This window comes from Capsicum annuum, chromosome 10 (assembly GCF_002878395.1).
Source record: "Capsicum annuum cultivar UCD-10X-F1 chromosome 10, UCD10Xv1.1, whole genome shotgun sequence".
Taxonomy (NCBI): domain Eukaryota; kingdom Viridiplantae; phylum Streptophyta; class Magnoliopsida; order Solanales; family Solanaceae; genus Capsicum; species Capsicum annuum.
The window spans coordinates 205,768,183-205,840,271 of record NC_061120.1 but is presented as its reverse complement, the minus strand read 5'-3'; the positions used below and the strand labels follow the sequence as shown (position 1 = coordinate 205,840,271).

At 32.3% G+C, this 72,089-nt stretch overlaps 3 protein-coding genes across 3 annotated transcripts in view; 1 reads left to right on the top strand and 2 right to left on the bottom strand.

The window, feature by feature from the left end:
- The window catches only part of LOC107855208 (ankyrin repeat domain-containing protein 39), a 3,398-nt gene extending 1,011 nt beyond the window's left edge, over positions 1-2,387 (bottom strand). The window contains exons 1-2 of the mRNA XM_016700201.2: positions 2,031-2,387; positions 1-82 (exon numbers count right to left, since the gene is read on the bottom strand). The exon at positions 1-82 is cut by the window's left edge and continues 10 nt beyond it. Of these exons, the coding sequence (XP_016555687.1) occupies positions 1-82; positions 2,031-2,250 (302 nt within the window). The 5' untranslated portion in view covers positions 2,251-2,387. The remainder of the gene's footprint in view (positions 83-2,030) is intronic.
- A 22,403-nt stretch (positions 2,388-24,790) lies between these two features.
- Positions 24,791-27,310, top strand: LOC107855209 (aquaporin TIP1-1). Its single transcript, XM_016700202.2, has 2 exons — positions 24,791-25,279; positions 26,592-27,310. The coding sequence occupies exons 1-2, from the start codon at positions 24,896-24,898 to the stop codon at positions 26,952-26,954; spliced, it is 747 nt and encodes a 248-aa protein (XP_016555688.1). The 5' UTR covers positions 24,791-24,895; the 3' UTR covers positions 26,955-27,310.
- An 11,277-nt stretch (positions 27,311-38,587) lies between these two features.
- LOC107855211 (alpha carbonic anhydrase 7) lies at positions 38,588-47,166 on the bottom strand. Its single transcript, XM_016700203.2, has 7 exons — positions 46,934-47,166; positions 46,187-46,398; positions 44,680-44,786; positions 44,447-44,555; positions 40,009-40,176; positions 39,661-39,714; positions 38,588-38,826 (listed from the first exon to the last, which is right to left on the bottom strand). Exons 1-7 carry the CDS (start codon positions 47,019-47,021, stop codon positions 38,746-38,748), a joined length of 819 nt encoding a protein of 272 aa, XP_016555689.2. The 5' UTR covers positions 47,022-47,166; the 3' UTR covers positions 38,588-38,745.
- Positions 47,167-72,089: the final 24,923 nt, after the last annotated feature.

The following is a 72,089-nucleotide window of genomic DNA, read 5'->3' as shown; positions in this document are numbered from 1 at the left end:
GACAGATGGCCATACAAACATGTTAGATGAAGAGCAGTGTCCCCATCTTCAAGAGGTTGATCAATGCTTCCAGTCAAATTATCTGCACCAGTACATCAGGAACATATGAAAATGATGCAAAAATTGAAGACAAGGTATATTGAACGAGTTACTCAACTTCCACCTAAAAAAATATCAAGTTCAATTTGAATATTGTCCAAATGTGAAGTTAGTTCTCTATAAAGAGCTCATAATGCTCATTGCAGGCCTGTCAAAGTTACACTATACTATATGAATCAGTTGTCTAGTGAAGAGGAGAGCGAGTAAGAGTATTCTTTCAGACAACAACGCAGTTGCAACTTTCAAGTTTCAAAACCTATAGATCAGCAGCTAAATGAGTGTGAGAAGTAGGAATACAAGGGAAACCCCTCAGAACTCAGCTGAACCACATGTGTGACCTTCTGCAGGATAATGAGAAGAGCATATGATAGTTTGCAATGATTCTACAGAATTGGGCAGAAAGGTGAACTCAGAAGGCAGAAGATAGGTATGAAAGATAATCTCTTTCTCTAACTCTATCACTCTCACACACATACACTGAGAGACACATATCATTATGTAGGCATTGGCTTCTTCATAGTCTAGTTCAATTTCATTCTTATTCCTTCCATAATCCTCGTGATGGTTAACAAATAGAGTTACCATCTGTTCTAGTCTTGGTGGACAGAGTCAACTGATACCTATTGATACTTGTTGCTTGTTGGTGGGAGATGACATGTATCTCGTGGAATTAGTCGAGGTGCACGCAAGCTGGCCCGGACAACACGGTTATCAAAAAAATAGAGTTAAACAGATCAACCATTGCCACGAATGATGGAGTTTCTTTTGGTACATTCCTTCTTTGTGAAAGTTTAAACAATTGGTCCATATTTAGAACTTATCTAAATTATAATTGAATCAAGACTAAGAACCACCGATTTAGTCCCAACATTAAGTTTTCATCTTCCAAACAATTAACCCTGATTAAAGAACTCGTCAAAATAGCTCTTGAATCAACAAAAACAACATACCTAGTGTGTGGGAGGATAGAGTGTAGGCTGACCTTACCTCTACCTCACAGGTAGAGAGGCTGTTTCTAATAGACCCTCAGCTCAAGAAAAAATCGTGTAAAGCCGTCCAAAAAAATTAAGTAACCACCAAGTTCAAGATGGATTGGTGTGGTTCCTGTATGCCTAGGACACCAGAATATCAAACCATGAACAAAGAAAGGCATGAGAGAAAATAGATGTTCAGGAAATTGCAGATCGTAACAGGACAATAACTACAACAAAATAGTACTCAAAGTACAAACAACAACAACAATAATTGTAATTGAAGGACGAGACACTACCGGAGCAATATACAACTACTTGTATGGATTGATAACAAGAGAAAACACTGGTACCTACTAACCTTCTACCCAAATAACTCTTGAATCATTATCTATTTATCTTCCACCACATACAACATCACATTCAAGAAAAAGTTTGAAACCATCTTCACCACCCACCACCCCAAACAAACCCATCTTTATCAGAGCAGTAAATTAGTTTCACCTCCTTTTCCACTCAAAACAATCCCTTTCAAGTACTAGCACTAATATACATTGCCCGCACTACTCCATTTCAAAAAAGAATAACCTACTTTCCTTTTATGCTAATACTTTAATTACAACTTTCCACGTGGCATACCACTTATTAATAAAGGATATTTTGTTACATCTAACACCAATTTATTTTAGGACTATAAGAATCGAAAGTCTTTTTTATTTTTTAAACTCCATTCCAAGCCAAAATAAGTCATTCTTTTTGGAAAGGAAGAAGTGATAAACATCATACCAAACAAATCAATTTTGAAAGACTCAATAAACAAAAAGTACAGTACGGTGCACGGGAGGGTGTACTGTACACAGATTAACTTACATTTCTGTCAACTTTATCAGTTACTTCAAGGCTTTCGTTCAATAAACAATTAGGTGTAAATGAACAAACAAGTTAAGAAAGACAATCTACCTAGGGCATGGCGGAGGGCATCGAGGTTTCCATTCTCAGCAGCATCGAAAAGGTTAAGGAGGTGAGGAGGAACAGAATTGGGATCCTCAAATTCAAATTCCTCTTCGAAAATATCTCCTCCTTCTTCTTCGCCATTGCGTCCCCTTGGTACTGCCATATCTGTTTTTGTGAAAAACCCTGCACTTGCAATTTGGAGAGAGGGCTTAAACCCCAAAACCATGGACAACCCAGAACACTAAATTACACTAGCAAGCCACTTTGTGGCAGATATTTACATTTTTAGCCACTAATTTTTCAAACCAAACGATTACACGTCTAGCTACAATGGCCAAGAGGAACTAAAGGGTCGTCTAACAGGGTGTATAAAAATAACATAAAATATGATGTATTAATATTACTTGCAGTAATGTAAATATTACTCATGCTTGCATTAGTTATTAGGATTTTTTTTATGAATATTTGATTTGATGTATTAAAAATAACATGTATTGCATACTTTAAAAAATATATATTTATGAAAATATACTCCACAAATATGGTGGAAAAGGTTTTAAGGGGTAATTATATTTTTAATCATGTTAGGTATTAGAGTTCATTGCATTACTAATATCATATATTTGACATATTAGTGATACACATCTCAATACTCAATAGAGTGTATTGAGCTAATAATACACAAAATTAATACATGCATTATTTTTTTAAATACACTCTACCAAATGATCCGTAAATGTGTTTATAAATTGATTTGGTTCAATTTTTTGTATTTTTCATTTGTTTTATCAATTTTTAATTTGTTAACAGCTTAAATCGATAATCACACTAACAATATATTTGTTATTAATTTAAGGCAAAATGGCTTAGTGAATCCCTGTACTAGGTCGATTTTGTAAGTTGGACACTTCTACTTACATGTTTGTCATCTGGACCTTAAAATCCACTAAAGAGCTATATTTTAAACCCTTTGACCGTTGACTATGTCTATGTGGCATTAAATGGCTGACTGGGACAAGGAGAGTGCAGTCACTCGGTTGGGGTGCGAGTGGGGGTCAATTTTTGGCCAATTTTATATTAAAATAGTTAAAAAAATCCTCCAACTACAACTTTTTAAATTTAAATATATTTTTAAAAGTTAAAAATTAATAAATTTTCAAAAAATAAGATAAAAAAGAACCCTCTCCAACCCCTCCTCGTCCAGCACCCCACCCTACCCCACCGCCGCCCACCAATCCCCCACCTCCACCGGCTATCATGGCCATTGTAAAATCACAATTACAATATAAATGCAATTCAGCTCATACAAAAACTAAAATACTTCAAATTCCCTAAAAATGCAATAATTATGGCTAAAAAAAATTAGCTAGCTCCAATCTCAAATTCAGCTCATACAAAGCCCTAAACAACTTCAAAATTCTATCAAAAAGGCAAAAAATAAGCCAAAAAACTTCAAATTCAGCAAAAAATTCTTCAGGTCTGAAAAGTGCTCGCAGCAATAATATCTGCATAGCTATTAGTAACATCAACAGTGCCTTTGAATGAAGTACCAAGCAAAACTTCAACAACACGATTCCTTGAATCTCTAGCAACTCTATTGTAATGGTCTGCGATACTTAGTAGCACTAGCGGATGAACTATCACTTTCTCTATTTGTCCTCGATAATACTTACAGCAATTGATTACTAAATTCAAATAAAACCATTAACTAGGTCCAATACTAAATTTAGCTTATACAAAACCCTAAAATACTTCAAAATTGCATCAAAATGCAATAATTAAGGCACAAAAAACCATTAGCCAACTCCAATATCAAATTCAGCTCATACAAAACCCAAAACAACTTCAAATTCCATGAAGAAAACAAAAAATAAAAATTCAAACGGCAAAAATTAAAATAGATCCCGAGATCATCATCATCTTCAACAACAACCAAAACTCAAACACAGACAAATAGGTGAACGAAAAGTTTCAAGAACCGTCATAAATTGTGCAACAAAAGAAAAAAATAGTGCTTTTTTTTTTTCCTTTTAGTGCCTTGAGTATTTCTTTTCAAATTTTTCAAAGAAGAAGAAGAATGGGGAAGAGATAGGAAGGGGAAGGAGTTGTTTTAAAAAATATTTCACCCCCACCCCCAAAATTTAATTGTTTTAAAAAATATTTCAAATTTTGTTCTTAGTCCATCCCCTACCTCAACCTCACCCCTACCCCTATCAGCCCCCTTCCAAAAATAATATCTATATTTTATTAAAAAATTCAAACTTTTCACTTACCCAACACCCCTACCCTCCCTCCTCCCTTACCAGCCCCCTCTCCCATCCCTCCCTCCCCCACCTTAAAAAAAAATTAAATTTATTTTTAAATAATTTTTAATTTTTTTCTTCTTCATTCCCCCTCACTCCCCTACCCTTCCCCCCAACTCCTCCTCCCCCCCCCCCCCCCCCCCACCCCCCTCCCCTACTTTTTTTTATCCAAAAAAATTCAAAACTTTTTCTTACCCCACCTCTACTACCTATTCTGACACCCCCACCCAACCGCCTACCAACCCCCTTCTCAAAAAATGATTTAATTTTTTTAAAATTTTTTTAAAAGGATTTTAAAATGTATTTTTACGCTTTAACAAAACACTAAAATATATTTTTTTAAAAAAAATATTATTCACTGACCAAATATTAGATGATATTTTCATCCACCAACCAAACATAAGAAAACAATTAAAAAAAATTAACTTATTTTCCAGAAAAAAATATTTTCTGAAAAAATATTTTCCATGAAAAACATTTTCCTTTATACCAAACACACCCCTAGCTTCAAATATGATCAAGGGGACACATGAATCATGATCACACCATTTTCTCATGATCACACCATTCTTCTTCTTTTTAGAAGAATTAACTTAAATGACCGTTAATTACTGATTAAATTGTAAACTGTTGGCAAATGTATAATATTTATATAATTCATGTATAATATGTGCGTAATCTTGTATAATTTATATGTACTGATTTGAATCAGGTAGAATAACTAACTAGTAAATTTTTTGATTATTTATGTAAATATCCCTATTTTTAAAAAGCAAAGGAAACTAAGTTAAATAGCTATGTCATCTAAAGAACTGCCAACCGATGTATATATTAGTGTATAATATTTTGTTATTAGTTAGAGATTGGAATCACTTTTGATCGAATAATGAAATGTATAACTTTCCCGATTAATCTAAAGGTCATTTTCATGTCTCTAGGAAATAATCTCTTATAACTACTTACAAATTAAATAAAAGAAAATAGTCTTTTCAGATTTTTTATGCATAAAAATAAAGAAGTTTTTATTCATAATAAAGTGCAATTTCTTTTAAGCATTAGTAAGTTGGAAAAAGTTCATAAAAGCACAACTTAAGATACCAAAATACTAAAAATTCCTTTAATTTGAAAATATTATAAAAATTCCTTTTTTTTCCTCTTTTCACTCCAAACATCAGATACATTCATTGCAATTCCTATTTTCGTGGCTATTGCACATGCTCCATCAACGGTGCAATTCATACTCCGTCTTCTTATTAACAACTAAATATTCCCCCCAAAACATAATTTTGTTAATAATATAATTTTTTTGAAATATTCTTTTTCATATTTAACTTCTAGATTTTTCTTCTCCATAATCAGATGGTGTGATTTTTCTTCTTCTTTTTTTCTTGATGCAATTTTTCTTCTTCAACTATTTGCAAAGCTTTCTTGGTGCGATTTTTCTTCTCAATTATTTGCAAAGTTTTCTTCGTCAACTTTTTCATATTCATCTGGTACGATTTTTATGTAGTTTTCTTTTTAGTTTGTGGGTCAAATTATAAGCCAAGAAAACCTTATTAGTCAGTTTAAAGAGGAAAATAAGAAAAAAAATCGTATTTTGATGGAGAATACATATATTCGAATTGTATCTTCTAAGTTTCAATTTATCCGCAAAGAATAAGGAGTCTTCCCTAAGAATCCAACTTTGCAACTTTTTTGTGGTGATTTGATTATTTATAAGAAGTATTCCAATTGAAGCGTTGTACAAGAATATGATTATATCCATTAGATACAAGTTGATTGCAAACATATACATATGGCAAATACATATTTCAATACATTAGATATGTCTTGTCATCTTATATCTGTGTATATTACACATCTACTTTATATATCTCTCGTTAGATAACTTTAGTGTAACATGTATAAGAGTTGTGCATATTAGTACAACAAGAGATACATATAAGATCTGTTATAATGTAGTATGTATCACTTACAGACTTTAAAAATGTATCTCTTGTTATAAGATTGTTAAATGTCAAGTCCAAAGATGTTAATACATCTTTCAATATATCAGATACCTTTTGTCATCTTGTATCTTTGTGTATATTACACATATACTTTATGTATCTCCCGTTAGATAACTTCAGTGTAACATGTATAAGAAACATTCATATTAGTACAGTAAGAGATACATATAAGATTGTTATAATATAATATGTATCTCTTACGAACTTTAAAAATGTATCTCAACTTAGATAAAATCAGAATTATGTATCTCAACTAATTATCTTAATTATAAGGACCTAATTAAGTAATTTGGGAGATTTATACAAATAGAATAGTTTATTGATTTTAGTTTTGACCTTATTTGAATAAGTTTAACAAGAATATCTTGCATATTGAAATTCATGATTGTCATATCGCTAAAAGTTTGAATAGATGAGCAAAAACTTCTTGTAATAACTTTTCGTTGATTATTAGAATTTTAGTAGAAATTGTATTATAATTTTAGAATAAATTATCCACAAGTTATGATGGTTATCTAAAATTTATGATGCATAAGCAAAAATTTGTATTTGCCCTGAAGAATCACGTAAGCATTAATTACATTGTGATGTAACTTTAGAACGAATAATTTGCAAAGCTATTTGATACATCACCATAAACATGTATCTGATAACACAAAAGAAGATAATCTAAACTTCATTATATTCGAAAAAATATGTATATGCTTTTTGGTCTAGTCAATACATTATGTATGTCTACCAAATAATTCAGAAATAAATGTATCTCAGTAATCAAAATTATGTATCTCAACTTCAATATTATGTACCAAAATGTGAGATACATATTTTTGATTTACATATGAAGACAACTTTGTATTTTTTGCTAAATTCAGTCAACAAGAGATAAATATTTTTGTTTGTCAGAACGTTTGACTTTAAAACTAAAACAACGATAATGAATTGCATAATTTGACAGATTATAATCCAACAAACTTAAAAACTAGTAAATTGAGCTACAAACTTAAAACCTAAATTTTTTGAGAAAGGGAACTTAAAATTCAGATTATAAATGAGATGACAAACAAATCGTGAGTATATCTCTTGATTATAATCTGATTTTTTAATCTGCATTCATGACGGATGAATTGCATACACTATGACATCCGACAGTGAAACAACTAGTGAGAAAAAAATCTCCATCGATTTTTCTCGCGATAGCAATTGAGATCGATATTGGTACATCTTCTACTACAACCATCAATCTTGTATCCTTTGTGCTTGACATCAGACAACCAAACACCGAAATGTCCTAATAAGACACGATATTCATTACGAATCGTCGAGAAAAAAGAAGAAGAACGATAACAAATAACAGAGAAGAAGGAATAATGATTTTTTTTCAAGAATAATGAAGCTTCTTTCTTTTGAATGAATCCATTAAAACTAATTATGATTTTTTGAGAATTTTTGAACTAATGAAGAGTGATTTACTCCTCAATTATGAAGATTTCTGTTATTTATCCTTTTTAACGCAAATTAGTTGTTATTTGCCTTTTTTAACGCACATTAGCTGTCATGTTAGATGTATCTGCTCAAATGTATCTCTTGTAAAATTATGTATTGAAAAACTGAAAAAAGGAATTTCATGAAATTTTGATAAAAATGGGAATAAGAAGTAAACATGTTGAATTTTTTGGAAGTTTTACTAATAAGTTTGGAGGAGTTGAGGTATACATGCCACTATTAAATATAATTGGCAACAAAGTAGCCAATAAAATATTGACAAAATACGGGCCTAAAATTTTTGGCATTAATTAGCCATTAATTAAAAATTAGCTTCTATTAATTAATAATTAGTTGAGAAATCATTTTTTTAAAAAAAATACACACGTAATAGTTATCCAAAAAATGTGTTTCAGTTGTATCCCATTACGTTGTACTTTAGGCTTTTATAAGAAACTAAACAGACAATACAAATTGCAATAGAAAATCAGTTTTTGAGAGAAAAATTAGAGAACAATTACAAATATGTCTTCAAATATGTCTTCTTTAGCTCTTTGGATTCACTACACTACAATGGAGAATGAAAAACTAACAACATATTTGAGAATTATGAAATTGAAGAAATTGTCATAAATACAAGTATTGATTATAAGCACTTCATTCAAATTATTGTTGATCATCTGGAAGTCAATATAGATGAAGATCATATTTTTCATGTTATATATGATTAAAACACGGATATGAAGTAATTAAGATGGAGAAGATGTGGAAGAAGTTGAAGGAAATGGCATGTTATAAATGGAGTATAGAAGTAACAGTAGACGGTTCTAGGAAAATAAAGTATTAAAGCAAAGAAATAAAATACATTGGGTAATTAAAAATATTTAATTTAAAGAAAGATAAAGTGTAAAAGCAATGAGAGAGAATAAATTGGGTAATTAAAAATATTTAGATTAAAAAGAGAGAATAAAGGCAAGACAGGCTATTATTGCATAGCCCCAAACGTGTAAATGGACATTTAATCCAATAAATTCAAATATGGCTACTCCCTGCCAATATTTATTATTAATTACTTTAACATGTCATTTTTTCATAAGGTTGTAAGGTGTTATTAACCAGCCCGGCCCAATATGAATACCTTCAAGGATGTCACCCAAACAACTAGTGGGCAGAGAAGAAGCAACATGACCAAACAATTTTCACAAAGTTGATTTGGAATGAGGACCAATTAGTAAACAATGAATATCTATATTGTCACTATAACGAAGATATTCATATTTCATTAAATTCAAAAATATTGCTTCTAAGCTCAACTTTTGATTTTCAATCCCAATGATGAAAGCAAATGGTGACATTTCAGTCTTTATCCTTAAAATGTGTTTGACTAATTTTTATCCTCCCTTTAGAATATATAAGTTCATTATTGTTACTCAGTAAGCTAATTTCGCGTTTATTCTTGTTTCAATTGTTTTATAATAGTCTCTAGTTGTTTTTTCTTTTAAAATTTGCTTGCTTCCTAAACTCACCTTTCAATTTTTATTTTTTTTAAAAGTTGAACCAATGCATATCATTATCATTCCACAAGAAGAAGTAGGAAAAACGTGACAGGGCTTCAAAATAATCCAATAAAGTATGATTATCGATTTAACGTAATATAAATATCAAAATTAAACTTTAAAATTCCTAATTATACTGAATTAATTTGATAAGATTTTAATATTTTAAAGATTTAAGTCTTTGACCTCATGAATATGTTTATCTTTCCACGTGATATTGTTGTTAATGGCTATCCTAATTAAAACAGCCAAATTAGAACAGAACACATCAATATGAAGATGATATGATTGTGACTATCAAAATTTTTGAATAAAAGAATTAGCAGATAATCTGAAGCAAAATGTTTTGGAAGCATAGACCTATCTTATCTTTTTCATCTTGAAAATGATTTTCACTTCCAAGCTTAAATCAATGAACATTCAATAGTAATGTATATGTCTTCAATGACAACGTAAAAATTAATTGGACGATTAAAATCGATAACACAATATGATTAAGTTCATCTCTATTCAAAATTACTATTTCACGGTTAGAGTTTGATCATTAAAATTTTGTTTATCGAGAATTAACCATTGATTCGGTCAAGATCGGATTTCCAAATTTATTTTATATATTACTCCATTTCTTTTTAGTTGACATGTTTCGTTTTTCGAGTGTCAGTTTAATTAATTTTTAAAGTTAAATTTGATTAGATTAATTTAATATTTTAATAGAATTTAAATATTTAAAACTATATGAAAAGTATTAGAGATTGTAGTCTTTTTTTAAAAAAATATATTGTAGACACCTAATTTTGTCCCTCCTCGATAACATTTTTACCATTTTACCTCCGTATTACTACGTGTCCTCATCCGTATAATTATATCCCACAAAAATACAAAAATAACAACCCTTAACAAATCCTAACAAATTTTATCTTGTTTTAATCCTATCCTAACAACTTCTCCAATTAAAAGAGGACACATCACCACCCAATACACTAATCAGATAAGAAGTTCGGGAAATGAGAATTTAGAAGCTAATGAAGAGATTCGGAAATTAATGCAGCAAATGATTGAAATACACCGAGTTTGGGCTAATGGGTTGCCGCCTTCTCCAGTTCCTACTGATAATCTGGAATATCTTTCTAGCTTGCCTCCGGTGTCACATGTACAATTTCCTATTGTTGTTGACACGCTACAACATGCATCAGGATCGACTCCAGGGCAAGAATACCCAAACACTTTCAATGTTCATTTCCTCACTCCCCAATCCAAGACTACCATATACTCGGCTCCACCTGATGTTCATGCTTTTGCGGCGCCACCCCCACCCGAAGCTCTTACTTTTGATGTTCATCCACAAGTTGTGCCTCCCTACTGTACAAGAGAGCTTGCATTGAATATTACTGGCGATCAGCGTTTCGCTTCCGAGCCTACATTCAAGTTGACTGGTCTTTACGGTGACACTCACCCGCCTAAATTTTCTCGTAATACTGAGAAGCCTGTTATGACAGAAGAACAAGAGAAAATGACCAGAAAATTGAGAAGTTTGAAACTGACTATGAAGAACTTGCAAGGACTTGGGGGTTACAAAAGTGTCTCATATAAGGACTTATGCATGTTTCCATGTGTCAACCTTCCTCCTGGCTTTAAAATGCCAAAGTTTGAGAAATATGACGGACATGGGGACCCAGTGGCACATTTGAGGCGCTATTATAACCAATTAAGGGGCATTGGAGGGAAGGAAGAACTACTCATGGCTTATTTCGGGGAGAGTCTTTCAGGCCTAGCTTTGGAATGGTTTGTTGACCAAGACATTGACAAGTGGATTAGTTGGGATGACCTAGCTAATGAATTTGTGCAACAATTTCAATACAATATGGAGTTGATCTCTGACAAAAAATCCCTAAATAGTATAAAAAAAAGAATACTGAGAGTTTCAGGGAGTATGCGATCAGATGGCGCGAACAAGCTGCTAGAGTAAAACTGTCAAAGAAAGAAAGTAAAATAGTGAAGGTGTTTATTCAAGCCCAGGATGAAAAATATTATCAACACTTGTTATTTAGGTAAGTCATTTATTGAGGTCCTTAAAATAGGGGAGATGATAGAAGTTATTTATTGAGGTCCTTAAAATGGGAGAGATAATCAAAGAGAAAATTAAGACTGATCGCATTGTGAGTTTTGCAACATTGAAAGCGACAACTTAAGCAATTCAAAAGGGTTCAGGAAGTATTGGGGAGACAAAGAATGAGGAAGCTGTATCTTCTATTGTGGTTGGACAATAGGCACGGTCAAGAAGACCCCTTTGTCGTCACTCTTAGGCTCAAACCCAAGTTCATGCCCAAGTTCCACATAATCACTCCCAAAATCCATTATACTTTGCTCCCCCACCTCCATATCCAGTATATAATGCATAACCACATGTTCAACTCCCATCTTACCCACAGTGGAACACACCAACTCCTCAGATTCGTCCTCTAACTCCACAAACATACCAAAACACTCCTAAGCCTGATTTTTTATCCAAGCCAAATGATGAAATGAGGCAGAAATCGAGAGATAGCTTCACACCAATTGAAGAGTTGTATGCCAGTTTATTTCAGAGATTGATACAATGGGGCATGATCACTCCTCTCCTTGGGTACACTCTTGATTGACGTTTAAGAAATTTTGATCCTAATGTACGATGTGCGTATCATTCTGATGCTCAGGGTCATAGTATTGAATATCGTCGAGATTTAAAAAGAGAAATTAAAAATATGATTCAAGATGGATCAATTATGGTGTAAAACATTGACAGTAAGAGAAACTCTAGTCATGTTGATATGCAAATCAGTGGCTAAGTTGTCAGGCTAAGCAATTGAGAAGTCACTCCCCTCCCTACTAGGAACAGATCTAGTAATTTGTTTTCTTTTCTTTTCTATTTTTTGAATTATTTCAGGGTTGTAGTTTGGGATCTATCTTATTTTGTCCTTTTGTCGTTTAGGTTCAAACCCTTCTATCATTTATTTCAACTAAATGAATTGTCTCTTTTTCTTTGTGTCTTAAATATGTGTTGTTTGTTTGTTTTCTTTATACAGTATATTTTATATTGACTCTAGTGATATGACATGCTTGCAAAATTTTTAGCCGGATCTTAAAGTCCAATTTAACTATGAAACATGGAATCAGAGGGCTAAGGTTAGAAAAACATCTGAGAAAATTGGTAGAGTGCTGAGATATTTGGTGACAGGTTGAAGCCTTTTTTTAAAACTAAGGCAATTATTTTGAGAATCACAAGAATAACTTGGTCATCAATTCAAAGGCAAGTCCCAATTAGGTCAAACAGTGGACGCATGATCCCTATATCAAGAGAAACAGAAAGAAAATCAACTCCACGAAAGCATGAGTCATTCCATGTGAGAGATGTATAACAAAGGTAGAGTTATATGTTTGACAAATGTAGAAGAAAGAAATGACACATATGCTGTGTTATTAAAATGTCACAAGTGATTTTCTTCTTTCACTTCATATTGCATGATGTGTACTTGTATTTTTAAGGATTGATATGACGAAGGCATTTCATTCTACTATCCAAATATTGTGTCATCCTTTGTTTACCCCATTTGAGCTTCAGTTCTATTTCTTTTGTATCCCTCTTTTGGAGTCAAGATAGAGTCAGCAAACTTAAAAAAAAAGTGTTGAGCAAAAGAATAGTGTCAGAATTTTTTTTTTTAAAAAAGAGAAGATGTGTCCAAAGAAAAGAAAAGAAAAGAGAAGAGTGTCAAGAAAAATAGAGTCATAAAAAAAATCCCAAAAAGAAATAGAGTCAACAAAAGAAAAAGAAATCAGAATCAAATAAAATAAGCTGCCAGAACTATGCGTGTCCTGATTCTCCTCTCTCGGAGGTGAGATATGTAGACTGCCCTTCTCTGGGCTCGGTCTAACTAAATAAACAATTTAGAATTACCCAGTCAAAAGAAACTGGGGTATGAGTTAATCCTCATTGTTTGAGTCGATTCCAAAAGTTGTAAGTCCTACACTACTTCAATTGTCGTTTGGGCCTCATGTCATCCCTTCTTTCTAACCTTATCCAAAAGTCAAGTTACAACCAAAGAAAGACCTTTAGATGATGCATTTTTGGTACTACTTGTCTTCCCCAGCATAAGAAATCAGGAGAGAAATAAAAATGAGAGAGTCTTATCGGTGAAAACCCTCACAGGCACCGTAAGGCGATGGTAAGCTGAGAGAAATAAAAATAAGAGAGTCTTATTGGTGAAAACCCTCATGGGCACCATAAGGCAATGATGAGCTGAGAGAAAGAAACAGGTTTGTTGGCGAAAACCCTTCAAGGCGCCACTAGCCGAATGAGGTTTTCGAATGAATTTGGCCTAAGAAAGCAACTCAGTTTCAAGGCTATTAACTCAAAAACAATTGGTAGAAGTTTGGATGGAAAGATCAGGGAGCTTAATCTAAAATGCATGACATAATCATTAGAGACCGTCTTTTCTAGATAAATTTTTATTTTTTTGTTTCAAATGGGGACATTCATTGTCTTTTCTTTCTTCTCTTTATTCTTATTTCATTTTCTTGAGTCAATTGTCCTAATTAAAGTCATTGTCATTTTTCTTTTCTTGTTTTTGAGTCAAGTCCGTGTCAAAACAAGTGAATTTTTTTTTTCAAAACTAGCTACCAACTTCTTTAATTGCACAAAGCAAGACAAAAGCTAGCACATGAAAGAGACATGATTGTGAGCCAAAAAAGGGCATGCAGAAAGTTTTGTCAACAGAGAAGTCAGGAAACTCATGGAAATACCAAGGTTCAAAGGGTCTATCTGAGAAACATGGCAAAGCAGAGATACTGTGTTTATTTTAGTCACTCTTAATAATCTGAGTTCGGTTCAATGATTCAGCAAGTCAATGATATATGCTAATTGTTGGAAGCAAGGTTAAATGTGACGAAGGCAAGAGCAATCGCCGCGAAAGTTAAAGCCACAAACCAAACACCATGTTTTAAACTCACAAGTTTTCTTTGATGAAACAGGAAACATATTACCTTCAAATAAAGGACTTCAGAGCATAAATATCAAGGGTATGCAGGAAGCAAAGTTGCTGCACAGGTTTGATAATCAAATCATGGTAAAAAATCATCATCCTATATCCCCCGAAGACACTTTCTTGTCCAGGAATTTCAGTTTTCATTTACTAGGTGATACACTTCTTAAATTGAACCTTCAGTCCTAGGAGACGTACCTTCTAGTTGAGTCATTCCTCTTGACTCTTGGAAGACGTACCTTCTAGTCGAGTAATCTTCTTTGATTCCTATAAGACGTACCTTTTAGTCGAGTCATTCCTTGAACCCTAGAAGAAGTACCTTTTAGTCGAGTCATATCTCTTGATTCCTATAAGACGTACCTTTTAGTCGAGTCATCCTCTTTGATTCCTATAAGATGTACCTTTTAGTTGAGTCATCCCCTTTGATTCCTATAAGACGTACCTTTTAGTCGAGTCATCTCTCTTGATTCCTATAAGATATATCTTTTAGTCGAATCATCCCCTTTAATTCCTATAAGACGTACCTTTTAGTCGAGTCATTCCTTGACAGCTAGAAGACGTACCTTTTAGTCGAGTCATTCTCCTTGACCCCTAGAAGACGTACCTTTTAGTCGAGTCATTCCCTTTGATTCCTATAAGACGTACCTTTTAGTCGAGTCATTCCCTTTGATTTCTATAAGACGTACCTTTTAGTGGAGTCATTCCCTTTGATTCCTATAAGACGTACCTTTTAGTCGAATCATTCCTTTTGATTCCTATAAGGTGTACCTTTAGTCGAGTCATTTTCTTTGATTCCTATAATGATGTGACTTTCTCAAAAGTCCTTTGATGAGAAATTGGGGAAAATTTAAATCTTGTGTTTGGAATTTTGCTTTCCTGGCAAATGAAATCTCTTTATAATAATCTTTGTTTGGGATAATTTTTATTTTTAGATTTGATGTGATTTCAGGAGCCCGCCTGAAGAACAGGACGAATAAATGAAAAGTCAAGCAACATGGTGAAAAAGTTGAAAGTCAAGCAACAAGCTGAAAAAGTTGAAAGTCAAGCAACAAGGTGAAGAAATTAAAAGTCAACAAATCAAAAAAATAGCAAGTCAGGAACTCCCCCTGAAAATACGGTGAAGAAATTAAAAATCAAGCAACAAGTGATGAAATTGCAAGTCGGGAGCTCGCCATAAACATAGAGTGATGAAATTGCAAGTCAAGAGTCCGCCTGAAGAACAGGGTGAAGAAATTGCAAGCCAGGAGTCCGCCTGAAGAATAGGGTGATGAAGTAGCAAGTCAAGAGTCAAGGAAATCTGCATAGATAGAGTTTTTGTAATTTCATTTATGTTTTTAACTTGTAATTTTTATTTTTAATGTAATGATAGAACCGCGGACCGGAACCTCGATGGAACCTCACTCAACTCTCCAACTTGGTATAGTCCTTCTCTTTCCAATCCTATAAGATACCCATGACTTGATTCCCTCATAACTTGGGTAGGTAGGATGTCCTAAATTAAGACTTGGTCTCCCTCCTTCCTTCTGTTTCATTTTTGAATAATGGCCGGGACAAAATTCTGTTTCGTTGTCTACTTTTTTGTTTGAAAACACTTCGTGTTTTCGTTAAAAGGGGGCATAATGTAGACGCCTAATTTTGTCCCTCCCCGATAGTATTTTTATCATCCTCCGTATTACTACGTGTCCTCATCCGTATAATTATATCCCACAAAAGTATAAAAATAACAACTCTTAACAAATCCTAACAAATTTTATCTTGTTTTAATCCTATCCTAACAACTTCTCCAATTAAAAGAGGATACAATGAAGAGGGTCTAAGGGAATTTCGGTCATCTCCTTCGAGATTTTTCGGCCAAAACTTTGCCAGAATCAGTTTCTCTCCGTTTTTCTTTGATTCTCAGACGGATCTGGCTGTAAAGCTTTAAATTCGCCTAAATCCGTTGCTCTTTGACAAATTTGGATCTTTTGAGTTTGGCTTGTTATTGCGACTTCTGTTTTGGATGCTCTGGTCGCTCGTATTGAATTGGGATTTGATTTCTGTTTGTTCCAATCGGGTTATTCATGCGCACTTTCTACTTCAATATTCGATACCGAGTTGGATCGTGTACACTGCCGAGGTCTTCTAATTAGGGTTCTAATCCGGGGCTTCTTTAATATTATTATCAACCGAAATTGATTATCAAATGGTTCATTTCTTTACTCCGTTCTCTTTTTTTTTTTAATCATAATTTGTTGAATTTGCTATATTTGAGATTGAATGATTTGGTGGATGTTTGATGTCATTGATGTGAAATTCTTATGATTACCATGCTTCAATTATCATTATGTCTATGTTGTTGATGTTGGATTTGAATGTTGAAAAGTGAATTGATAATTGAAGCATGTGTTAATCATTGATTGATAAAAATGAAGTTGGGGGTGGGAATCGAAATTGGTAAAAGTGAATATTATGGTATTTTGATTCATTGTGGTTGTTGAATGTGATATGTCGTTGAGCGGGTAGGCAAACAATAGGCTGGGTAGGCAAATTTAGAATCGATGGATTGTTGGAATGTTTGAAATATTTGTTGAATGTCTTGTTTACCGCATTTGAAAAGTGTATTTATTTGACCGGAGAATGCCCCGAGGTATTTGTATTTATTCACCGGGGAATGCCCCGACGTACTATGTTGGCGGAAGATGATCGTGATAAAGGCCCAAAGCATTGGGTAAAGCATGGAGTTTAGCCAAGGACTAGTTTAGAATAGGATTTATATTTTTTTTGCATTTTTCTGTTCCGATTTGTAATAATTGGACTGGACATTATGATTTTGGGTTTGTTTTATTTTGTTGGTTTGATTGATTGTTTTGTGTGTTTTATGTGGTTTATACATTCGTAGTGTCAAATTATTCGATATTCTCCACCAAGCGACCGTGGTTGACCACGGGATCGAGGGGTGCCTAACACCTTTCCCTCGGTCAATAGAATTCCTTACCCGGAATCTTTGTTTGCAAATCAGTTTTAAAGAGTCAAATTATTTGAAAAGGATTGTCCAAAGGTGACTTGGCACACCGGATTATGCCAAGTGACGACTCTGAGTTTTGAATGTAAACATAATCCCTTTTCAGAACAAATCTTCATTTTGTCACTTTAATAATAAAACCGTTTCGAAACTTAAAAATTAATTCTTTTTTGGTTTAAAAAGGGGCGTGACATATACAATTAAAACATACTATCTTAAGATTGTAACTCTAAAAAAAACTAGATAAATTAAAAGAAACAGAGAAATGTGATGATGATTTACTCGATGCCTAATTAGGTATTAGTATGTGGTTACATCGAAGAAGGTTGATGCTTGATAGTCAGGGTCGGCTAGAAGGTAAAGCTTCTAAAGCAAGGGCTTAGGCCCTAATATTTTTGAGGTCCCATTTTTTTCATTCGATGTTTGATAAGTAAATTAAAATTTTCAATTAATTTAAAATTGCACCACACAAAATCAATTGAAGAAGGAAATACCTTTCTAGCAAGATTTTTTTCATTCAGAGACTCAAACTCAAGACCTCTAGTTAAGGACATTGATTTTTACTTTTTCCTCCCCTCAGATTTCAAGCATTGCAACAAATATATTGAATAATCAAAAAATATTTTTTAATACCGAGTTATCAACAATTTAAATCAGATTCTATTATCTAAGGCTAAGATCAATAATGTCTCAAAAGAGATAAAGTAATTTATAAGAAGATTATTAACAACTTTATATCTCAAAGAATGAAAAAGAATTACTACTTAATAAAAATATATATCACGTCCTTTTTAAAAGAAATGACTTTAGGCGAACGATTTTGTTGAGCCGTCTCTGTTGACAGTATAAAGTCGGTAACACCTTTTTGGCCACTAGATGCAAATTTAATGGTTAATATTTGGCCTCTAGTGATTCATCACGATTTTAATATTTATTAAAGATTGATAATCCATCACCAGTTGTGATTAAAAAAATAAAAAAGTCTTCTGGTGATTCACGAAAGCTATTTGTAAAAAATTTTTTAAAGTAGAATAAAAAAAAATTATTGTTAAATTTACCTACATTTCAACTCTTTAACAACTAATTATTTTTTATCCACACTTTTATCAGAATTATATAAAATTCTTAAACTACCTATTTTCGGATACATTTACATACGTTTCAACTCTTTAACACCTAATTATTTTCTATCCACACTTTTATCAGAATTATATAAAATTCCTAAATTACCTATTTTTGGATACATCCTTTAAAGTTATACATCTAGGTAGCCGATATATTATGTACGAATTAGGTGCGTTAAAAATAAAAATTACCTATTTTCGGGTACACCTTTCAACGTTATACATCTAGGTAGCTGATATATTATGTACGAATTAGGCACGTTAAAAATAAAAATAATACTATGTACGAATTAGGCGCGTTAAAAATAAAAATAACAAAAATCTATTCAATTATGGACCAAATTACGCAATACGTTAAATTGAGAATCCATAATCACGTAATCAGTTTAAAATTTGAAATTCAACATACTTCATACTCCGCATTAACATACATTAAAATATATAAGTTAGATTACTACTTAATTATTCATCAGTAAATGTATCAGTTGAATGATGAATGTATGGGCAGAAGAAAAAGCATTGAGTACATTACTCTTTACAAATATTAGGTCGAGATACATTACTCTATACATAATTTAAGAGAGATACATATAAGTATTATGTATCGAACTCATAGATCTAACATATTTAATGTATCTTCACCACTTTGTTAACGTATCTTCATGTCTTTTAATTCTGATACAAATCTATGTTAGCTTTTTAAGCGTGTTCGTTGGCAGGGGGTTGCGGAATGAAGTTGACAACGAGTTTTGAAGTGAGCCGTTTAGCTTCATCGCCAAGACGAGAACAATGGTGGTGGAGGAGGTGGAAAGAGACTGGAGTGAAGTTGGCGGTGAGTTTCAAAAGCTCCATCGTATCGCAGCCAACTGCGGTTGCTGAATGAAGTCGGTGGCGAATTTTGAAGTAAGTCATTTAGCTTCGTCGCCGAGACATGAACAATGGTGGTGGAGAAAGGTGGAAAGAGAGGAGAGGAGTGTTGAAGGGTTCTAGAGCCGGCTCAAGGCCAAAGCAAGTGAAGCAATGGCTTGAGACCCCAAAAATTTTAGGGTCTCATTTTTTTAATTATTGTATGTGATGCAATTTGATTTGATATAGAATTTAAGAAATAAAAGATTATATTTCTTTTTTTTGGAAATATAGTAAAACTAAACCATAAGTTTTTGTGTGGTTATAAATCATCTCTGGATAAATGAGATTTAAGATACATTCTTTTTAAAAAGATTGACAAGTATCGTCTTTTATTAAAAAAAAAAAAAAATTGGTAGAAAAGTACAAGATCTTTATATAAAAAGTCACTTAATCAATGCGATTGATAGCAAGGATGATTAATCTATATTCTCATAGTATTCCTTTCGTTTTAAATTATATGTTTTACTTACTATTTGAAGAGTCGACAATTATTTTCTTTAAGCATGATTTTTTTAAAATATTTTTGAACTATTAACTAAATAGACTTATACTCCCTCTGTTTAAAAAAGAATTATCTACTTTTCTTTTTAGTCCGTTTAAAAAAGAATGACCCCTTTCTTTTTTTGGTAATACTTTAATTTGAACTTTCCACATGACATATTTAGGACCATAAGATTAAAGGACATTTGACATAACTTTAATTTAAGGGCACAAGATTCAAAAGTTTTCTTTATTTTCTTAAACTTTGTGCCAAGTCAAAGTAGGTCATTTTTTTTAAAAGAGGGAGTACTACTTTTTATATAGTATTTAAATATATAAAACTTTTATATAGTATATATAAGTAGACTTATATTATATTTTTAATTTACACAAAATATCAATTAAATTTGAAACCTCTTATTAACGCTTCGCTTTAGGGCCCAACGTTCTTGAGCCGTCCCTGGAGGGTTCGATTCGGTTGAAGGTTTAGACTCCATTGATTTATTTGGAGAGAAGGGAAAGGAGAAGAATAAGGCTTTTATAATTTGTTTGGGGCGACCGATATATTTAAGGGTGTGCATCGGTCGGTTCGGTTCGGTTTTATCTGTTATTGGTTCGGTTTATTGATTTTTAATTTTTAAATATGTAAAATCAATAACCAACCAATAAGATATTTTCTTATCAATTTCGGTTTATCGATTTTAGTCCTTAACAGTTCGATTTTCGGTTTAACCAATAAGAAAATACTTATAAAATAGAAATAGTAACAACCAACATAAAACAGATGAAATCTTAGTTACCGCCAAAATCCTACGCAATGTATTTTAGTTTACAAGAATCTTCAAACTTGAACTAAATGTTAGTTAGAAAAAAAATTAAATCCTAATTGTTGGACGCTATAAATGCTTCAAGCTTTTCATTACGATAATAGCCGAGCTTTATATTGTGTCTTTGTTACCCTGAATAGGTTAATACTTTATAAATTACTGAATTGTGAATAAGTAGTGCGTGTCTATCTGTCTATCTGGCTGTCTATCTATCTATAGATATATATAGAGAGATATATTTATATATATAACATAAATAGGGATAAAACAATAATATAGTTTATCCTTATTGGGTTATCGGTTTAACTGATAACCCAATAAGCTAAAATCGAAATCGAACCATTTACCCAATAATTTTTTCTATAAAACCAATAAAAATCCGTTAACCCAATAACCTAATACAAATAACCCAATAACATTTTGATCGGTATCGATCTGTTTAATTTTTGCACACCCCTAGATATATTCAATTTTTTAGGACAAAAAGGACTTGTCCGACCATCTAAAGAGAAAGAGAGAAAATGTAAACATGAATTTTAATAATTAATTAAAAAGGTAAATTTTTTAAGTAATTTAGATTAATTAAGTTATGGTATTAAGTAATTTTACAAAATTAAATAGCAAAGCGAAGTGATTCTATTTATGTAAATCTCTCATGGCATTGTATTTAATCAAAGCCGACATCTGAAACTTTACTCTAAAATTCTTCATCCAAACTAAACACCAAATTTCAAGGCAAGCGATTTCAAGATTATGATTAATCGATTTCAATTACGTATTATAAAGTTTGGGATAGAACTCTCTGAAAACTAATGAGAAAACAATCAAATTTGGATTGCAACTACTAAAATATCAAAAATTATATATATATAATTTGAGATGCTAAAGTGGGAATCAAAATCACTTCATCGTTGTCGTTAAGATGTTAGAAATATATACAATATTTAAGATATATACATATTATTGAAAAACAACATAAATTTCGACTGTTTGAAGCTTAATTACAGAAATTTTTATTATTTTACATAATTACTAAATTTCAATTTTGGATCTATTGAGATATATATTTAGCTCCCGATACATCCAATGAAGATACATTTTTTCTTTTGTAAAGATACATAATTAGCTCCCGATACATTTCTTTTGCTTTTGGGTTTGTCGAGATACATAATACATCCAATGAAGATATATTTTTCCCTTTGTAAGGATACACAATTAGCTTCCGATACATTTTTTTTTTTCAATATTGGATCTGTCGAAATAGATAATACATCCAACGAAAATACATTTTTTCCTTTGTAAATATACATAATTAGCTCTCAATTCCGATTTTGGATTTGTTGAGATACATAATTAACTCTCAATACATCCAACGAAGATACATAATTAATTGAGATTTTTGTAATTTCTTTGTAATATTAAAATTTTGTGTAAATATAATAAATTATGACGTATATTTATGTTATTTTTCTTATTTCTTTTCCAAGATTACCGAATGCCCGGGGACGTGTTAACATTTCAAAAGTCTAGCATAATTGCATAAGCAAAGTTCATTATGATATAATTTTGTATGATAAATTGTACAGTGGATGTGTTAAATTTCCAAAGTCTAACATAATTAATTTCATAAACAACTTCATATTAATTAAAGTATACAATATTGTAGTGGTTTAGGTAGAGGATATGCTGAGAATAATTAAATTTGATTCCTCTTATAATTGGCCTCCACCACATCTTTTCATCTATAACAATAATATTTTAGGTAAATTAAAGGTTATCATCACTAGGGAATCTCCCTAAGACTACATAATTATATATCCATCTTCTATTAATTTCATTTCTCCAGATTTTTTTTAGGTAAAGGTCATTCTCATTAGCAATCATTAATTTGGCTTTAGTAGTCGACCATTATGGTTTTTTTATTTTATGTGACACCATCAACATTTAGAGATAATGATAATTTAAGGATTCAAATTGAAAGATAATTATATTTAACATCGTTTACTTTGGATGTACGATGATGCAAAAATAATATTCGAATTTGTTCACAACAATTATTATGTCTCAACTCTCAATCCCTTTCTAGTTAGGACCGACTTTATGAGTCATAAATATTTAATACCATAAATATCGTATTATTCGAATCAGTTTATGAAAGAAAATTTTACAATTTACTTTAATCTCAATTATGAAAAAAAGAAGCTCATTTTAACTGCTCATATCATCATCAATTTTAGACACTAAATATGTGAGTTTGTTTATCCTTCGAGTTTCGAGTGTCTTGGATAGTTATAGGCTTATAGCGACCCATAATATTACACAATCGTGATTTAATATTAGATGGATATTGGGATACATAAGAAAAAAAAACTATCATTTTTCATATGGCATTATTTGAAAACACACAGCAAATTAATTAAAAGATGGCAAAATTGGATCATCCCTGGTAATTGTCCTTGATACACTATGATATAAAACTATGAGAAATATTTTCTTGATAAAGATTGGCTTACCTTTTCTGTATTCAATCCATTTTTTTTTTTTAAATTAAAATTGAAGGAATAATACAAATAATTCAACTCTTTGAGGCTTGAGCTTATCATATGATCTGTGTCCCATCTGTTCATCTTATCCATGATGTCCCTTACAGAAGTAATGTGAGTCAGTTTTTTTTTTTTTCATTTTATGTTTAATAAATATCTATATTGAAGTTTGACTAATTTGAATTGTGTAGGACTCATTTGGAATAAGTGCTCTCTATCAAAACTTTTTTCATAACCAAACCTCGAAATCAAAATCTCTAATTAAGAAAGAAGTAATTTCATCTGGCGCACCATTTGTGGGTCGATTTTTAGGGAGGAACTAGTAAGAAACTTACTTTGATTAGTTAGGATTAAAAATTCTAACAAACGCTTAACTAATTATTAGATTATGGTACATAATGCTAAAATCATGAGAATATTATTAGATGGTGAACAATGCCATCCATGAATCTAATAAGCTTCTTGTATTTTTTATGAATGCTGGCTACACCTAATCGAACAAATATTAGGAAAAATTAGTATTATTTATAGGAAAAAAGGATTATGTATCTGTGAAATTTAACTAAAAATTTCGTAAATTTAAATTCCTTTCTAGAGACTAAATGGACAATAAGAAAATAGGATAATATCTTATCAAATAGTGCCACTTGTCAATCATTTGATTCCCCAATATTCTTGCTTTGCTAGATGAACAAAGAGGGTCATTTAAATAACAATAATACAGTTTTTAAAAAATTAAATTCTACTTTCAATTAGTACTCTTTTTTCAATTTTAACTTCAAATCTTTTGTTAAAACTTTAACCAAATGCTATCTAAATGTCTACTATATACCAAGTTCAAAATACAACTTGTTTAACGCACATTTTTCATCGGAATGAAAAAATGCAGTCGGTTCATTTCAATTTATGTGACAATGTTTGACTAATAAGAAGTTTAAAAAAGAAAGGAAAGCTTTTAATATGCATGTGGTAAATTCTTAAACGTTTATATGACTGTAAATCATTTCATTGAAGGTGAAATTTCAAAATTAAATTATTTTTTTTATAGTTACAATATTATTAATTACCAAATCATTCAGTTCAAACAATTACAAGAATCAAAGTTAAATTGTTCTAAATACTAAAACGTGATATTTTCTTTTTAATTAGAACAAACTAAAAAGAAAAGTATGTCACATACGAAAAAAGGAAATATTACTTCTACTAATGTATCCCCTCAGCCCCAATTTATGTCACATCATTTGACTTAACATATAGTTTGAAAAAGAAAGCAAGACATTTGAAATTTAAAGTTTGAAATACTCATTGATCATTTATGTGACTATAAATCATTTCAGATTCAAATGAAAACTTAAAGTTAGGTGCTTTCTAATTATAGAAAAGTGATATGTTTTTGAACGGCTAAAATGAAAAGTTTGTCACATAAACAACACAGAGTGAATACTAATTAAAATAAGGTTATACGTATAAATTTTTTTCCCTATTTAACAATAGCTAACTACTCATAGCATCAACTATATAAATAGTCCTACATGACATGTCTAGACCAATATAACAACATATTATAACCTATAAAAAACCCCTTCTTGATCAATATTCAACATTCTTGATTTTCCTACAATATGCCCATCAACCGTATAGCAATCGGAAGGGCAGATGAAGCTACCCAACCCGACGCGTTAAAGGCGGCGTTGGCTGAGTTTATCTCCACCTTGATATTCGTATTTGCAGGTTCAGGGTCCGGTGTTGCATTTAGCAAGTTGACTAGCGGGGGTGCTAACACCCCCGCTGGTCTCATTGCTGCTGCTGTTGCGCATGCTTTTGGGCTGTTTGTTGCGGTCGCGGTTGGTGCTAACATTTCTGGAGGGCATGTGAACCCTGCTGTCACGTTTGGTGCTTTTGTTGGTGGTAATATAACACTTTTACGTGGACTTTTGTATTGGGTTGCTCAATTGCTTGGATCTGTCGTGGCTTGCGCACTTCTCAAGTTCTCTACTGGTGGCATGGTGAGTTTGTTAATTAGTTTTGAGTTCAAGTTATATACTATCATTTTATAGTATTGAACTATTCAAAAAATATGTATAAATAAATGTGATTTGTAATTTTTAAATAATTAAGATAATTAAATTACTCACTAAAACATGTAAAATGATACTTTATATATGATTGTAGACTGATGATATCTATAACTTGAATTTTTATAATATTAAAGATAAAAACATTGTTGTTTTGTACGAAAGAAGAAACCAAACAATAGACAAAATAACTAAGGATCGGATGTATAAAACATATACATACATATATATATATACATATATACATATATATATATATATACATATACATACATATATACATATATATGTACATATATACATACATATACACACACATATATATACATATATACATATATACATACATATATATATATATATATATATATGTATGTATGTATATATGTATATATATATATATATCCTGACTATGAAACAAACATACAATAGTCACTGTGACAGTATCAATATCCACTAATCGTTGTTAGAAGCGAACAAAAGTATGTTCGCGTGCTGTCTTATATAGGATGATTCATTCGGATCAACATGAGAGTCCAGGAGTTTTTTGTTTCAACTACATAGTTTTATTATTTGTGAAAACTGTGACTATATATAAAAGTTCTGAAAAAAGTTTCATGTACTCCTATAGCATTTCATTTTCTCTCATAATTTTACATCCAACATGAAAATATACATAGTATCCTTATATATATATGAAAACTTTCTACATCTCGAGAAAACTTTGGCACCTTCCCTGATCAATAGCAGACACTAAAAGGATTCATTCAGGACTCGAAAGAGATGGAGACATTACCACCCAAACGGCCTACACTTCCCCGCTCCTTAGCCTGCCCAAGGCAGACCCTTGGACCTAAAATTGGTGCGTCTGACTCTGATACCATGATAAAGAAATGAATCTAACTTAACCTCAAAAGTAAGCCTATGAGGGGAGGATTGCCCAAGACCATATAAGGAGACCAAAGAACCTTTAACCCACCGATGTGGATAAAGGATGAGATACACAAGAATATCTCATGGATTGGGACATTTCGTGGGATCTATCGTTTTTTATATGAGAAAGTTAATCCCATCATTTCAGTACAATTGTTGGATGAAAAAAATTCAAGACTAATTAATATCCGATGATCAAATGCTTACTAAAATAATTTCATATTTTTCTTCAGAATTGTTATTCTTATCTCACCAATGAAACGATTACAAAATAATACTAACATTACATTTGACTTTTGAAATGATGCAGGAGATAGGTGCATTCTCCTTGTCTAAGGGAGTTGGTGTAAGCAATGCACTAGTACTTGAAATTGTAATGACATTTGGACTAGTCTACACTGTGTATGCAACAGCAGTGGATCCAAAGAAGGGTAGTTTGGGAACAATCGCACCAATTGCTATTGGTTTCATTGTTGGTGCAAACATTTTAGCTGGTGGGGCTTTTGATGGGGCTTCAATGAACCCAGCAGTTTCTTTTGGCCCAGCAGTTGTGAGTTGGAGTTGGAATAACCATTGGGTTTATTGGGTTGGGCCACTTATTGGTGGTGGGCTTGCTGGGCTTGTGTATGAGTTGTTCTTCATTAACCAAACCCATGAACCGTTGCCCCAATAAGCAAATATGTGGAAGTGCAAAAATGTAAATGATGAATTTTCTCTTCTTGTGTTTTACGTATTTCACAATTGCCCTTTGATGTGGGATGAACTTGGTTGTATTGTGTGATGTTGTTGGGGCTGGGGGTTGAGGGTATTTATGTAATTGTGTGAGAGTGAGGATTTGTCTGAGACAACCTCTCTACCTCTGATGTCGAGGTAAGGATTGTGTGAACTCGATCTTCTTCACACCTCACTTGGTAGGATTATATCGGTATGCCGTTGTTGGGGTGGGGTGGAGGTGAGGGTTGGGTTGAAGGGTATTTATGTAATTGTGTTGGTTCCATGTTATTGTTCAACTATTTTCATTCTATCCTAGTCTCTTTTCCTTTGCATTAGTATTTTAGTACAATTTTTAAGCGTGCGACAATATTTATAATAGATTAAAACTATAGAATAATGTAATAATAATTGTATAAAGGAAAACAAAACAAAAAACTAGTAGTCATTTAATTCGCATAACAGCACATATGCAATTAACTGAAAGCTAAATGTGCTTAATCAGAAATTATAAAGAATCAAAATTAAAAATTTTCAATATTTTTTGAGAGACTAATCAGAACATGAGATACTACTTTTGTCTTTTTGTTTTTTAGTCCACAAGAAAATTTTTCTATTAACTGAATTAAAAGGAATGCAGGGAGAGTCACCATGATGTCCCACAGGCACATTTGTACAAAAAATGGCTCATATGGCCATTTCTACTTACAATTATTATCAAAAGAGGTTTTTAGTGGCAATATTTTTTTAATCGGTTGTTGTTGCAAAAATATTTATCACCATTTGATTAAATGTCATTGCATCTAGTGTTGCTAAAATCTTGAGTGACATTTATTCCGAATGTTGGTAAAGACCTATTTAACCAAGTACTATTATATAACATCTTTTTTCTTCCCAAGAGAATAAAGTTTGTTGTTGGTCTAAGAATTTAAGACTGACAACAGTAACTCTAGTTTTTTTTTTCTTTCTATATTTCATCTACTAATTAAACACAACAAATTGTCTCTCAATAGCCAAAAAAAATTGACTATGAACTCTTGCCATGCACACCCTAATCAAAAAGCTGAAGCCCATTATACAATCTCGTATACGTGAATATAAAAATATATAATTCGTTACTTAATGACAAAATTCATCCAAAAGTTTTGGAAAGCATTTATCAAGATAAAATAAATATTTTGATTTCATTTAAAATCAACGAAACTCAAAGTTAAACCTAGTCGTGGAGGGCAAAAATTAAGTGTTAACAATATAACAAACCACCTTCTTATTCCCATATGAGGAGTTTTGGGTGCCTATGTTGCCCTTCCTTGCCAAAACCACAAAGAGAAAAACTTCATCCAAGAACTATACCTCATCTATTCATTGAATATCCTTTTGGAGTTAAGGGATACAAGGTCCTAAGTTTGGTCACCAGAAAGATTCACGTTTCAAGGGATATTGTGTTTAATGAGCCTCTTTTTCCATTTTTCTTATCATCTAAATTCACCTCTTTTCCTTCTGTGTTGAAGTCAATTCCTTTTATTGATCCTTTGTTCAGTGGTACTGATGATAGCTCACCTACTTCACCTGATGTAACACATGATGTAGGTCTTAGTAATAATACATATCATCATGTGAGACGTGATGATCCGACTACTACTGCTGCATCTAGTTAAAATCACAATCATGATCATGAGAACTTACCTCATAGAACAACCTTCTCATCCTCTGAACACACAAGCACTTCTTCACCCCATGCTACTTCTCAGCCCTTGATAGAACTCAGAAAATCCCATAAGCAACCCAAGCCCCAAGTGTATCTTCAAGATTACATCCACTCAATCCCTAACCTCAAACCACGAAATAGTACTGATCCTTTACATGCTGCACCCACTACTTTTCACAAACACAAAGTGATGATGCTCCTGTGTCTTTACTTCATGAGAGTTACAGTTTTGCAATGAATGTTTGCAATGACAATGAACCATCCTCATATGAGGAGGTTGCTATGAATGTTTGTAAGGTTGTTTTTTAATTTAATTCTTCTTCAAAGCTTTAATGACACAGGGTGGTTCAAGGGTAAGGATAGCAAAACGTTTGTTTTAGAACTTTTTATCAAATTTTTATATTAATAAATAAAGTTCCACAATAATATTTAAGGTAATGCATTGCAAACAAATGACTAACATGGTATTAGTTAAGATTAGCTCTTACTTTTATAAATAATAATATTACTTTGTGAAGGTAAATGCTTAATATCTTCTAAGAATACTACACTAAAAAAGTAGTACGTAAGAATAAAAAAATAACTCTACACTATTGATAATATTTTTGTTATGTGGATATATTTAAGGCCTTATATTAAAATTTGATTTTAGACCACTAATTTTATTGAGATGAGCTTGAGTTGATAATATGTGCTATTGATGGTGTTGCTGCTGAAGCGGTGGGAAGAGCTGAGCAGGTTGTAGCTCCCTACTTCTCTTTCGGAGCTATGTATGAAGTATGCTGGTCTGCGCGAACCAGACTTTGTGGGAATTGTGCCGACATCAAACGAAGTCGCTTGTATGGTTCCCAGGCCTTGTAGACAAAGGCCTTTGCTGTAGATATTGGCAAGATGAAAATAATATTTGCAGGATTAATATGTGAGACATTGCTAGTGTCCGAAAGATTGATTTAGTGTGCTTAGTGTGTGTTATGTTTTTTTGCATGTCATCACTAAGTTTCTAACACTAACATTTGGGACTATTGAATAAACTAAGTTTTTGTCTTTAATTTGGACTCGAAGTAAGGCCACATACTTTATCACTTACGTACCAAAATTTATGCATGTTTTATCTGATTGTATTTTGTCATTTTGATAGCATTCTCATTAAAAATACTTATTTAAAAAAAAAAATTATATTAAACTAAAACAAGGAAAATTAATTAAAGAAATCACTAATATAAATGGAGCAGAAAAATATTACCATTATTCACCACATTTGATTTGTGTGAAATAAATAATTGTTGGTCACGTGGTTTCTTTCGGATTTCACTCTCATTTTGCTCAATTATCAGATTTGTAGACCTCGGTTTTAGCTAATTACACAATGAGTCTCCCACATCTCTCCTACTCCTCTTTGACATATTTATCAATCTCTTCTTAATTACATTCTTTACCTGCTGAACTACAAAATAACTACTAATACTAATGTTCATAAAAATTTTCTGGTTCCTAGCAAGCCATATGTGATAGAGGACAGCTTCATATGCAGCAACAAATATGTCCTTCCTACACTTGCTCCAGCTCTTGCAGTGGATTCATATAAGCATCTCTGACACCCCTTGGCTTGAAAACGTTTGTCCAAGCCATTGTTGAATGTTACGCCATACCTCCTCAACCCAAGAGCAATAAATAAACAAATGAGATGCATTTTTCGAGGCTGCACTGATGCACAAGCTACATTCAGTTGTAACATTCCTTACTCCCATCTTTTGCACTCTATCTTTGGTTAGTAATCTGCCTAACAAGGCAAGCCAACTGATGAATTTGTGTTTAAGGACTGATATTCTATTTCATATTAATCATGCAATTTCTATCCTTGATCTGCCACCAATCAACTTCAAATATCTCAAACTTAGAGAGTATTTTCCATTCCCAGATAAACAATAGTGATCATTATTATACCAATCTCAAATTTTTTACTTTTGGTTATGTAACATCTTTCAATACCGGCTACCGTCAGTTGGTGGTGTATTAATCCAGAAATCTTGATTTTGATGAATATATATCTCATGTACCCCATTTACCCATAGAATGTCTTTCTTCTCCATCAGCACCCACATATATTTTCTAATAGAGGCAATATTCCAGAATTTACAACTTTTAATGCTTAAACCTCCTTGGTTGTTTCGTCTGTAGATAGCTTTCCATGCCACCAGTGCAATTTTCCTATTATTCTTAGTACTCCCTTATAAGCAGTCCCTACATCATCTATGAACCTTCTTAACCATACTCTGTGGTAGTATAAAAGTTGCATCCCAAAAGTTATGAATTGCAACTTGTCGGTGTAAGACAAGTGTCTATTCGAGGACAATCTTAATTTTATCTGTAATCTTCTGGCACAACTGATTACACTCTAATTTAGTCCATTTCCTTGGGGAGAGTGGTAGACCCAAATATCTAATGGGAAATACTCCTTCAGCAAACCCTGTCAATTGCAATAATTTCAATTTCTCTGCATCCTATACATCTGCTATAAACATACTTAATTTATCATTATTTGCTACAAGTCTAGTAACCTTTGAAAAGTGAGTCAGAGCCTCAACTATTCCGATAACTGATTGTTCATGTCCTTTACTGATCATTAAATCATCATCAAAGATAAGATGATTCAAATTTAGGTTCTTACACATTGGATTGAACCTAAAGTCAGATAATTATCCCATCCTTGCCAATAGTCTAGTTAGATATTCTATAACTAGGACAAATAGTAAAGGTGATACGGGATCCCCCTGTCGTAAGCCTCTCTTTTCTAGGAAATAGTCATAACTACTCCTATTATTTGATTGTGAGCTTTGTGGTGGTAACACATACCATTAGAGTAAATTTAGGTGGGAACCCGTATCCAGTTAACAATTCTTTCAAAAATTCCCATCACACCTTATCGTATGCTTTCCGCAAATCAATCTTCATCATACATATTGGAGTAGTTTGTCTCTTATAGTGTCTTAACAGATCATGGCAAATAAGTATGTTGTGCAACAACGTTCTATCTTGCACAAATGCTATTTGAGACTAACTAATTGGATGAGGCAGTACCTGTTTCAGTATACTACATAATAGCTTGGAGATGACCTTGTATAACACATTACATCATGAGATTGGTTTGTATTGACTAGCATTTTTAGGTTTCTTAATTTTAGGTACCAAGGAATAGTTGTAGCATTCAGCTGCCCTAATAGTTTTCCTCTCTGCATAAATTCTATAACATCATTTGTGATATCCTCCCCTACCACTTCCCAAGCATCCTGAAAGAATCCACTCTTGTATCCATCTGGACCAGGACTCTTTGTGGTTTTTATACTGAACACAACATCTTTAATCTCCTTTCCGGTGAATTGTTGGAGCATGTGTATTTGTTGATCTGTATTTAGAACTGGTTTATTATTTAAAATTCTTCTTGAAGCACGTTGTCTAGGCTCATCTTCTAACTCCCCTAGCAATTTAGAGAAATATCTCACAAAGACTGCAGTCATCTGACTTTGATCAGTTTGTACCTGCTGATACTCATCTTTTATCTGAGTGATTGTTTGGTTCAGCCTCCTCTGCTTGAGTACTGAATAAAACTACTGAGTTTTGTCATCTCTAAGCCTAATCCAGGCTACTTTACTCTTTTGCATCAACATCAATTTCGCTAAGTAGCTTACTCTCCTAAATTCTTTGCCTGCTTCACCTTCTGCAATTTATAGTTGTTTATTTAAAGGATCAACTCTCAACTGATCTTGTGTCTCTTTGAGATTCCCTCTCAACTTATTTACTTTATGTGTCAAATTGTTAAAATGTTGCCCATGCAGCTTCCTGAGTTCCCCTTTCAGCATTTTTTATTTCTGAACAACCTGGTACATGTAGCATGCCTGAACCTGTTTCTGCCAACATCTCAATACAATGCTCTTAAACTGATCATGTTTTCTCCACATATTACAATACTTGAAATTAGATTTCACCCTCCAGGGAGCATTTGTAGACTTCATATGCATTGGGCTATGATCACTCACTCCCTCATTCAAAAAGGTTGTCCTACATTCTGGCATTTTATCAGCCCATTCCCCATTAACAAATAACCAATCAATTTTCGAAAATACTCTAGAAGTAGTTCCTTTATCATTCCAAGTATAAATAGACCTATTACTTGCCATCTTCTCTAGTTTATAAATCTCTAAACAATCTTGAAATTCACACACCTCAGCCAATGTAACCGGAGTTCCACCTATTCTATCATCACTATGAAACACATTATTGAAATCACCAAGCACAAGCCATGGTATAGTCATACCTTCCTCTAATTGAGATAGATAAGTCCATAAGGCTCTCCTTTCTTCTTTCCCATTCTGAGCATACACAATTGTACTGTAAAATTCCTTTTGCAATGCTATATCTTTCACCAAGCATGTCATATCTTGATCAATTTCACTACATATAGTCACTTTACATTTATCTTCCCTCCACACTAATTCTTCCATCGTAATGAGATATATGATTAAAAAACCACTTCCATCCCCCGAACATACTATTAGCAACTTTGTCTATGCTCTTGTACTTTATTTTAGTTTCTAACAATCTCACTATACTACATCTAACTGATCACAAAGAAATTGGACCTTCCTCTGTTTATTAGGGCCATTAAGGCCCCTAATATTCCAACACAACAAGTTAAATCATTCCCCACAGGAACTGGTGGTGGAACACTGGATTTCTGCATATTTGGACCTGCTCACTTACATCATCACTTGTTAAAGGTTGGAAGATATTTGTAGTGGTGACACTGCTATTACCAGGCATCAACACACATCTCATTTGATATATCTGGACTACCTTTGTATTATCTTTCCCTTGATCCCGTACCTTCTCCTTACCCTATCCTTTTGTTTTCTTTCCCTAGGCCTTTTCTCCTCCTCCTGTGTAGTTTCAGGTTTCTTTTCCACCTTCAACTTTCTACAATCGTCCCTCTCATGTTCATATTTATGGCAATGATCACACAATGATGGTTTCCAATCATATATTACATTTTGTGTTAGCTTAACCCCTTTTTCATTTTGGAATTTCACCTCTTCTGGCAATGCCTTCCCTACTTTAACCTCCACCAATAATCTAGCATAACTGAGACCTAACTTCTTTTTGATTTGCTTATCCACCATGAGAGGCTTCCCCACGAGACTGTCGATGTTACTCAATCCCCTAGCACTCTAATATATGAAATCAAACTCTGGAAGCTTGATCCAAATAGGTACTGTAAACAATTCCTCCTTAGAGAACTCCATTTTTGGAGTTCAGGCTTTCACAATCAGAGGCTTATTATTGAAATGGTAAATACCCCCCTGCAATACTTCCAACTTTTCTTCATCATCGTCAAAATACACCAGTACTATTCCATTCCTCATCATTGCTATTTTGTTAATCCCATACTTTCCCCAAATTCGTTGTATATATCCATTTAGAACTGAGAACGGGGGATGCACACCTAGCACCTAGCACACAACTGCATTTTGCCAATACTCAACCTCCGAGCTAATGTCATCTAGATTAATATTCCCAATCAGTTGATCACCACAACATTTAGGATTCACATATTCCAACTTAAACCCAGCATTCGCAAGTTTTGAGATATCAAAATCATTCCAGATTGAGCTTACCTTAGCATTTTGATCCTTTCCACTAGTGTTCAGTTGAGATTCCATTTCCATCGCATCCGGCCATGAAGTTCTCGAGCTCCCTTCAGCTACATCCTCCTTCTACTATTTGAGTCATTCCTTTGCCGGAGTTTTCATCAATTAAACCCTAGTCTCATCATTCTGCTGCATATTGCTCATACCCTGCTGATTTGCCACATTTGTTGTTGATTTTGCAATTTCCTTTTCTCCCTGGGTTTCCCCCACCTGCAACGAACCTTCTTTTCTTGATTGCGCACCCTTCGCCGGCACCGCTGTTGGTTCAGATTGAGTCTCAGTCGCGTTTTTAGGCCTCCTTCCCATGGTTGATGCACGTTAGTTAACATGCACCGAGAGAGCTTGCAAAAAAAAATGACTTGCAGAAAATCTTAAGCGGTTTTTAGTGACAATAAATTATTTTTAAGCGGTTGTTGTTGTAAAAATATTTATCACCGTTTGATTAAATATCATTGCATCTAGTGTTGCTAAAGTCTTTAGTGACATTTATTCCGGTAAAGACCTATTTAACCAAGTACTATTATATAACATCTTTTTTCTTCCCAAGAGAATAATATTTGTGGTTGTTCTAAAAATTAAAGATTGACAACAGTAACGCTAGTTTTCTTTTCTATATTTCATCTACTAATTAAACACTACAAAATGTCTCTCAATAGTAAAAAAAAACAAAAATTGACTATGAACTCTTGCCATGCACAACCTAATCAAAAAGCTGAAGTCCATATTGTGACATGAGCAACAGAAGCATCACCACTAACCATCCTCCTATAAAACAAACCTTCTGGTGTTTATGCAGGACATATCATTCCCTATAAAACCATTGTGAATTATGCAATTGCCTTGATTTTGGCCATTTTTTTCAGTGATAAACAAACATATAAAATCTAAATAACAAGGGGAAAAAATAAAAAGAAAGCTGAACAAGCAATAACTAACTAAAAAAACAATTGACAGAAGTAAGATTACATGTTAATGAATACAGAGGGGTGGATACAGTGGCCTTGGGTTCTCTGTTTACTACCAACCCACAACTCAACACTTAGTTCTTTCCAAATAACACCACTGGTCCAAGTCCCTTACACCCTGTTATAACTGTTAGGATCGGAATTAAATAATCAAGTGTCATATTGAAACTAGCAAAACAAACCTTGAAAGACGCCAAATAAGAAGACATGCGAGAATGCATCAAAAGAGGCACAATAATTTAACGTGGTTCGGTCAATCCACTATACAAAAAGAGAGTACAAAATTTTGAGAAAGTCCACCTCACAAAATAGCGTCACAACACTTCTGTCTCACAAATTCTCCCCCAACAATACTCTCAAAGCCCTTATGATTATATTGTAGATGCTACCAAGCTAGAAGAGGGGGCCTAGTTCATAAATTTTTACTACAAGAACAAGAATTAGCCAAATAGAAAGAATTTATATTTTTCTTTTTCCTAAACGAAAATTCAATTATGTTAAGAAAAAAGGTAAGGAGAATGACGATTCCATGCCTTAAGGATGACTAAAGCTTCCCTCTTTCCTGGTCTCTATTATCCCAAAAATCCCTTTTCATTGCTCTCATCAGTGCATCAAGTCGGATAGTGTTTTCTGCCCCTCCTTAATGACTTTGGTCAAGGAAAGAGAATAAGACAATAAATAGGCTTCGACTTAGAATTAAACCTTTTGTAGATGAAATTTTAACTTCTCGATAGGCCTAAGAAAGCCTAGATCATTAGACAAATAAGTTGATATTCAATTTGACTAAACATTTGGGCCAAAACGCGAAAAAGGAAACAGGAATTTGCTTTTGAGTAGGTACGGTTAAAAATGATGTGCTTTGAAATGGTCTAGTTCAATATAATTGAAAAGATTATCTCCTGCTGTAGTATTATTAGATCTAAAATAACCAATTTTAGTAACACTTTTAGATAATTGCATTAATAGCAATTTAGTTACAAGTTATAACAATTTATTAAAAGATATATTATTTTAATTATATTTTCAAAATTCGTTTTTAATTATATAATTTAAAATCAGTTTCATATTTATAGGGTTGTAATTAATATTCCCCTTAAATTGTGTATTGATAATTATGGTAAATATATATTCTCTTTCTCCATTCTAATACTCAATCTTTCAGAAATTTATTAAAAATTTCGATTCCATTAACTTACTCATATAATATTCATATTCTTCCCTTGAAAATACAAGATTGAAAAAAAGTGTGTTACATATAATATTCATCTTCTTCATTGAAAAAAAGTGGGTTTAAGATAATATTCATCTTCTTTCCGAAAAACATAAAATTGATATATTTGTATTTTTCATTCTCCATTGTGAATCATTTCTAAACCAAAATTCGATTCTACTCCTTCGCGTAGAAGTCCTAGAATATTCAACCAATGATTTATTCCATTGTGAATCATTATTCAACCAACGATTTGTTCTCCTTTATCAGAAATTTTCTTTCTTCTATTTTTCCTTTTGTTCTTTAAAAATAATATGATATAAGAAGTATTGTCAATTTTTTTATTAGCTACTCATTGTATATAACAATAAAAGATATGCCAATGGATATTACAGAAAAAATATTGAACAATCAGTTTGTGTTGGTAACAACATAAATAAGGATTTAAATATAGATTGTAATCTTTCATAAGAATAATATAGTGAAAATTATCTTGTATATACTTATTAAACTGTTTCGTGTATGGATTTTGTATAAAATCAGTATGAAATAAGTAAAATGATTGCAGAAGTTGGTATAGAAATCGACTTTCACCAAATATTATATGTTATTATTTATTTTAGTGTATGAAATAAATATACAAACTTGTATTTTTTAAATTATTTCGTGTATGAAATCTGTATAATATCAATATTACATTCAAGATTTATAAAATAGTTTCTTACATGTTATATTTATATGGAATGAGTATAATGTGATTGTGATATTCAATTAAGAAGATATACTTAAGATTATAAATTGAATGGAATCAGTTTATAAAGTGTTTTCTTACATGTCACATTTGTATGAAATAGATATATAAATTGATATTTATGAATTACGATATTAAATCTAGGTGATACCAATTTATATACTCATTCCATACACTATGTACTTCTCTCTTTGAATTAAGATTCTATCTCATCTACTTTTGTATTAAATTAAGATTTAAGAACACTGTCATCTTTCATATTGAAAAAATAATCACGATTTGTAAAGAAAAATTGCAGTAAATCTGGTTGACACAAACTTAATTGATATCCAATTCATTCAACGATGTAAAATACAAAACAACTGTTAAATTAACATAACACCGAATAAAAAAAACTGCTTAAATACAAAAATTAAACTTTGTTCATACCAACAATTATGGAAAAACAACAATAATGAACACCAAAAAATATTAAAATACAATATTCATGTCTATGTATGTAACTTTTACTGCGCTTCAATCACAAGCAAATTGAGGAGATGGAGTTAAAGTCTTATTAATCAAGTAGTGCTCCCCCGGAGACATATTGATCAAATAGAGACATATTGATTGTGCTTAGTCATTAAAGCGTTTATGACTGGAACAACTAAATGGTGTATAAAAAGAAGGTAGTGTATGAAGATGGAAACTCTTAATGAAAGCATTAAAATAGAAGAAAAGAAAAACGATTAGAGGAATTTGGGGTGGATTGATATCAACAATTAAGGATAACTATATTTAAGGAAGGATTATTGCATATTAGTTGTATTAAATGTTTATTTTCCTTTTTAGTAATTTTTTTTTTGTATTTTTTTAAAAAAGGAAAATACATTTTTATTTTTTATTTTTTTATAAGATTTACTACAACTTGAAAAAATGAAAGTTATGCTATAAGTTGTAATTTTTTATCTAATAATTGCTATATATATATTTTTTTCCTATTATTTTTTATTAAAATATTTGTTTGGCACAAAAGGGGTATGATCTAGTGATCATTAAGAGGGAAGAGAAATGTGATGTCTCATGTTTAAATTTTCTTGTGCAAAAAAAAATAAAAAAATACTATGTGATTTCTTTGTATCTGTTAAGCCTTCAAAGGTAGAGTTATTCCGTGAAATAATCATGTGCACACAAATTAGTTCCAACACTGCTATACCGTCTAAATTATTTAAGATATCATCGCAATTTGAATGTCTAAGTTTACTAGTCTTAGAAAAGAGTGAAAGGAAAAAAGGAAGTCTATCATGCATTTCTCTTGGCTTTTTTTTACTTAGCAAGCACTTTGTTGATTAGATAAATTGCTCACAAAAAGAATAACAACTATTAAGAAAACAAATATCCTTGTTACAGATAGTATGAAATTAAAAGAATAATAGTCTCAAGCAGTGTCCTCTGGAGCCATAAGATAAATTGGTCTCTTGTTGATAGATTGCAATGGCCTTACATTCCTTTCAGCATACTGCAATCAAAATTAGATGTTAGTAATTATAAGAAGCAAAACCAACATTTAAAGTTTATTGATTGTCATGGTATTTCATAGTTGTCTGAAGTTAAAAATACAATCATGTATCTGAGTTTTGGATTAAATATTTATAGATATTTAATGAATTTCTTCTAATACATGAAAATTGAATTTAAGTAAAATCTACAGAATTCATATAAATCCATAAGCTCATGATCCAATACTAACAATGAAACAAGTTTTACTTTCTCTGTTTCAAATTACATGAAGGTTATAAAAATATGGTTCAGAACACTTAATCTTGATTATAAATTTAGGAATAAATTCTTTAAAAATTTTGAAAATTAAATTTACTGTATATTTGAATATAACTACAAGTCCACTGAGCTAATGATACAAAATATTTTCAAGAAATTACAAAAGTATTATAGTCAAATGAAAAATTATTTAACTTCCCAAATAATGACACCTTCACATAAACTAGGACAAGGAAAGTAATTTTAAATTGCTTACTCAAACCAACATTAGACATTATATCCATATTTAAGCATAAGCGAATCTGCATTACATATTACAGGTTCAATCGAATTCGACGGAATTCAATAGTTTTGACCCACACATCCCTGTATTTTAGTTAGAAAAATCCACTTAATACATATAAGAATGTATAAATTAATAATCTATGCTGGAACTAGTAAGCAAAACATGGCTGTGAGTTCAATAATTTTTATCTATTAAAAAAAAAAAATCATCCATGAAAACACAAGTTATGTCATACCAAACATCCTTAATAGAAATTAAAGAAAATTCATTGTGGAAAAAGGAACTTACATCATGAACTGCTTCTCGAAGCATTTTAACTTGATCTCTTGAAACAGTCCGCACCTAATTTTAATTACAAATTGCATTATACATATTATTAGTATAAGTACTTTGTTAATATGGACTTAATTAATTTGTGCAAAAAGGCAGCTCTGTGCATTAAGGTTTTCGTTGTGCGTGAAGTTGGGAGAAGGATCGGACCGCAAGGGTCTATTGTACGCAACCTCACATGACATTTCTGCAAGAGACTGTTTCCATGATTTGAACTTGTAACTTCTTGATCACATGACATTAACTGTACCAGTTACTCCGAGATCCTCGTCACTTAATTAATTAGACAAGTTGTTAATTACGTACCTTTTTCTTAATGGTCCAAATGACACCTTCAGTGCAAGGAGGAACAGTAAGTGAACCCATATATCTATAGTATTTTCTGCTACCAATCTTGATTTCTCTTGGATTAACCATGCCAGCATTTTTCACTTCGTCTTTTTTGTCAATCATAGATGATATATTTCTTATCAACTGCAAACAAAATGTTAAGTAATAATTAATTACCAAGTGCATTACAAAATAACACAAATTATTACATCTTTCAATGTTTAGAAAATAATTTGAATAGTTGGTAACTACGATTATGCTAAATAATTTGATTAGTGGTTGAAAGAAAGAGACGGTTTATTTAATCTACTCTTCCACTTGAAGTTTATAAACTCAATGTCAACTACACATATAAATGTACTCAGTGTCGGCTATTGACTCTTGTCTTTCCTTAAATAAAAATTGTATTTATAACATGAAGTTCAAGAACAATTTTAATGAAGTTCAAAAATAATTTTAAGAACAAAATAGAAGTTGAATCTATTTTTTGAAAAATAGCAAAATCAAATCTATATCTATCTATATCTATAAACTATATCTATATCTATATCTATATCTATATCTATATCTATAATCTATAATCTATATCTATAATCTATAATCTATAATATATTAAAAGTGTGAAGACCTTTAGAAAAATGATTTGAACTTTTTAACCTTCATTAAAAAACACCATAATAGACAAAATCGCCTTTTCACATTTTTTCTTCAATTTTTAATATTGAATATCGTCTAAAGTAAATATATACAAAAAATTAAATGGAGAAAATTTTCTATTTTTAGTTGAATTACTAAATTTACGGCAATAAATTGTTAAGGAAAATACAATTTTAAAGAAATTATTATATATAAAAAAATTCTAGATAAGGTAAAGTTCAAAATATTTTAGAAAAATTGGGAAACTATTTTCCATTAAATAGGTTAAGACTCCTAAAAGAAGAAGAAGAAGAAAATTCTTCTAAAAATTAAATGCAATTCGTATATCCCAATTAAAAAAGGTAGTGGACTTCACCCAAAAAAAAGTATTGTTTTTATTTTAGGTTAGAATTATTATTCTTTAATTTTGTTATAATATTTTAGTTTATGAGTCTTTTTAGGTTTATACAAATACATTATTTGGATAGTAAAATTTTGTGACCATAGCTTTGTTATTGGGTAACTTTGTGATTTTTGAATCTCAAATTTCTATTTATATTACGTTTTGATTCTATTGATCATAACCTTTACACAAAACTTTCTTATGAATTTTTTGTGTAAAATTAAGTTTAATTGTATTATTTTGATATCTTTATTATCGTATTATTTTATTGTAATTTACAGATAGTAGATAAATGTCAGTCGGTTTTGAATTTTTTTTTAGAAAAAGGTGAGATATAATTATATTGTTTTGATGTTCCTACTTTAATTTGAGATTTTTTTTTTGTGTGTGTAAAGGTTAGATTTAGGTGTATTGTTTTGATATCACTATTATCGTATTATTTTATTGTAGTTGATAGTAGATGAATGTCGATCGACTTTGAAGAAAATCTTTTGCAAAGATTAGGTTTAATTGTATTGTTTTGATATCTCTATCATCGTATTGTTTTGTCGTAGTTTATAGGTGGTAGGTAAATTTCGATAGCCTTTTAGAATTTTTTTTTATATGTTAGGTTTAATTAAATAAATTCTCCATCTTTACATGTTTAAAAAACATTGAATTTAATTATTGTATTCTTCTTTATTATTTAACAAATATTCTATTTATTGTAACGTTTGAACTCATTAAAGTGAGGTACATGCGTGAGGTACGTACACCTAAACTAGTATTTAGATAAAGATGATTAGAAGATTTAAGTCCACTGAATTTATGGTGTATCCTAAGTAAATTATTCCCCTCAAGTACCCAAAGTTATGGAATTAATATATCCTCTCAGGATAAAATGAATCATTTCAACAGAATAGCAGTACCTCAAATTTTGTCAAACTAAGAACGTACTCAACGGTAGCAAATCACACTTTTGAGTTTTTTTTTTTAAGAAAAAGAGTATTTTTTTTTTCAAAAATCACATTCATATCTGAGGATAAATCAGATATTTATAGCCAAAATGTGATGTTTCAGAAAAAAAGAAATGGTTCAGAAAGCTAAGGTGCAATTCTTTGGAAAAGTGACATCCCATTAGAAATGACATAACCATCTAAGGTGAAAGATGCTTCCTCATATTGCATCCTTTCTCTTGGTATCTTTTCGGAAAAATGTCTATTCATTTTTTATTCAGACCTCTTAAAAACCTAAAATTGACAAGTCGAAGATCTATCAAAAACAACCTCTCTACCTCACTTCTGAGGTAATTGTACAATCTACGCACACTAGCTCTACCCTCCTCATATTCTACTGTATGGGAATATACGGACTATATTATTGTTGTTGTAATGTCAACTATTGACAAGGTTACTAATTAAATAATTGAAGTTTTCATATTGAATGTCAACTATTAGAAGGATTAAAATTAGAATTTGTCCATTTCTCCTTCATTTTATTCAAGTATTTAAATGTATATCATTTTTGATCAGATGGTTCTGACTTAAATAAAGCTTGAAACTTAGGAGAATACAGAATTTTTTATTGCAAAGTCATCTAAGCACGTACGCACACTTTTTAGTACGTATGTGGGTTGAGTTTATCATACATACATTTGTGACAATGGATAGTACACATACATACCACCTAGACCTAATTAGTTGTTTTCAATAAGATTAAGATTAAGACATTACACAAGGCATTGAAAGAGAGACCAACTAGCAGAAAAGGTGATAAGGATTTAAAAGAATCTGAAGTAAAGATTAAAAAAAATTCAGAATTAGTGATGAAGAATGAAAAGAGCTAGACATGAAAGCGGCAAGTCAAATTCACTTGTGTTTAGCTAAAAATGTTCTTGCTAATGTGATTGGATTGTCTACAACAAAGGAGTTGTGGGAGAAACTTAAAGAATTGTACCAAACCAAAAGTATTTCAAATAGGTTATATTTGAAGGAGCAATTTCATAAATTGCAAATGGCTGAAGGTACAACTATTTCTGATCATCTGAGTGTCTTGAATGAGATTGTTTCTAAATTGGAATCTATTGGAGTAAAAATTGATGATGAAGACAAGGCACTTCGACTCATCTGGTCTCTTCCATCTTCCTACAAGCATATGCAACCCATTTTAATATATGAGAAGGAAACTGTGATTTTTTCAGAAGTGACAAGCAAATTGATTTCTGAGGAAAAAGGATTGAAGAATGGAGATGAAAAATCTCTAAAAGATTCAATTCTTGTTGTTAAAGGAAAATGGAAGCAAAGCTCTAAGAAGAAGGTCATCTGCTGGAATTGTAAACAATCAGGACATGGTAAAAATAATTGTCCAAATAATGAGGCTAGTTCGGCTGGAAGCTCCAAAGAAAATGCTCCAATGTTGTCTCCCTAGAACAGTGGGATGATATTTTTTTGTAAGAAAGATGAAAATCCTCATGGCATGAATGCTACCTTTAGATTGCCATGAAAGAGGATGTTTAATTGGTAGTTGGTCCACAAGTTTGCACATGGGCATTGGTTGATAGGTGATGCAAGGTGTGTGGTGGAAAGGATGTCGATGGCTAATGAACTCTCAAGAAATCAACAAGAGAGTTGAACCATAAATTATTAGCAGTTTTTTCGACATGTGCTGAAAATGAAATTCTTGAAATTAGGAAGTGATTTCAAGTGAAAATTCTTGAATTGATTTTTCAATCTGAGTGGATGTACTCTTTATGATGGGGGTATGATAATTCTTGAATTTAGAATTATGATTGTCAGTAGCAGACAATGTGGAAATTGCTGTTACATATGATTGGCTGAGTTTAGAGTCAGGTGGAGAACTGATTTTGTTATGTGTAGCTGGACAACTATAAAGGGCCAACGGATTGCATTTTGTTCTCTTCAAAAGGTGGAGATTTATTGAAGTTTGTTTTGAAGAAAGAAAATCCCATATGGGAAATTTACTTTGATTGGAAGGAAGTTGGGAGTTATAAATAAACTCCACCTCCTTCATTGTTTAACACGCACAAAAATATTCTTTTCCTTGTTTACTATTAAAGAGGTTTAGAGATAATTCTCTTGGAGTTTTTTTTGAGAATAGTATTTTAGGAAGTGAGGGTGTGTGAGAAAAACATTGTGTATTGTATGGTGTAATAATTTCCATATAGTGAATATTTTTCTGGGAGACCTGTGGTTTTTCTCTTCTCTAATTGGGGAGTTTTCCACGTTAAATTTTTGTGTTGTTATTCTCTTTAATTTCTCTGTTATTTTCTACTTGAAAGCGGTCCGAAAGGGGCGAGAAAAATAGTCCATTTTTTCCAACATACACCATATATACGTATGTACCAGAGTAATAATAATATAGTTATGTATAGATTACCTTGGAGAGAAATCGATCAGGTTTGCCAAATTTGTATAGAACTGCAGTCACAGCAATTGTATTTGTTGCATTTTCGTTGAAGTGAACCATGTGCATTTCCATCTCATATCTGTCCCAAAATAACATTAAATAAATATTGAATTTGAATGAATCAAAATGGACTAAATTTATAAATGGACGATGCATCAATTAGGAGTGTCAAATAAGCGGGTTGAGTTGAAATATGTCGGTACCTTCTACCATTGACAGTGTGCTCAGAAGGAGAGTGCCAATGGGCTTGTTGTAAAGGATAATTTGTGCCATTTATCAAAACTGATCCAGCATCACCATGCCATTGTAACTGCACCAAAAATATACATAATAAAAATTTATAGTTAAAATTCTATAATTGTTGGTGTACAATCTTTTTGTAACACTATCAAGTCGTGATTACTAAAACATCCGTAATCGAGACAGATTTAGAATTTGACTTCTAGGACATTATTGATTTTAGTATAAGTAACTATTAGGTCCTATGTTTATTTCTTATACGTGTTTAAAACTTCCTTAAAAATAATGTAGTGGGGTAGCATAAACAATTCCTTATACTTGTTCGTTTATAGCTTTAGATTCAAATTTGTTAGGAAAAGAGAGGTTAAAGTTCTTAACCATATTTTAAATTATTGAAGTGTGTGTAGCTTTCTCAAAATACGAAGAATAAAATAAAGTAGTATGAATCAGGAAACCGACCATGTTATCTCTAGAATTGTCCCCTTTTTCCTATATGTAAAGTCCCAGAAGCACCAATAAATATATCAAGAATATAATTAAATCAATAAAAATATAATCATGATCACAAACTTTAATATAATATGAGGACATTATTCATCTCAATTCTCGTTCATGATGTCGTGCTTACGTATTAAAATTACCCAGCTTCAGATGTCAGCTCTGGACATAAGGGGTATAGAAAAAGTCCCACATCAATCAATTATATAGGATGGGTGGTACAAAAAGAAATTAAGGCCCGTTTTTAGAATATAATTAAGTAAATAAAGTATAAGAACTTAAATGTTTAAATGGGACGATCGCACATATCAATATTAGATATATGTGTGTATGTTTAATTACTATACACAAATGGTGTGAAAAATATATAAATAATCAGATTGCATATTATATTATTAAGTCTATTACAAAAAAATTTCTGTAGAAATTGTATTTTCATGTTGTTTGTTGGGTTAGTAGTAGCAGCAGCCTGTGTTTGGTAGGGAAGGAAAGGGTTGTTGGACAAAGAAACTGAAAAAGTCCCATAGAAGTAGCTAGCTAACCACTTTTTTTTAAAAAAAAATCTTGTTTTTCAAAAATTAGTTATGTTTTGGAGTTTCTATTTCTACGACTGAAAATTTTATAAGTAATATTTTGTTTATGAAATTTGAATTTTTATCTAGTGGCTAATGAATAATAATTCTTTGACTAAGCACATAGAGTATGATGAAGTTGGAATAATTGATTAAAGGACTACGTGACGGCAACTATATACACTTCTTAACAAAAAAAATAAAAAAATTCCACCAAATTAATTGAACTCATGAATCAATGTGCATGAATTTAAAGTTTTTACATGAACAATGAATAGATGATAAATAAAGGATAGCTTACTGCATAAAATATTTCTTTTTTATATATGGTTCGAAAAAAATTTACATTCAAAATATATAACGTAACGTACAATCTGCCGTAATATAAGCATATACTTACCGAAATGTCGTGGCCTCTATTTTTGACAGTAGCATTACATAACTTGTAATGTCTTTTTTCTGGTTTTCGAATAATTCTAACTCTTTCATGAGACATATCAATAGGCGATTGCATTTCGCCATTCTTGCAAGCTTCCCATTCTTTCTTCAATTCTCCCCACATTTTTGGACCTTTCTCACTTTTTTCACCATAATCAAATTCCCTCTCATCCTCTAATTAATAAAATCACAAACATCATAAATCAAATATCAATAAATCGAACACTAATTAGAAAGATGATGGGTACAAAATTACAAATAAAAATCCTGTGCACCAAGCTCATGTTGTCAGGGGCCGCGGAGCAATAATATAGTAAAAATTACTTACTATATTGTATAAATAGAAACCGTTCAATCCTGTTAACAATATATTCATAAGAATTTTTTTTTAGCATAGTCATAAAGGTGGTTGAAAGATTGATTTAGATCATAAGTTCAAATTAAATCTCAAATGTTATACTCGATAGCAATTTTGTTGAATTCCTCTACGTAAATTTCCGACTTCACCACTGCAGCTATGAGCAGGGTTCGAGAAAATACCAAACCCCATTGAATCTATATATTGTAAGCAGTAGTCATGAATTCAATGTTGTCTCGTAACTTTTTCTTGGACCCGCTCACAACTAAAGCTCTGTTCATCCAACTGTCTTTTCTTTTAATTTTTTTTTTTTTTTCAAAAAAAGAAGAGAGAAAGTGTTGTAGCTCTTACCAACTTCTTGAGCTCTAATGGATGTACCACAGAAGAAGATAACAAAAAAAAGAATGACCAAAACTGATAAATATTTTTGCTGCCTCATTGTTAGAAATAGTATTGCTACTGTTTTTCTTCTTCTTCTTTTCTCTCTTGGAGATCAAGGAAATGTAACAAATTAATGAATTGCGTTAATAATAATAATAATAATAAGAGGGTCACGTAATGGAGCTTTATATAGATGAGATCTATGGAAATACAAGTTTATAAACTATTTCTTATGTGGCTGCCACATGAGACTTTCCTATGACTTTCTTTTTTCAAATCTTATTGGACAAATTAATACCTAACAACAACTCATATGTGGACAAATTTAATAAAGAAAAGCAACATGCATGTGGGAAAAGAAAACAAGTGACAAAATCCCTTACGTTTGAGTAGGATAAAAGCAATATTTATACTATGCTCTTGACCAATTTTGATCTTAATTTGAAGTTCGTAAAAGTAATCTCTCCGTCTCATTTTACCCGTTTCAAATTTTCTAATTTGATTTCTTATTTTACTTGTTGTCACACCCCTTTTACAACCGAAAAGATTCGTTTTATTTTAAGTTCGAAAGGGCTTTTATTATCAAAGTGATAAAAATGAAAATTTGTTTTGAAAAGGATTATTTACATTTTTTATTCAGAGTCGCCACTTGGCATAATCTGGTGTGCCAAGTCACCTTTGGAAATCCTTTTTCAAAACTGTTTTTGACTCTAAAAAACTGGTTTGCGAACAGAGATTCCGGCTAAGGAATTCTGTTGACCAAGGGGAAGGTGTTAGGCACCCCTCGGTCCCGTGGTTTGACCACGGTCGCTTGGTGGAGCGTATCGGCTAATTTGACACTACAAAATGTATAAACCACACAAAAAACACGCAAAATAATCAATCAACAAACAAAACAAAACAATCCAAAATTTAATGTCCAGTCTAATTATACAGCCCAAAAAAAAATGCAAAAATATAAATCTACGCTAACCTAAACGCTGCTCTACCCGATGCATCGGGCCTTGATCACGAGCATCCTTCGCATAAAAAATCCTTCGGGAAATTCTCCGGTGAGTAAATACAATGAGCTTTGGGGTATTCCCCGGCTAAATGAATACATCTTTTCAATGCGATAAAATAAAATCATTCAAGCATTCAACAATCATAATTCCTACCGTTTGCCTACCCGACCTACTGTTTGCCTATCCGCTTTGGCCTAATCATAATACTATCATGTTAACATCATCAATGAATCAAAATTAACAATCCAAATAAACCAAATGAAATTTCCAACTAGACAATTTTCAATACCGTCCCAAAATCAATATTCACCCCAAGTTGAGCCCGATTCATTTAATTATCTAATTCATCCAATCGAATCAATCAATATCAACTAAAACAAAATTCAAACACCACAAATTCTACCCACAAAGTACCAAAAACTTAAAGATTATGGAGAATGAGATAAGAAATGGACCGTAATGTGGCTTTCGATTTTAATTCACGAACCTGAATGGAATAAAAATGTGATTCTGAAATTCACGCAATGACCCAAATGATTCTGAAATTCACGCAATGACCCAAATCCAGAGTTGAGAAAGATGAAATTGAAGACGATCCGGTAACCGGAATCGAGAACCTTGACAAACGGCCTCAACTGAAAAACCTCTTCAAACTCGACATCGAAACCCAACAGCGACCACCTTTTCTTTCTTCTATTCTCCTCCCTTGCGTTTTCTGTCCGTGCGCGTGTGGTTGTTTTCCGGCGAGGTGGTTTTGAGCGAGGTGATGGCAGTTGATTGGAGTTGACGAGGATTTTCTGTTTAGGATTTGAACTATAGCGACTTTCGGCGGGTTATCACTAGAATCACCAAATAGCTAACGGATTCGGTTGGTTATTGCTGGGTTCGATCGGAGATGATATTCCGATAAAGAATCACCAAAAATAGTCAATCCCCACCTGTCACCTCTCTTCTCCATCGACCTCTCTCTAGTTTCTACTATTTCTGCCCGTTTCTTCACTGTCTTTCTTCTCACTTTCTCTGATTTCCCCTAATTCTATGCGTGTGAATTATATTATGATGTCTGTGGGTGGTATGAAAAGAAGAAAAAAGGGAAAGGAAAGTGGAGTCCTCTCTGGTATGCCTTGAAACTGTCCGTGCAAAGAAGAAGAAAAAGGAAAATGGCATGTTCCCGTGAGTGAATTGTGGGTGTGATCTCTCAATCTCCCCTTTTTCTTTGTGCGTATTGTATATTGTATGGTGAGGTCCAGTGGTAGCCTGGTATGTGTGTCCTCCCCTTTATTTTGTTTGTGAGAATTGTGTATATGAATGAAAAACCAAAATGGGAAATCCCTTTTCTGTTAGTGAAATGGACCATCCCCCCAATATTCCCAAGTGGGCCCCCTTCTTTATTTTGGTTCCTTTTTCTTTGTGGACAAGAAACATGAAGGGGGCGCGTGGGTAGGTAGGGTATAAGGGTATTTGGTATTGAGGAAGGTTGTTAGGAGTAGGTGATTAGGATAAAGTTTGTTAGGATAAATTAAAATAAGATAACATTTGTTATTTTTGTCTTTTTGTGAAGGGATTATCACACGGGGTAGGGTACGTGGTAGGATAAGGTAAAAATGGTAAAAAATGATATCGTGGAGGGACGAAATTAGATGTCTACATCATGCCCCCTTTGAATGTAAACCAAAGTATTTTCAGACAAAGAAGTAGACAACAAGACAGAATTTTGTCCCGACCATTACTCAAAGGAAGAAACAGAAAGAAGGAGAACAACCGAGTTCTGACTTAGGACATCCTACCCACCCAAGTTATGGAGGAATCAAGTGACGGGTATTTCAAAAGATTTGAAAGAGAGGGACAATACCGAGTTGGAGAGTTGAGTGAGGTTCCATTGAGGTTCCGATCCTCGACTCTGTCATTACATGAAAATGAAAATTACAATTTAAAACATAAATTAAATTACAAAATCCTATCTATACAGCTTCTATTGGACTACTGACTTAAGTTTCATACCCTATTCTTCAAGCGGGCTCCTGACTTACAATTTCATCACTTGTTGCCTGGTTTTCAATTACTTCACCTTGTTGCTTAACTTTCCATTTATTCGCCCTGTGCTTCGGGCGGTCTCTTGACTTGCCATTTTATCACCCTGTTCTTCAGGCGGGTTCCTGACTTACAATTTTCTCACCCTATTCTTCAGGCGGGCTCCTGACTTGCAATTTCATCACCCTATTTTTCAGGCGGGCTCCTGACTTGCAATTTTCTCAACTTGTTCTTTGGATTTCAATTGTTTCACCTCATTGCTTAACTTTCAATTTCTTTACCCAATTCTTCAGGCGGGCTCCTGACTTAATGTTTTTCAATCTGTTAACTTTCAACTTTTCACCTTGTTGCTTGACTTTCAACTCCTTTACTTTATTGCTTGAGTTTTCATTTCTTTACTCTGTTCTCCAGGCGGGCTCCTGAAATCACATCAAAACTAAAAATAAAATTATCCCAAACAAAAGTTATTATAAAAAGGTTTCATTTGCTAGAAAAGTGAAGTTCCAACACAAGAATTAAATTTTGCCCCAATTTATCATCAAAGAACTTTTGCGAAAGTCACATTATTATAGGAATCAAGGAGAATGACTCGACTAAAAGGTATACCTTATAGGAATCAAGGGGGATGACTCAACTAAAAGGTACGTCTTATAGGAATCAAGGGGGATGAATCGACTAAAAGGTACGCCTTATAGGAATCAAAGGAAATGACTCGACTAAAAGGTACGTCTTTTAGGGGTCAAGGGGAATGAATCGACTAAAAGGTACGTCTTATAGGAATTAAAGGAAGATGACTCGACTAAAAGGTACGTCTTATACGAATCCAAGGAAATAACTCGACTAAAAGGTACGTCTTATAGGAATCAAGGGAGATGACTCGACTAAAAGGTACGTCTTCTAGGGGTCTAGGGGAATAACTCGACTAAAAGGTACATCTTATAGGAATCAAGAGAGATAACTTGACTAAAAGGTACGTCTTATAGGAATAAAAGGGAGATAACTCGACTAAAAGGTATGCCTTATAGGAATCAAGGGGGATGACTCGACTAAAAGGTATGCCTTATAGGAATCAAGGGGGGTGACTCGACTAAAAGGTACGTCTAATATGAATCAAAGGGGATGAATTGACTAAAAGGTACGCCTTATAGGAATCAAGGGGGATGACTGGACTAAAAGTTACGCCTTATAGGAATCAAGGGGGATGACTCGACTAAAAGGTACGTCTTATAGGAATCAAGTGGGATGACTCGACTAAAAGGTAGGTCTTCCAAGAGTCAAAGGGAATGACTCGACTAGAAGGTACGTCTTCTAGGAGTGAAGGTTCAATTTAAGAAGTATATCACCCAACAAATGAAAACTAAAATCCCTGGACAGGAAAGTGTGTCTTTGAGGGATATAAGATGATGAATTTTTACCATGATTTTATTATCAAATCTGTGCAGCAACATTGCTTCCTGCATTTGTAAAAGCGAGAAATTAGGGGCCTTGATGTTTAGGCTTTAAAATCCTTGATTTGAAGGTGACATGTGTTCCTGTTTCATGCAAAGAAAAGTTGTGAGTTTAAAAACATAGAGGTAAGTTTGTGGTTTTGGCTTTCGTGGCAAACGCTCTTGCCGTCATCACATTTAACCTTGCTTCCAACCATTACATATATCATTGTCTTGATGTATCATTGACCCAAACTTAGATTATTAAGAGTGACTTTGAAACAAATACAGTGTCTTTGCTTTGCCATGCTCCTCAGATAAACCCTTTGAACTTTAGTATTTTCATGAGGTCCCAGACTTGTCTGTTGACAGAACTTTCTGTATGCCTTATTTCAGCTCACAATCATATCTCTTTCATGTGTTGGCCTTTTGTCTCGCTTTTTGTAATTGAAGAAGCTGGTAGCCAGTTTTAAAATCTTTTCTCACTTATTTTGACACTGACTTGACTCAAAGATAAGAAACGAAAAAAAAAGAATGACAATTTTTGTTTGGATAACTGACTTAAGAAAGATAAAATAAAAATAAAGAGAAGAAAGAAAAGACAATGAATGTCCCCTTTTGAAACAAAGAAACGAAAAATTCATCTAAAAATGGCAGTCAACACTAATGATTATGCCATGCATTTTGGATTAAGAAGCTTGATCTTTTCATTCAAACTTTCTACCCATTGTTGTTGAGTTAATGACCTTGAAACTGAGTTGCTTCCTTAGGTCAATTGTATTTAAGACCCTATTCGGCTAGTGGTGCCTTGAAGGGTTTTCACTAACAAGGTTCTCTCATTTTCTTTTCCTCAGTTCACCATTGCCTTATGGTGTTTGTAAGGGTTTTCCACTAATGAGACTCTTTTATCTTTGTTTCCCTTAACTCACAGTCGTCTTATGGTGCCCGTGAGAGTTTTCACCAATAAGACTTTCTCATTTTTATCTCTCTCAACTTACCATCATCTTACGGTGCCCGTGAGAGTTTTCACCAATAAGACTCTCTCATTTTTATTTCTCTCCTGATTTCTTATGTTGAGGAAGACAAGTAGTTCCCAAATGCATCATCATATCCCTTGCATGCTTAGCCTTAACATCCTCAAATATTGATCTGAAGTTCTTTATTTAGTTGTAACTTGGCTTTTGGATAGGGTTAGAAAGAAAGAGTGGCATGGGGCCCGAACAACACTTGAAGTGGGGTAGGACTTACAACATTTGGAATCGACTCAAACAATGAGGATTAACTCATGCCCCAGTTTCTTTTGATTGGGTGACTCTAAATTGTTTATTTGTTTGGACTGAGCCCTTAGTAGGACAACCTATGTATCTCACCCCTGAGAGAGGAGAATCAGGTCAGGCGTAGTTCTGGTAGCTTGTTCTTTTGCTTGATTCTGATTTTTTTTTTGTTGACTTTTTTTCTCTTTGGGACTTTTTTGAATTTATTTTTCTCGATGCTTTTTTTTTTGAAACTTTTCTGACTCTGCTGTTTTGCTCGACACCTTTTCTTTTGAGCTTTGTTGACTCTATATTGATTTCAAAAGAGGTGTATGAAAGAAAATAAAACTAAGGCTCAAATGGGATAAACAAAGGATGACACAATGTTTGGATAACAGAATGAAATGCCTTCGCCATATCAATCTTTGAAAATGCAAGTACATAACATGCAATTTGAAAGTTGGAGATGAAGATCATGCGCAACATCTTTTACAACATTGACTTTGACTGAGTCTGTGCGTCACTACTTCTTCTGCGCATTTCTAGCATACAACTCCACTTTTGTTGTACATTTCTTACATTGAATGACTCATGATTTTGTGGAGCTGATTTTCTTTCTGTTCCTCTTGATATAGGATCACACATCCACTGTTTGACCTAATTGAGGCATGCCTTACAATTGATGACCAAGTTATTCTGGTGATTCTCAAAACAATTGCCTTAATTTTGAAAGAAGGTTTCAACATGGTCACCAAATGTCTTAACACGCTACCTATTTTTCACATGCTTTTTCTAACTTTAGCCCTCTGATTCAAAGTTCATGCTCAAATTGGATTTTAAGATCTAACGAAGAATTCCACCAGTATGTCATGTCACTAAAGCAACATAAAATGTACTATGTAAAGAAAACAAATAAATAACATATATTTAAACACAAAGGAAAAAGGGACACTCTATTTAGTTGAAATAGAAGATAGAAAAGGTTTGACCATAAATGAATAAAGGGACAAAAATAAGATAGATCCCGAACTACAACCCTGAAATAATTCAAATAATAGAAAATAAAATAAAACAAACTACCAGACCTCTTCCTAGGAGGGAGGGTGACTTCTCAATTGCTCAGCCTGACATCTCAGCCACTGGTTTGCATATCAACATGACTAGAGCTTTCCTTACTGTCAATATTTTGCACCATAATTGATTTATCTTGATTTATCTTTTCAATTTCTCTTTTCAAAGAACGACAATCTTCAATACTGTGATCCTGAAGATCAGAATGAAATGCACATCGTACATTAGGATAAAAACTTCTTGAATGTGGGTCAGGAGTATACCCAAGGAGAGAAGTGATCATGTCCTTCTGTACCAATCTCTGGAATAAACTGGCATAAGATTTCCCAATAGGAGTGAAATTATCTTTTTACTTCCTCCTCTTTGCGAACTCTGAACTCGGATGAAACTTGAATTTAGAGGTTCCTTGGTAAATTTGTGGGGGTGGAGGACGATGTTGAGGGACAGGTCCATGCCATTATGGATAAGAAGATGGATGAGCATACAATTGTGCATTGTTCAAAGGATATTAAAGAAGTGGAATGGGATTTCTTGGATTTTGGGGAAAGAAACCTTGTTTTAAGTGGTTATGTGGATCTAATATGTAAGCTCGAGATTGAGGCTGACAGTATTGGTGGGTTGGACCTCTCAAACTCTGCTTTGGCCCTGGCATGACAATAGGTGCATTTTCCTTCTTCTTTTCTTCGGTTTTCCTTGGTTGATTGCAATGTCGTCCCAAATGTTTCACAGAATCCTTCTGTCCATCAGGCTCCCTAAATTTTGATGTCTCAAAGCTAGGAGGAAGGTTAACACTTAAGACATGCCTCAGTTTTTATATGAAACATCTTCATAGCCCATAAGTCCAGGATAATTTTTCATATAATTTTCTACACTCTTAACTTTCCCAACCACTTTCTCTAGCTCTTCTAGCATGCTAGGCTTCTTAGTAAGAAATTTTGGCGGTCTACTTAATTTAACGGTAGGCTCAAGAGTATAACAATGATCATCAAGAGTATTGAACGTGGATTTACTAGTGGATTGAGGAAGCACAATCGTTGGATTGATATCCAAAGTGGAAGTCTTAGTAGAAGGTTGAGCAACAAAAGCATAGACGGTATGCGGTGCTATGAATGTGGTAGACTTATACTGAGGAGCTAAAGAAAGAGTGGTGGAAGTATTGAGGTGAATTTGACGTGGAACGAATTCTGAGGCATGCTGTGGTGCATCAATAACAGTAGAAAACTGACTTTGCGATTTTGGTAGAAGATTCAAGGTATTTGCAGGGTCAAAAGTTGGGAACGGAGGTGGAGGCAGCCCACTGGCCTAAGCTCGGTACATTTCCATCATTTGTTGTCTCAGTCTCAAATTCTCTTTCTTTAAACTCTCAATTTCCTGACTCTTTGTTTCATCCATGGTGCCACTCTCTATATCCTTGTTGGACACAACTAAACCTTCCTTGGATTTGGTGTGATATGGAGGACCAGCCAGGAAGCCACAAACCAACCACCTTAAACTAACTGAACAAGAGGCAACAAATATGTTAGAGTTCAACATATTTTCAAAACTTTTTTTTTTTATTGAAAAGATCACCGAACTCAATAAGGACACCTACGTATCTCACTCCCGAGAGAGGAGAATCAGGTGTGCGTAGTTCGTGAAGTCGTGCCAAAATGGCCAATTGAAATCTTTGTTTTTTTTTTTTTTTGTTTTCTAAAAACTTTAAGAAGAAAAGAAAATAACAATTTGTCAAAAGAATTGACGAAAATATTTTTGAATTTTTCAGCTTTAACATCCCTATACAAAGTGAAATCTATGATTACCAAAGAAAATCTTTTGGCTTTTCAGTTTTAAATTTCATATGAAAATGGAACATAAACCTATTAAAGAAAAATCTTTTTGTAGTTTTCATTTAGAGATGTATATGAAACATCTACTCTAAGTGAAGAGTGAAGAAAATCTTTTTGAATTTTTTTAAATATGATCCCCAACCAACAATAGGCTGCCTACGTATCTCACATCCCAAAAGAGGAGAATCAGGGGTGCGTAGTTCATCCAGATTGGATATTTAATGATTAAATAACCGACTGAACCCTGACTTGAGACACTACTACAACGATGAAATAACTATGAAAGAAAATTCTTTTTGATATTTTCGCTATAAGAAATGTACAAAACTTATACCATCTTTTGACATTTTCTTTTATAAAAATCTCCTGTTGTAAAAAAAAATCTTTTTGAAGTTTTTGAATTATGAATGCTTACTAAAAACACAAAAGAAAAATCTTTTTAGTGTTTTTGTTTTTGACAAATGAGTACAAAAGGTAAAAAAAATCTTTTTTAAATTTTTGTTATTTTGAGAAAATAAATGCAAAAGGTAATTTTTTTTTTGAATTTTTTGGGTTGTGAAGAACAAAAACCATAAAGAACTCTAAAAATAAACTATGAAACTCTTTTTTGATTCACCTTTTTTTCTTTTTTTTTTTTTTCCAAATTTACATTGCCTACACATTTTACTTCTAACACCTGTTTTTCCCAAATCAGTCCGTCAAATGACCTCATTACCCTTAAAAAATGCAACAATTAGCACGTAGGGATGCTCTATGGATTAATTTCCTGCGAAAGACCAAGTGGGTCCCGCTAGGTCTCAATATGATGTAGATATGCATGACCTAAAGGTTGACCTACGCTGGAGTTCACTAACAAGGCTGTTCGGGGAAGTGTATGGTCGATAGTGGCTGTTTAGCTTTCCACCCACTCCATACCAGCCGACGGCTACCCCTCCTAAGATAAGGGTGACTCAACTAGAGGTTGTGTACACAATGTGTTCTACGAATTTGTTGCAGAAAGAATGACTCGGGTTATGCACATGATACCAGATATAAAGCCGTAACACATAGAGAAAAACTGTAAATAAAGAGCACGTAGGCACTAAAAAAAAAATAACACAAACGATAACACAAACAACGTCTATACACCCACAATGCCAAATTAAGCTGATATAACTCCAAAAAATAAGCTTGAATTCTGAAAATTTTCCCAGCAGAGTCGCCAGAGCTGTCACACCCCTTTTACAACCGAAAAGATTCATTTTATTTTAAGTTCGAAAGGGCTTTTATTATCAAAGTGACAAAAATAAAAATTTATTTCGAAAAGAATTATTTACATTTTTTCTTCAGAGTCGCCACTTGGCATAATTCGGTGTGCCAAGTCACCTTTGGAAATCTTTTTTCAAAACTATTTTTGACTCTAAAAAACTGGTTTGTGAACAGAGATTTCGGCTAAGGAATTCTGTTGACCGAGGGGAAGGTGTTAGGCACCCCTCGATCTCGTGGTTTAACCACGATAGCTTGGTGGAGCATATCGGCTAATTTAACACTACGAAATGTATAAACCACACAAAAAGAACGCAAAATAATCAATCAATAAACAAAACAATCCAAAATTTAATGTCCAGTCCAATTATACAGCCCAAAATAAAAAATGCAAAAATATATATCTACGCTAACCTAAACTTTGCTCTACCCGATGCATCGGGCCTTGATCACGAGCATCCTTCACATACAAAATACTTTGGGGAATTCCCCGGTGAATAAATACAATGAGCTTCGGGGCATTTCCCGACTAAATGAATACATCTTTTCAATGCGATAAAATAAAATCATTCAAGCATTCAACAATCATAATTCCTACCGTTTGCCTACCCGACCTACCATTTTCCTATCCGCTTTGGCCTAATCATAATACTATCATGTTAACATCACCAATGAATCAAAATTAACAATCCAAATAAACCAAATAAAATTTCCAGCTAGACAATTTTCAATAGCGTCCCAAAATCAATATTCACCCCAAATTGAGCCCGATTCATTTAATTATCTAATTCAACCAATCGATCAATCAATCAATTTCAACTAAAATAAAATTCAAACACCACAAATTCTACCCATAAAGTACCAAAAACTTAAAGATTAGTGGAGAATGAGATAAGAAATGGACCTTAATGTGGCTTTCGATTTTAATTCACGAACCCGAATGGAATAAAAATGTGATTCTGAAATTCATGCAATGAACCAAATTTAGAGTTGAGAAAGATGAAATTGACGACGAGCCAGTAACCGTTATCGAGAACCTTGACAAACGACCTCAACTGAAAAACCTCTTCGAACTCGACATCGAAACCCAACAGCGACCACCATTTTCTTTCTCCTATTCTCCTCCCTTGTGTTTTCTGTCTGTGCGTGTGTGGTTGTTTTTTGATGAGGTGGTTTTGATCGAGGTGATGGCGGTCGATCAGAGTTGATGGGGATTTTCTGTTTAGGATTTGAACTATAGCGACTTTCGGCGGGTTATCACCAACATCGCCAAATAGCTAACAGATTCGGTTGGTTATTGCTGGATTTGATCGGAGATAATGTTCCAATGAAGAATCACCAAAAATAGTCAATCCCCACCTATCACCTTTCTTCTCCGTCGACCTCTCTCTAGTTTCTACTATTTTTGCCCGTTTCTTCACTGTCTTTCTTCTCAGTTTCTCTTATTCCCCCTAATTCTATGTATGTGAATTGTATTATGATGTATGTGGGTGGTATGCCAAGAAGAAAAAAAGAGAAAGGAAAGTGGAGTCCCCCTGGTGTGCCTTGAAACTATCCGTGCGAAGAAGAAGAAAAAGAAAAAAGGAAAATGGCGTGTTCCCGTGAGTGAATTGTGGGTGTGGTCTCTCAATCTCCCCTTTTGCTTTGTGTGTATTATATATTGCATGGTGAGATCTAGTGGTGGCCTGGTATGTGTGGCTACTCCTTTATTTTGTTTGTGAGAATTGTGTATATGAATGAAAAACCAAAATGGAAAATCCCTTTTCTGTTAGTGAAATAGACCATCCCCCAATTTTCCCAAGTGGGCCCCCTCCTTTATTTTAGTTCCTTTTTCTTTGTGGACAAGAAACATGAAGGGGGCGCGTGGGTAGGTAGGGTAGAAGGGTATTGGGTAGTGAGGAAGGTTGTTAGGGGTAGGTGATTAGGATAAATTAAAATAAGATAACATTTGTTATTTTTGTCTTTTTGTGAAGGGATTATCACACAGGGTAGGGTACGCGGTAGGATAAGGTAAAAATGGTAAAAAATGATATCAGAGAGGGACGAAATTAGGTGTCTACACTTGTCATTTTTCACTAATCAAGACAAGACAATTTTTCTTTTCCTTTTTCTACCCTAGTATTAATTATTTTTCCTGCAAATTAAAATGTAAACATCATTTAATAGGGGTATTATGGTAAAATAGCCATGTTATTAATTATTTTTTTAATCAATGTATAGTGTCAAATTGGGACGAGTAACATAGAATGGCGGAGTAGTACTTTTTATTTTTTAAAAATATTTTAACAAAGTTATGTCTGTTAGATTTGAAGAACTATGAATTTTTCCTCTTTTAACTAAAAAGTATCGGAAAATCTCATTAGATCCTAAAAATTGCACCGCATAAAACTATGCTACTAGACAATAAAAATAGATCAATAATATTACTGTTATAAATGTACCATATATAGTGAATTTCTATTTTACCATATATAGTGAATACCTATTTATCATATATTGTGTATGCCTATTTATGAAAAAGTTACAAACCTCAAGGTTAATTTTCCCCTATAAATAAAGGGCTTATCCTTCATTGTAATTCAATCCTCAAGAGAAATAAGAATTACTCTCTATTCTCTCTCTACTCTTCTTCTTTATTCTTTATTAGTCTATAACACACGTTATCAGCACGAGACTCTGGCAAATAAGGTGAGATTATAAATCTAAAGTAATTTCAAGGTTAGTCATTCCTTATGTTATTTGTCTTTTGCTACTAATAATATAATTATTGTTGAATTTGAGGAAAATAATTGGTTTGGAACCATTTATGATTTAAATTTATTCCTCAAGAACAATATTATCAAAAAGGATGATAATATATTGGGTTTAAGTCCCATGGATTTATGTCTAAGACGCCTTTATATGAATAAGACGTTGAGTTTGAATCTCAATGCACCATATTGGTGATATTATGATGGCTAAGGCAAAATAATGGGTATTTGGTTAAAAGTCATGAAACATGTCCCATTAAATATGCTTCATTTCTTGAATTGAATGTGGTAGCAATAAATCATATGTATGCTTCAATTTGCTTTTGTAGTAGCTATCATAATTTGATACGCTTAAGGCATGATTATATTTCATTCTTGGGAATGAAAATTTGGATTATTATAAATACAGATCTATACCCTGGGATGAATGTGACTGTATATACACTTGAACGTATTCTTTGTTGTGAAGGTATCACAATCCACCTCTAAAAGAGGTAGAATAATTGAAAGGTTGAATATCTTCAAGGTACTGTGGTAAGAAATATGAATGTGAAAAGTTACCCATGCATGATGAAATCACATGCCATAATAAACTAAGAATTCATTGTTTACTGATACAAAATTCATGTCACAGTAAACAAGAAGTTTACTAAAGTAAAAGATACATGTCATGGTAAACTTGGAGTTTACTAAGTCCAAATAGATTCATAAGTTGACATGAACGATTATGACATCCCGAAGATGTGCTTATTGAGTATTAAAAATATATTGAAGAATTCAAAAATTCTTCATGAACTTTAATGTTGCTTGTTCTCATGATACGTTGGTTGGACCAACTAATTTTAGGATTGAATTCCTTAAAATCTGAAAAGTATAAAAGGTGAATAAGGGCCCGTTCACCTATCATGTGATCTATTAAGATACATCAATAACATGATCACTATGTATATTTATTGTCAACCTACAGTTTGACATTCATAAAATTACTTGCTCAACAAAATTGAGTTAAGAATATAATTTTCAGATTGTGTAATCAAGACAATTCATCTTGATGATGATGGTTTGACATTGAATGCCTTCAATAAATAGCTAAACCATTGCTAATGAGAACAAAGCTTCATGTGTTGGTTTGAAATATTATATGTTGCATACAATAGCACTTGTATGCATTAGACCAATAAATTATGATTAATTCCTCCTCAAAGTTGGTTCTGAGTCAGGAACCACACGTTGTCCATCAAATAATTTTTTTGTGCGGTATACGATTAATAAATATACCATAATGCACAAAGATGGATTACTCAAAAAAGATGAAGGATTTATATTAGTTTTCCTAACATAAGAGGGAGATTATAAGCAACTAAGAAATATGTTAGGAATTATCATTTGATCCTCTTCAAAAGATAATTCAACTCAAATGCCGAAAGCATCTCATATTAAGCTGCAAGTGCTCCTATTTTATGTCCTTAAAGGACAAAGTCTATGCATGCGTGAAGCACGGTAGAGCAATCGGTTTCAAATGAAATAATCCTTGAAAAATAAGAAGCAAATAATCATAATAAGAAGACAATGTGCTTTTGAAGAGCGTACAACATAACACTTCATGAAATCTTATGATAGGTTTAGGTACCTGAAAATAATGAAGTGATGAGATCTCAAAATGTTATATCAAACTGTGAACCGATACGAAAGGATATATCATCAATATCTTTGATACAATATTAGCGCAATATTGTGAAAGATTATGAGGATCCGAATTCTACGTTAATTTAAGCATGGTGACATAGAAACATTTATTAAGTGAAATGAAAGGATGCATCTTGATAAGCATAAAACTTATTTGATTTGTAATCCAGTCGAAGATGTCACACATGAAATGTTGAATATTGTCACTTGACAAAAATCTATTTGAAAATTCCTAAAGGATTCAGAATGTCTGAACCATATAAAGTTTCCGGGAAACTTGTTCATTATCCTTATAAGGGATAAATTGATGGTTTGAATATTATTAAAACTCTCCAAACTCTTGGAGAGTTTTCTAAAGCAATAGATTATTTGCTGAAATGAAAAATATATCAATTTGAATTGGTTATGAAGTACCATATCTTAGTGTAATTGGTGCACTCATGTATCTTGCAAATACATAAGGCTTGATATATACTTTTAAATTAATTTATTAGGAAGATTGAAGTCCCGATCTTATTGGTCATGCTGATGTTGGGTACTTATCTGACTCACATAAAGCTCGATCTCAAACAAGCTATGTGTTTATATGTGGTGGTACTGCCATAACATGGAGATATACAAAGCAAACTATTGTATCCACTTCATCGAATCAAAAGAATAGCTATTCATGAAGCAAACCGAGAAGGTGTGTGGTTGATGTCCATTATACATTTCATTCGAGAAAAATATGATTTGAAATGTGACAATGTACTCACAATTTTATACAGAAATAATGCAGTATGCATAACACATCCTAAGGGAGGATTCAAAAAAGGAGATAGAACGAAGCACACTTCATCAAAGTTTTTCTATACACATGAGTTATAAAAGAATGGTGATATTAACGTGCAATAAATTCGTTCAAGTGATAATATGACTGATTTATTCACCAAGTCTCTTCCAACTGCAACTTTCAAGAAGATGATGCACAAGATCGGGATGCAAAGACTCAAGGATGTTCTCATTAGGGAGAGTTAATACTCGCTGTATTATTTTTTCCTTACGAGGTTTTGTCCCACTGGATTTTCCTTGTAAGGTTTTTAATGAGGCAGTATATATGCGTATAGTTAGAGATGTGTACTGTTTTTCCTTCACTAATTTTTTTTTCATTGAGTTTTTTCTAGTAAGGTTTTAACGATGTCTACTTTACCATATATATTGAATACCTACTTTACCATAAATTGTGTATGTCTATTTATGAAAAAGTTACAAACTCCAAGGTTAGTTTTTCCTATAAACAAAGTGATTTTCCTTCATTGTAATTCATCCCTCAAGAGAAATAAGAATTATTCTCTATTCTCTCTCTACTCTTCTTTTTTATTTTTTATTAGTTTATAACAATTATCATAATATCAGTAACTTAAGGGGTCGTTTGATTGGAAAAAAAGTTATCTCATAATTAATTATTTTGAAATTAGCTATTTCGGGATAAGTTATCACACCATGTATATCAGTATATAAGATAACTTATTCCATCATTGTACTATAAATGACGGGATAAATAATTTTGAGACTAACTAAAACTCCCACCGTTTGGTTTTACTTGTCATATTTTGAGTTGGCACACCTATTAAGAAAAATAATAATAACATGACTATTTTACTATAGTATCCCTATTAAATGATGCTTACATTGTATTTTGAAATAAATTTGAAAAAGAACAATTAATGTTAAGAGTAAACTAGGAAAAAAGAAATTGTCTCCTCTTGATATGTCAAAAATGACAAGTAAAAATATAAATTCAATTAAAAAATTAGTGACAAGTAAAAGAGGAAGTACCTTCAATCAAATATAAAATAAAATAATTCTGAATTTTATCGGAAATTATTATAACTTACACGTACCAAACAACTCCCTGTTTTCCTGTGTTTTACCACCTCATTGATGAAGTTCTTTCCAATTTTTAAATTTTTTGTACCTTTGTTTAAGTAAGAACATATTTGACCAATCTAGAAGGCCTATCATTTTAGACTAGAAGTCAACGTGCGTTGATTAATTAAAATCAAATTTCCGTATGAGTATTAATATAAAAAGAATTATTTATACAATTAATTAGTTGCACTGTAAAGCAGTTCATTTATAACTTAGTAAAAATAGTATTACAAATTGTATAACACGATAGTGAACAAATTTTTATCGATATACATTTAAATTTTTCTTGAAATTATGTGACAAATACGGACGAACTCCTTAGAGATTTGGAAAGTTTATAAAAAGTAATTAGAATGCTAAATAAAAAGTATTAAAATTATTTGATCACTAATAAATTAAGTGCACTAAAGTACAACACCAAAAGAATAAACTTTCTTATCAATTTCTTGTTTTTTTTTGCTTTTTCTCGCAAGTGTTGAACTATACGTTCCACAAAGATATGCTTGATTGATGCTTCCTACCATCATTTAATTTGGAATATTCATAAAATTCCTAATTAACAATATGGACGACGACTCTAATTCATGCCTATTACTCCCATAAGTTTATCACTCATTGTTCCCTCATTCTTAGGCATCTTTTGGTGGCAAATTAGAATTATGCCATCTAACTCGCATAGAATGATAAGTAAACTCATAACTTATATGGTATTTATTAGTTATACAGCTAGTTTTATTACTTATGCAGACTTCTACAATACAAACTACATATCGTATTCATTTTATATTTTCTTACGCGAGTCTCGAATAACGTATTTCTTAAATAGCTATCAAACATTATACTATAATTTATGAAGAAATTAATACATGAATAAGTTGCCTCTTCACAAGCTATCAAACAACCCCTTATTCCATTACAAAAATTATTTTAAAGTAAAGGAGAAGATAGAAAAGAGATGTAATGCCACTTAATTCAGATGTTTTGGGTCAAAGAATCAAAAAATTCTTCTTCTTCTTTTTTTTTTTTGGGAAGACTTATTAAAGGGATGTTTCAACTTTCAATATTTGGCATAAAGCTAAGATAGCCCTCTCATTAGCCACACTCCCTTTCCCACTCTTTGAAGATTAATTTTGATCCACACTAGATAGAATCCATTCAGAGTATTACTTCCTGTCGTAGATTTTTTCTTAGGCAAGGCTCGATAAATCGCTCTCCCTAAATGGTCATTTCTTCTCCCAATTTTTTTTTTTTTATAATATATTAAACGTATAAATATCTTTAGAAAAATAATTTGAACTATTTACCCTTCATTAAAAGACTTTTTTTTAGATAAAATTATCTTTTCACTATTTTTTAAATTTATTATTTAATTATTTTTATTATATTAACTAGACTTCCTAAAATATGTGGGGCTCCTAAAACATATGGCAGGGAAATTAATTAATACTTTTCTTTCTACTAGACTTCCTAAAATATACTAGAGCTGTCAATATGGGTCAGGCCTGTTGGGTCGGCCCGACCCGACTTGTAATTTAATGGAGTTGGGCTTTCGTTTTTGTAGTCCATTTAAGAACAGAGCTTTTTAGCCCGGCCTATATAAGCCTGTGGCCCGTGGGGCTTGAGCAATGTGGGTTGACTTAGCTCGTGGGCCGGCGCGTAAGTCAAATACTTAGTATTTTTATTTGGTTCGAAGGATATCATATCAAAAATTATTTAATTTCGCTATTAGAAGTATTTTTTTGGGGTATTAGAGACTTGATCAACAAGTATTAACACCGTGTAATATTGTCTGGTAATATTTATGTTTATTAATATTCTAAAATTAAATTATGAAATATTATTTTTTAAAAAGTGGGCTGGCCCGTGAGGCCCGCAACCTACAGAGTAATGGTGTGGGCTTGGTATTTTTTGACCCATCATTTTGATGGGCCAGCCTGGCCTGGCCCATCAAACTCAAAGCCCGTATGGGCTGGGTCAACCCGTATTGATAACTCTAAAATATATGGTAAGAGAATTAATTAATATTTTTCTTTCTACTGTTCAATTAGAAAAATACTCTTAAAATAAGTCTCTATTAAGAAAATATTGAGATATACATTAAACTAGAGAACAAATCAATTTGCCTATTAGGAGATTATGATTGATGCTCATCTAACTTGATTCGATTGCATGTCTAGATTGGTGGATACTTGATTTTCTAACCCTCAACTTCTTCATTATTTTTGTCAGCATAATAGAATTCAACATGTGTGTATACATATCTTCCTTGTTTTCATTCAAAATCATTCTTTAGGATCACAATTTTCGCTCAGACAAGAAGTAGTTGGATCAAAATTAAAGCTTTGTGATCACTATTATATTTTTTTTTTATAGTTTACAGGTCGTAGATGAATGTCGGTTGTCTTTGAAGAATTTCTTGGGTGAAGGTTATGTTTGATTGTATTGTTTTGATATCTTCATAATCTTATTGTTTTATTTTAACTTACAAATACCTGATGAATGTGGGTCGGCTTTGAAAATTTTTTTAGGTAAAGGTTAGGTTTAATTGTATTATCATAATATCTCTATTAGTTTATTATTTTATGGTAGTTTATAGTTCATAGATGAATCTCGATCGGACTTGAGAAATTTTTGTGTGTAAAATTTAAGTTTAATTGTATTGTTTTGATATCACTTTTATCTTATTATTTTGTTGCATTTTAGAGGTGATAGATAAATGTTGGTCGGCTTTGAGGAATTTTGTATGTAAAGGTTAGATTTAGTTGTATGATTTTGATATCTCTATTATCGTATTATTTTGTTATTATTTACAGGTGGCAGATGAGTGTCAGGCGACTTCACTACAAAAAAAGGTGTATTTTACGGAGGTTTTATTGCGGGGGTCGGTATTAACCTCCACAAATATATCAAATTACGGGGGTTTATATACCCCTGTTATTTTAATTATAATTAGGGGTTAAAACCCCCACTGCAAATATTATTGGGGCGGTTGAAACCCCTGCTATACTAAAAAAATAAACCGGAAAAGCAATCACAGAATCCACGAATTCCTCCTTTTTCTCAAAATAAGACTCTTTTCTCAAAATCAGTAAAAAACAGTCTTCTTTTTTCTCACAATACAAAAGCAAAAGCCCTCTTCTCTTTTATCATATCAATACAAACGCAACCCTCTTTTCTGACAAAAGCATCCCTCAAAATAAATAATCAGTTGACTCTCCGGCTATAGCTATTCTCCGACGACTGCAGCTTGGGTGTGGCTTTAGGAAAAGTCACTTTCTCTATCGCCGATTCAAAATCCTAGAATTCCGATAACCGAACGGTTAATTCCGAGCTCCATTATTATCAGACTTCACATTCCAGTAAATTTGTTTATCTTATTTCTTGATATCTCATTAAAAGCCCTAATTTTTAATTGTACTTAAATTTTATACATTTCTTATTTTTTTCTATAAGCTTTGTTGTTGATTGGGTAAATCTATGCATATAAAATGCTACATGAAGTTGTTTAAAAATGATACCTTTGTTGTAATTAGACTGTTTGATATGCAATTTAGAATTTATGTATGTTTTTGTTACTAATTATAATGAGCAAGTTTGTGGAAATGAGTGCAATGTGATGAGATGATTAGTTCTAATCTGTAGGTTTAAGTGGGAATTAAGTATGAAATTCGTCTTTGCAACTTCTTTTGATAATTTTCTTATTGTATGGACTCAATTGTATAAGGTTCTTGTTTATTCCGGCGCGAGGACGGTGAATTAGACATCTTGTTTTATCATCTTTATTCTTGATTGAGGAAATCTCTGTGTTATGATGCTACACGGAGTTGTTTAGAAGTAATCCCTTTTTTTGGGTACAATTTCATCACTTCTTTTATATATGTGTTTATATTTCTGAAGTTTTTTTTTGTCTTCTTCTGCTTAGTACTTTGGTGTATTTTATAAGTTAATTATAGGTAGTTTTCAGCTTATTATTGCCTCTGTCCATCTTAGGTTGCTTGAGTATAGAAGATGGATCATATGTTAATGAAGTGGCAAAAGAGATTTGTGTAAGTACTCTGTTGAGCAACTTTTATCGTTTTAACATTGTGTTATTGAATCTAAAGTCTAGTGAAGTCATGTGGGGCTCTTTTGATTCACTAGCATTGTTGCCTTGTTATTCATCTCATTTTTTTGTTCAAAACACAAACTCAAAGTCTAGTGAAGCCGTGTGAGGCCTATTTCGATTCACTAGCAACTTGTTGTTCATATTGTTGTTCTTGTGTTGGTTAGAATCTCTAGATACACACATAGTCTTGTATCAATATGGCATTAAAATCTCCACTCAATTGTCATTTAAATTTCCATCGTAATTAAGAACTCATGGTTATTGATTCTGTCTCTGACCAAACAATGGATCAAACTAGTGTGGTGTTGTTTCTTGGGAACGTGATGAATCTACTGGTATGGTGGTGTTCCTTGGGAGCGTGATAAATCCTCTAGCTGGTTAGCTTACTGAAACAACCAAAAATGACTTTGAAAAGAAGGAAAGCAACTTATGAATCTCTGTACATGTTAGTTTTGTAATTTTATATATCTCCTTGCTGGTTAGTTTTCTTTTATATCAATAATGTTGAAGGGCTGTTGAATTAGATAATTCAAATCAAGTTTTGGACAAGGAAGAAAGGGAAGAAATGAAACAAGTGTCCTCACTAAGTATGTTGTTTTTCTTAATATTAGCAAATTAAGAAACTACATTACTTTGACATTTGTGTTCTCACACTTTCAAAGGCATCAGCAGCCAAAAGAAACTTATACTATTTGATTTCTTGTCTTGCTGATATGAATCCTATCTTATATACTCTAATGATTTAACAGGAAAATATATATACATCTGCTACTGCAACTGAACATACTTACATTTACCAACTTTTTCAACTTAACCATGTCATTTCTTTACTATATAGCCACTTCCTCTGGAACAAAACAATGCAATAAAGAATAGGAAGTCTGTTGTTCTTGCAAGGTACTTTGAGCTCATGCCCCATTTTACTATTATGGGTTACGAGTAAAAGTCAATGGACTATATGTAACTATCAAAAAGGTATGTTAATGCTACCTTTTCTTCTCGGCATATTTCCATAGATCATAAATGGTAAGGGTAGTATACTATTATCAAGATACTCCTAGTTTTAGTTGTTGTGTTGGCTACTCGAGTAGGTATATTTATCCTTTTTTACACCTATTATTCTATAAATAGTAAATTAATGTTAGTCGAGACTTAAAATTACTAGTATCGGATGCTTACAACTTGTCTGCTGACTTTTTGACGACTTCTTTCTTTTTTATTGCATTTGAAACTATTATAGCTTCTTTAGATTGTGTTTCTGTTTGATGAGACCTTGTACTTTCTTTTTTTTGTATCTGTTTGATGAGACCTTGTGATTTCTCTTTGGCACCTTATATATGCTTTTAACGTGTGTGTGCATTTCGATATGATAATAGAGTTTTTAGAGTACTTAAGAGTTTACTCTAGATTTGATTAATTGATATTTAGTTTTAGGTTTTTAATTTGCAGCATCTATCTCGCTTATTTTTCTTTCTTCTTTTATTGTTCACTGCTAGATGAAGTTATACTATGGTTTTTGTGTTGTACTATATTTTAGAAAAAAATTGAACTCGCAGTAAGTCAAAGCACCATGGACGAGTCTGAAGTTTCTCCAAATGATGTTGTTGGCAAGGTGCTAGGAAAAGAGCATTCTGGAAGGGTGAGGTGCTTGGGATTAGGAGCTGTTTCTAGCAGATCCTTTAAACAAACACGTCCTCATTTTAGTGATACGAGTTCTTCAAGTACTAACAGTTCATGTCTATCCAATTGCCAAGAAAACTACACTCAAATATAAGATGCTCATAAGAATAGCCAAGAGAACTATAAAGAAATGGTGAATTTTCACAATCTAATGATGAATGATTTCAAGGCATATATGATAATGAAAGAAGACATGATACTTGAACAGTTTACAAGATTTTTCACTCATTCTACGGTAAATAATTTTGATTTGAGGAAAATTAAGTTAATGTATTGTTATAAAATATTTAATATTCAAAAACCTTACTGTTTTTATTTTTACTTTTGTAGACAACTGATATCTCCAATGGATCTCTTTCGGATATGAATGGAAGATCATCTGGTGATAGTTATTCTAGTGATAATCATTAAAATTTGTAATCATATTAGTAATTATGACAATGTTATCGAATCGTTGTTGGAGAAATATTGTGTTTAAATTAGTTTTTAAGACTAATATCAATACTTTTGTGGTATGTTTTTATGATCTAATATATTTTAATTTTTGTTGTTATTAAGATGTATTTTTGTTTGGTCCAACAATGAGTGATATATATTAAATCTATTAAATAAAATTCAAATTTAAATATTAATCATGAACAGTGTAATCTTTCTTTTTTAAAAAATATCAAGTGAATTGTGGGGGTCTTGACCCCTGCAATATTTAAAATATATGATGGAGGTTTTAACCCTCACTATATGCTTTAAAGTAAGCTAATTTTAGATTACATATTGTGGGGGTTGAAACTGTCGTTACTCAACCGCCGTTAACTGATTGCGGCGGTAAACAAAAAATCGCCGTAACATGATTGTGACGCTCGTAATTGCGGAAGTTTTGAAAACCGCCGTGTAATCACTTTGAGGGGGTTTCCAACCTTCGCAATATGTAAATATAACCCCCGCAAAGTGAGCAGTTTTTTATAGTGCTTTGAGAAAATTTTTGTGTGTAAAGATTAGATTTAGTTGTATTATTTTAATATTTCTATCATTGTATTATTTTGTTGCAATTTACAGATGGTAGATGAATGTCGATCGACTTTTAAAAATATTTTTGGTAAAGATTAGGTTTAATAAATAAATTCTCAATCTGTACATACTCAAAAAATATTAGATTAATTATTATATTCATCTTTATTATTTAAACAAATATCCTATTTAATGTAATGTTTGAACTCATTAAAGTGAGCTACACGCGCAAGGCGCATATACCTAAACTAGTAGTAATATAAATTTGAAACTTTCTCTTTTCTAATATTCTTTTTTTTTGGTTTAACCTTTCCATATTTGTTACTTAATTACTAGTATGACTGATTCAAATATGGGATGGCAAAGGGCTCATATACGGGAAGAATTACGCTCCCTGCAAAGGATTCTCTCTTTGGCTAAAAGCTTAGGCCTCAAAACTCTGATTAAGTATAAAAGGTTGTGTGATTTCATATTCAGAGAGATTTGAGCTCGATACCTCTAAGAATAAAAGATATATTTATCATTTTTGAGTAAATTTCATTCATGGTCATTTAACGTTGCGTTTATTATACAAAAGTCATTTTTCTTTCATGCATTACATAAAAGTTATTTTGCTTTGCTCCGACCATCACTAAAGTCACTACGACCGGATTTTATAATAATTTCATCGTAAAAATGATGTGGCAACCTTCATTAATTCTTAATTTTAATTTCAAATAATATAATATATTACTCATATCTTGTCTCTTTCTATATGTGACTAACCCAATTTTCCTTATGGATTATATAACGGAAGAATACCAATTTCTTAATAAGATAATAAAGATTATCTTCATAAAAGAAAAAATTGATTGATATTTTTATGAAACTAAAATTATATCCTTATATATAAGGGAGGATACTAAAATTTGGTAGTCCTCACAATGACATTATGTTAGTTTTAATTTTCTTAAAATCCTTTAAAATTGAGACATGTGTTGGTAAATTATTTTTCTCCTCTAAAATTATGACATGTAATTGATAAGATTATGGTAATTTTAATTTTTTGAAGTCCTCTAAAATTGTGACATGTGGATAGTAAATTACTTTTCTCATCTAAAATTGTGACATGTAGTTGATAAAATTACTTTTCTCTCTCTAAAATTGTAACATGTTGTTGATAAAATTATTATTTTCCACTAAAATTGTGAGATGTAGTTGATAAAATTATTTTTTCATACATTTCTTTTCTTGCCACTTGGTCCTTTGCATTCGATACATCATAATAATATGATAACTTACTCTATTTATTGAGTTTGTCTTTGTGCTTTTAATTGTTGACTAATCAGTTAATTCTTTCAGAATTTTTCACTGTAATATTCAATTTCTGATAAATTATATATTGTTTAATTAATTCAGTTGATAAATACAAAACTAAATATCTAATAATTTTTTTATCTATTAAAAATTATTTTAAATCTATCTTTAGCATGTCGATTAACCTTCAAAGAATTAAACTAACTTTTTAAAAATAATATTATACACGTATTTTTATTATATGTGTTTTGAATAATTTACCTTGTTTATTACTCTTTCTCGATGCACTATTTTGGCAGATGAATGCAATATGATGAAATGTTTCATAAAAATATCAATCAATTTTTTTTTATGAAGATAGTCTTAACTAGGTAGCCTAATCTATTAAGAAATTGATATTCTTCAGTTATATAATCCATAAGAAAAATTGGGTTATGCACATATAAAGAGGGTCAAGATATGTATAATATATTATATTTTCTTAAACTAAAATTAAAATCTAATTAAGGTTGCTACATTTTTTTCCGATTGAATTATTGTAAAATCTAGCAATAGTGACTTTTGTGATGACCGAAGCAAAGTAAAATGACTTTTGTATAATGAATGAAAAAAAAACACAACTAAATGACCATGAATAAAATTTACTCTACTATTTTCACCACAACTCTTGTGGGTAGTAAATACTTTCTTCACGGCATGAAAAACTAACTAGGTTTATTCCGTTTTTTTTTAATCTCCATGAAATAATATCAGTCATTCTTTAACTACAAGAAAAAGAGAAATACTTGGTGGGAGTTCAATTTTCAGACCAACTCATGGCCTTTCCCATTAGGATC

Bases quoted from the DNA above. Each gene is read 5' to 3' on its own strand.
- LOC107855209 (XM_016700202.2), top strand. From the start codon at position 24,896: ATGCCCATCAACCGTATAGCAATCGGAAGGGCAGATGAAGCTACCCAA. The intron at 25,280-26,591 runs GTGAGTTTGTTA...GAAATGATGCAG, and splicing joins AGTTCTCTACTGGTGGCATG to GAGATAGGTGCATTCTCCTT.
- LOC107855211 (XM_016700203.2), bottom strand. From the start codon at position 47,021: ATGAGGCAGCAAAAATATTTATCAGTTTTGGTCATTCTTTTTTTTGTT. The intron at 39,715-40,008 runs GTACGTAATTAA...AATTAAAATTAG, and splicing joins TTTGGACCATTAAGAAAAAG to GTGCGGACTGTTTCAAGAGA. The intron at 38,827-39,660 runs GTAAGTTCCTTT...TTTTGATTGCAG, and splicing joins TTCGAGAAGCAGTTCATGAT to TATGCTGAAAGGAATGTAAG.